Raw genomic sequence first — 63,695 nt, 5'->3', positions numbered from 1 at the left:
CTTTAAGTTAGTCTTTCCACTACCTCCAAAAAAGGTAGAATTTTCTTCCTCTGGCCGTGACTGATCTGACTTTTAAGCAGAGGAAGAGACTGGAACAGAAGGCATCCATGATGCTGACTGGATGAGAGAAGTGTGCCCTCTTGTGGGCTTCATGTCATGTTACCAAGAAAGTCCCTCAAGACGGAAGGAGGAGAATGGTGGCCCGTGTGGTCAGGGCTCTAATCCCACTTTACCTCAAAATGTCTCCCATGTAGTCTTATGTCATCATCTTCCCTGAGAAATATTTTCCAAATAATAATGCAGCTCTCGCCCCATCCCATCACCCTAGATTCCTCTCCCTCCCACTCCACATCCAATCTATCAGCCACTCCTGTCAGCCCTAATTTACAGATGTGGATATGGATATAGATATATCACAAACCCCATCCCTTCTCACTACCCCCTACACTAGCAGCTTGCCCAAATATCATTTCTTGGCAAATCTACTGCAGTCAGCTCCTAATTATTCTCCCTGCTTCCACTCCTCCACCCTACACTTCATTCTCCACACAGCAGCCAGTCCTTTTAAAATATAAATGAAATGTGCTCACTCTTCCTGCTCAAGATCCTCTAATTGTCTCCCCTCACACTTGGGATAAAACCCACAGTCCTAACAATGGCCCGTATGATTTGGTTCCTGTCTAACTCTCTCACCTCATCGATGCTCTGTCACTTTCTCCTTGCTCATTCCCTCTCCAGTCACACCAGCCCAGCCTTCTCACTGTTCCTCAAAACATGTCAAGCAGATTCCTGCTTCAAGATCTTTACATTTGCTGTTTCCCCTGCCTTCAACCCCAAATCTTTGTATGACTTCCCCTTATCTCATTCAGGTCTCTGCTCAAATGTCACCTAAGAGAGGACCCCCTGATCATCTCATCTAGTATAGATGCAACATAGCCATAGATATTCTCTAACCAATTAACCTAGCTTATTTTCCTTCATGTCTCTTACCAAATCTCTTAAATGTTTGCCTGTTTACTTGATTATTGTTTGTGTTACCTCTAAGAATGTATGATCTGTGTGGATAGGGACTTCGTCGATCCTATTCATAGTATCAATACAGTCAGATAATCTCCAATCTAAAACAATGCTTCTCTTGTAAAAGGCACCTAATAAAATGCTTGTTAAATGGATGAATAAAAAGTTTCACACCTGAAACAGCAGTGGGGAAATAAGGTGTCCCTCAATTAGTATAAGCATAAAAAAATGTCATGCTTCCCCAACCTCATGAGCTTATTCCTCAATGGTTCCTCCTGCATGATGCAACCTAACCCTTCAAATGGAGTTTAATCCAACATGCATATAAATATGTGAATCAAACTACACTCACCCAGTAGGGGGAGGGATGGAGAGAGAGAGAGAGAGGAAAAATGCAATGTAAATAGTGTGGTTAATTCTGTTTACCATTTAACATAGCAAGTGTATGTACTGAAATAAACATGAAATGGGAGACATGAATCTGTACTCTCCTCAGTTCCTCTCAGTTCCTCTATGCTCTTAATCATACGTGCTGTGCTGGGTGTTTAAAGACAAGCTGATTTGTCTGAACAGCATGGAGCTCAAATGCAAGGCAGTTGGGAAATGAGTTTGAATCCTGAATCCACCACACTAGTGTGTGACCTTGAGCAAATTACTTACCCTTTTGGTGCCTCAGTTTCCTCATCTGTGAAAAGGGCCAATAATCATGCCTCCTGAATAGGATTGTTATAAGGATTAAATAAATAATATTTGTAAATTCTTAGAACAGTGCCTGGAATATCATTAGCTATGTATGAGTATTTTTTAAGAGAACATATGTCAGATGTTTGACTGTACTTGATTTTCCCATTCTCAATGACTTTATAACATAAGATACTGCTTCACTCTGATTGGCACTGGAGTTTTCATTATGGTTTTAGGCCAGTAATTTTAGTTTTAGCACCAAGAACAATAATTATTTTACAGCCATTTCTACTCTAGCATTTATGCTTAGCCATAAATTCCATTTAGGCCAAAAATATCCCAAACTTTGCAAAAAAGAAATTGCACCTTCAGGGGGTCACCCACTCTATTATAGTTGAATAAAAGATGTCCCTTACTTTTTAGTTTTGTAAGCTTTTCTTGGCCAGCTTTTCTATAACATAATATTGTTATTTGGGAGTTGAGTGTCAGTCAGTTCTATAGAAAAACAAATATCAGTGCTTTTCCTAAACCTGTTTGCCAAATCATCCCCGAACCAGGGGAACTGGGCCAGATAATCTCTGGAAGGCTCTTTAGCTCTGTTTTTCTATGGTTTTCATAAAAATAGCTCAGAAATAGAGGTTCAGGACTTGGCACTATGTTAACTGTGCCTGGTTGCTCTGTGAATCATGGACAAAACAGACTAGGTTCACATTCAGATTCAACAAGAACAAAAGCTATTTGAAGTGCAGACAGTCTGTCAATACCTTTCTAGGCTCAACATTTCACCACTCTTTCCAAGACCTTGATCACTCATTCATACATATCTGCATCAGGCCCTCTTAAGAAAGGACTGAAAACACCCCCTGCTAATATTTTGTTAAAATCTCCTTGAGATTATTCTACATATGATACATTAATAAACATACCTCCTGTAGTCTTTACCTTAGTAATAGTACCATCATTCATACATCCATTCCTTCAATAAATATTGACTGAAGGCTTAATATATGTTAGGAATTGTGCTAGTGCTGGCCCCTTGATTGTCCAAGTTAGAAACCTAGGAGTCAGCTTAAATACACTCCTGACCCTTGCACCCTTGAATTTTCGTTCACCTCTCCTTTCACTCCCCCTGTCATGATGTTGGTAAAGCCCTGCTAAGTCTGGCTAAGCCCAGCTACTGTAGAAAGCAGAGCATGGAATATTCTAGCTAGGAGGGACCTGCCCAGAATGGGAGAGTGGGGGGAAAGAGGGAATGAGGCAAGGGAAGATGTGACTTGGTGAGATGCACTATATTACCACCCTGGTTACTGTTGTGTAATGACGCCACCAAAAATCACTCAGCAGGCACGGGACTTCTCTGGAAGGCTTACGGAGGAACTACATCTTGGACTAGCCCATGACAGAGGGTAGGGGAGTGTACCTGCCGCCATCACTCCTGGCTCCATTTGCCATTGGTGAAGGTTTACTCAGCAGAGAACTAAATGCCCTCCAGCTTCTGGGTTTATCATCTGGTCATGTGTTGGCTCTCAGGAGGGCAGATCCCATGCCCAAGGTATGATACTTCAACCAACTTCAAAAGTAGAGCAGCAGCTTGGCATAGATGAGGCTCTGATCTAGCTAGAGAGAAGAAAGACAGGATTTGAGAAGGAACACAAGGTTTGTGTCTCAATATAAGCAAAGACTCCATAACTTTTACTTCAAATTCTTGTAACTAAGTGGACTTTGCACCTGTCACTTATTCCCTTCTAATTCATTCTTCACACTGTTCCTAGACTGATCTTTCAGATCCAAATCTTTCAAGAGCTCTCCCAACCTTATACCATGGCATGTCAGGTTCCACTGTCTCCCCTGGCCTGCTTTTCAGCCTTCTTATTAAAGATTATTTTACCAATAGAATCAGACGGTCATTCCTCTCAATCTCTTTGTTAGCATTTATTGTTTTTTCTTTTTTCTGACTCAAAAATTAATTACTCATTATAGAAAACTTGGAAAATATAAAAGTATAAAAAAGGAAATAAAAATAATTACCTTGAGAAAACTTCGTTTAACATTTTGGAGTACATTCTCGCCACATTTTATCTATGTATATTTTTTAATTCTCAGGGGCATATATTAAATAAAAATTATACTTCAAGAATTACTACATAGAAGTTTATATTCAACCAAAAATACATGTTAAGACCACTCAAATTGTTCAATTTGAAAACATAAACTTTACTGCAATTTTTTATTTGTTTTATTGTACTGTTACTTAAGTATGCATTGAAAATGTATGTTTACATTTCAGAAATATAGCACATTAAAAAAGCCCTCTGTAAACATAACCCCTTTTCAATATATTTTCCTGCTTTGTTTTGAATAAAATAGCTTAATAATAAATAAACAATAAATAAGTTACTCTAAAAATCATAATGCAACTATCAACATTTGTTCTATTACATTGGGAGAGATAATTTAAGGCAATTATAATATGCTGCTTTCCACATCATGGCCTAGAACTAGATACAAAATTTGCCCTATATAAAGGACTTGACAAAAAATTATTTTATGATTCTATAAATATCAATATAACATTTTAACTTTTTTATTATCAATAAATTGACATATTAGCATCACAAATTAATATTTTTTCCCAACCTGTCAAGTATGGACTGTCCATAGTAGTTGATGAAATTGCTGTGTGTTTAAAAAAAAAAATCACTTGATCAAGACTAGATTTTGAAAGCAATAGCAGAGAAAACTGATCTTTAAAAATCATTAAGCCTTATTAAAGCTGCATCAATAAATCTACACACAAAAAAAAACTACTAAATAGTGAAAGCTTGTGTAATTAAGTTTTAAAAGTCTAAAATTCACGAAACAATGAAACCAAATATTAGTATTATGAAAACCCTTGCATCAGGTCTATTAGAGAAACAGAATCAATACTATCCTAACTTTTCTGAAACTTAATTTGAACCTAGATGAAGCTTACTTTGAACTAGATAAAGCTTTTAGGGTGCAAATAACATTGCACAAAAATGATCTTAGAAAGGTATAGTTATAATTCTGGATATTGGGTCATTTAACTATTTAGTCTTTATTTAATGACTGGAAGTCCTTGTTCCTTGAGAAAATATTAACACATTTATAAATGAAAGACATCTCTTGTCTAATGATGTATTAGAGAATCACTTATGGTTCATTAGATAAGCACTCTATTTTATTCAATTAGAAAAAAATCTGCATGTTGGTCATGTTTCATTGCACACTTTACATTATTCTCCTAAACCTTCAATTAAAGGGTATAAATTATAGAAAATAAAGCATAACATTCTCAACTAGTATTCCAAATTTATTTAAATGATTCAAACTGTAATTATTTTTAAAATGTAAGTTATCAAAAGTATATATTTTTAAAACAAAACATAATCTGATTCACATTAACTACCAGCTTACTTATACTTAAGAAACAAGATTTTTTAGTTACAAAAGCAGATTACAATTTTTCCCCTGCTCTTAGACAAAATTTGTGATGTACATAATGAATCTAAGTCAGCATTCACAAAGGCTATCTGAAACTCTATCATCTTTCAGCCCAATGTAAGATAAAACCATAATTATGCATAAACAATTAAAAATTAGAGCTTACAATGGAAATGTCAACAAGTTATAACCTAGATATCACTAATGCTGGGTTCTACTAAGCTTCCCATCAGATACAACAAATGGCAAAATATGACAGAGTTTCCAGAAAACTAACGCTATCAGAGCTAGAAATAAGGAATGCATTATATACTGGAACATAGCAAGGCCAAAGCATTAATGCTGTTAAAAAGGGAATAGGATGTGAAGTAAACGTCTCTAAAATATAAAACATAAGCAGACCACAAACCAAAACATATGTCACTTTACATTTATTTATAAATTTATGTTTTTAATAATGATTTTTATAAAGAAAACATTTATTTCTACACTGTGCCAGGCAATGATTTTTCTTCTGCCCCCATGACTACCGTGCAATCTTTTAATCCTTTTCCTGGCTGGCATTATCTCATCACGATTTCTCCCTGAAGTCAGCTTGTCATATTTTCAGCAGGTTTTTGTGTTTTGATGGTCTTACAGATTTCTTTCCTCTTCTTCCCAACTCAGGGCTTCTGCTAGCCTATCCCTATCCTCAGGGTCTTGTCCTCCTATGGATGAAGCAGGCGGAGGTCATACCTGACTTTCTGCTTTGCCGGTCCACCAGCCACGGGCAGGGCATGATGGGGCTCTTTCTGCGGATGCTAGACCACTGCTTCTAAGCCACACAAACCTAATGGAGTTCCCTCTGTCTTACAGCTTCCTGCTGCCTATTCCCAGAGGAGGCAGCCACTAGCCCCATGGTTCTCAGTCTAGTCTGACTCTATCTGGATGTTTCTATCACCTCCCCACACAGATTCCACCACACAAGGGGGGAAGTGTGGGCACCAGCATCCAACTTCCTTTTCCTAATCTCTCCTTTCATCTCTCCCCTCCCTAAACTGAAACTATCCCTGAATTTTCCTTCTTGGCTGGAAGGCTCTGTTCTTACATCATATCCTACCTCTGGGCAAGGTGACCTTTGCCCTTTCCCTTCCCTGGGGCCATAACGGTAGAAAGGCTGCAGAGGAACACGATTTGTGGGAGGAATAAAAAAAAATACACATCAGTTCAGTATTTTCTAGCTAATCCCCATTATGCTACGGTAAATGGTATCCAAAGCTGCTAACTTTACAATTTTCAAAGCACTTTCTTATCTGTTATCTCATTATTGTCATGTTACAACAGGATGGTTGGGTTCCAGGGAAAACAGACTCTAAGATAGAAATTTGCATACAAGAAGTTTCTGGGGGGCGAGTGCTCTCAGGAACAGCATCTGCAAGGGATTGAAGGAAATAAGACTGGGCAGATAGAGAGGTTGGACTGCTATATGTAGAACAACGGGCTCAGCCAATCTCATAAGGAGCTCTGGAGTTGGGATAGCACTTCATATTTGTACCAAATTGAGGCAAGAGGGCCTGTCTTTTACAGCCCTGAAATGATAGTAATTGGATATGAGCTGCTTCCTGCGAAGAGGACGTGTCCTTGGGTAGGGCAGTTGCTTTCAGCTGCAAGCAATTTTCTAGAGAGACCAAGATGCGAACTGTTAGCCAACAAGCCCCAGGCGGCTGGGGAATGAGTGCTGCAGTCAGGAAGGGGGGCTTGTATCACAACACCCACTGTATTTTACCAAAAGTGAACCTACTTCCTGCCCCTTCTCCGTATTTTATGCATGCGAACCTGGGACAGGGGGAGAGTAACTAGATCAAGTACCCAGAGCCAATGAGTGACTTACATATTTTATTTCATTTGGCCATTCTATCAGGTGTATCTTGTTAACCCTCCTTTTATGTACAAGGCCACTGAGATTCGGAAAGTTTAAATGATTCCTTCAAGTATTCAAGGGCAGCAAATCTTAGAACAAAGATCCAGATCATCTAACTCCATGTCTGGGCTTTCTGTATCTCACATACGGACTTGGTCACACCAAAGTTGCTTGGAATAAAAGAATTTTAGGACTGGAAGAGACTTCAGAAAGCAGCCCAACCCACTCATTTCTCAGAGAGGTAAAGTAATTTGGTAAATTGTTCAACGAAATGAGGCTGGTAAATAACCTCTCTGGGCCTGTTTTGTTATCTGTTAAATGGAATGAGCTGCCCACCTACAGAGTGGTTTTAAGATTCAAATAAGATAATGGATGCAAAAGAAACTAGAAACTGATTAAAATGGTAGGGGAGTGTCAGCATTTAGCCATTTAAACACTGTTGTGAGTAAGAAAGGACACCTAGCTGTTAACAGCAGAGCCAGGCCAGTACAGAAGAGTGTAACATTTTAAGTTTGGGGGAAGTTTGCACAGAAAATGAGTTTAAGATTTAATAAATTCTATTAGCTCAGATTCCTGTTAAAGGTGGACAAGTTTCCAGAAAAACAAAAACAAAAACATTTACTTTCTGGCAGGTTTTATTTAGAAGGGAAATCCTAGGAAGTATTTGTTGTGAATAATTCTGACCAATATTCAGAATTCAAAATCGCCTAACTTCCTATTCTCAGATAAATAAAATAGCACAGCTTAGTTTGCTTTGGTGTAAAGGAAACACCAGAGTTCCTTCCTCTGAACTTTGGAACTGTTTGTGACATAAAAACAAAAGATCCAAAATATTTTTGTGCCTTTTTTGTCATGCCGGCTGAGTTCCTAAAACACCACAATTTAACAAATTTAAGTTATTCTTTATCCACGAATAATCACAACTTCTGCTGTGTTGGTTCTTAGCATGGAGCTTGGAATTTAAGAGAGTCTGTGTGTTGATTGGCTTTTTCTCTTTTGGAAAAGTTACAGGTGAATTTATTTTCCATGGTTTTTTTTTTTTGTTTTTTGTTTTTGCGGTATGCAGGCCTCTCACTGTTGTGGCCTCTCCCGTTGCCGTAGCACAGGCTCCGGAAGCGCAGGCTCAGCGGCCATGGCTCACGGCCCAGCCGCTGTGTGGCATGTGGGATCCTCCCGGACCAGGGCACGAACCTGTGTCCCCTGCAATGGCAGGCAGACTCTCAACCACTGCGCCACCAGGGAAGCCCTATTTTCCATGTTTTTAACATCACAAAATAGCAAGTTCTAGTCATAATGTTGCTCATAACAACAATGCTATCTTTTTAAAGGATGAAATGGAAGTTATCTATTGCTGCATAACAAGTCACCCCAAAACTTAACATAATAGTTGTGTATTATCTTTCACAGTTTCTCTGTAGGTCAGGGATTCTGGAATAGTTTGGATAGGCGGTTCTGGCTTGGGGTAACTCTCAAGAGGTTGTAGTGAGATGCTGAAGCCTTATGAAGGCTTGACTGAGGAGGGAGGACCCACTTCCAAGTGGCTGGTAAGGTGGTGCTTGCTGGTGGAGGGAGACCTCAGTTCCTTTCCCTGTGAACTCTCCAGGGCCACTTGAGTGTTCTCAGAGTTTGGCAACTGGCTTCCCCCAGAGTGAACAACCCAAGAGAACAAGGTGGAAGCTTCAATGCCATTATGACCTAGCTTTAGAAGTCACTCATCTTCACCTATTGGTAACTCTGAGCAGCCCTCAGCCCTGATTCAGCGTGGGATGAGACTACCCAAAGACATAAATACAAGGAGGTGAGGCTCATTGGGGATAATCTTGGAGAAGTTGTTGTCTGATGTATGAATTCCAGTCATTTAAATTGTCATGAATCAAACATGTGCAGTGAGAGAGGCCTGACAGCTCTCCTCACCTTTCTCCAGAGGAAGAGAAATGCCATGATAACAGAAAGAGATTCAATATGGAAAATCCAAATCCTCCAAGGTCATTTAAACTCAGAGCCTCAATCAGAGAAACGTGAACGATCTATGTAGTTACCTCCTCCACCCTCTGAAACGGGGCTGATCCACCCTCAGAATTCCAAGCCAAGTGTTAAAGTGGTTGTGTGATTTAAGGGCAAGTAGGCTCAGCCAGCAATGGGATATATCAACTGTGGTGTCTATACTTCAAGCACTCGTGTGTGAGAAAGGGTTCTCTCCTGATATTTCAACTCTGCCAGATCCATCTTACCATGGGTACATCTTGTGTCAAAGGCTTTGGGTGCTAAGAGGGCTACATGCTCAAAATATGTGACTCCCCGGACACAAATTCCAACTCTAATCTCCAGTTGGAAAGCTAATAGGTATCTTACATGTCATGTCTAAAACAGAACTCTTAATTTCCACCCCTCTAATACTCAAAGACTGTTTCTCCCATCTTAATAAATGCTACCCACCACCACCAACCACCCAGCAGCTCAGGCAAATAACCTAAAGAATGTCCTTGAATTCTCCTTTTCCTCAGCCCCTAAATCTAATTCATCAGTACATTTTATCAATTCTCCTCCAAAAATCTATCTCAAGTTCTTCCACTTTTTTCCATCTCCACCATGACCACCATGATCACCACAACTCTAAACAAAGTCATCTCTACTTGAACAAAGCAAGAGTCTTTTAACTGGGGACCTCATTCTCACTCTTGGAGTTCTCTCCTTTCCATTTTCCATTCAACAAGCAGTGCAGTATCCCAGGAAGCCAGCAGTCAGCACCATGTCACTGAGCATCTGAGGTGTGAGTACCAGAGAGAGCCCACCTCCTTCTCAGTTTTAACCAAAGGGCACTGAATAATGTGCCACCAATATCTATATCATCTTTTTCCTTGCACTCTCATTTAGAGTTGGAAATGGGTGTAGACTCATTCTGTTTAGTTTAGGTCACTATAAGGAAAACCTGTGATCTTAGAACATTGAAGTAGGTTTAATTACAGTTTACGCATTACAATATTCATAGTTTTTTGTTGCCCTACAGTCAATGGTGTTTGGTGAGAAGACGTGTATGGATATGTTTTGCAGGGCATTAACCTTTTAAACAAGCCAAACCTTAATCCCCCAGGGGATAGAAACCACTGGTAGAATGATGGGTGTGAGTCGGGGTAGGAATCAATCCGTAGCATTATAAGTAAAAAAAGAAAGACAAGCTCTGAGTGTGTACGATAAACAAAGAAACAACATGAAAATGATGGTAGATGTAGATCTTTTGTCAAACATGAACTGTGTGTTCTTTTTAAAAATGATTTAAGGGCATATGACTTTATGCTTATTGTTTTGGGGGCTGCAGGGCCAAAAGGTCATCTGGACCAAAAAGAAAGTTATATGAGTCATGAAAATCTCAACAAGTATGTCCACATTACAGAGAAAATGACATGTAACTGAGAGAGGAACCTAAAAGCTTCTGGTAAAATATGAATTTCTCAGGTCTTTCTTATCTCACTCTTTATTTTGAGTGAGATAAGATGGTTGAATTGATGGTTGCATTCTCTCTCCAGGGATTATATATACAATTAGGGGTTATAGTTTTCTTATAACTAAAAATATGAGGAATATGCTTTATAAACAAAAAAGGTCTGAAGCTAGGACCAGCTCTTTTGACCATATTAATAATGGAACTTCCCTTAGGTGGAATAAATGTAAACCAAATTTACACTAAATGAGTCATAGGTTTGCTCTTACATTTTTCCTTCCGAATTTTGAGTTTCCCAATTTGAGTGTTAAGAAAGGTCGTTAAAGTTGTTACCAAAGACCGATCCAAATCAGAGTATGATTCAGCGTTGCTGAAATTACTTTTTTTTTCCCTTGTTGTGGTCCTTATTTATCCACTGACCTAAGTAAAACATGTAGTATAGTTTACTTTTTAATTGCCCTTAAAAAAAATTTTTTTTGGCTTAACAACGATTTATTATTTCTAACATTTATATGGGCAAGTCTTGCTCACGTGGCTTCATTCAGCACAGTTTGGCTGAGGAGGGAGGTCCAGGATGGCCTTATTCACACCCTTGGCAGCTGGTGCTGGCTAGTTGCTGGGGCACCTCCGTTCAGGCCTAGCCTTGGAAGTAGCACTTCGGCCACATTCTGTTGGCCAAAGCACCAGCAAAGGCAGCCCAGAGTTAAGGGGTGGAGAAACGGACCCCACCTCTTGATGAGAGGAGCTCAAAGAATTTGCGGTCATCTTTTTCAGTCTTCGACAGAAATCAGTCTCTCCTTCAGCTTAAAATAGAAAACATCAAGACTTGGATCTTGAAGTAAGAAGCATCCAGTGTTCACACTTTGGTGATGCCGATACCATAACCAGGCTCCATATAATGCTAAAGACACAATGGCTCCTCATTTATTTGCTATTACCCTTGTGATTGAAGTCACTCTGAGTAATTAGCCTTTCTTGGATTATGCAGGTGGGAATGGATTCTGTGCAGAGTTAGTCCCAGTAGGAATTTTCCTAGTTATCATTAAAAATAGCCACACAATTCTGTTGCCCTTTGCTTATATTACATCTTTCTAAATTCCATTTCTCTGAAATCTGAGCTGGTACAATTTTCCCCCCCTAATTTCCTACCTATTCATTCTCCCTGCTCTGAGACTTCCATCCTATGGTTATTCTTACCCCTCTCCTACTTCTTCAGCTAAATTGCCTTTTAAATTTAATGTATATTCTGCTATAACAAAATGAAGAGATGATTATTTACCATAAGACAGTAACAATGACATGCTTCAATGATGCCAATCCCCAAAGCTAAATCCACATCAGGGATTTTTCCATCCTAGTTTCAAAACACTGTGAATATTATCTCAAACTACTTCCCAATATATTATAAAATTCGAAAACAAATTTTTTTTTTTTTTTTTTTTTTTTGTGGTACGCGGGCCTCTCACTGTTGTGGTCTCTCCCGTTGCGGAGCACAGGCTCCAGACGCACAGGCTCAGCGGCCATGGCTCACGGGCCCAGCCGCTCCGCGGCATGTGGGATCTTCCCGGATTGGGGCACGAACCCGTGTCCCCTGCATTGGCAGGCGGATTCTCAACCACTGCGCCACCAGGGAAGCCCCAAAATATTTTTTTAAAAAGACTTCTCAAGTAATTTGATTTTAGTTTAATCTCAGAGTGCTTTAACACACTTTTGGAAGGAGAAAGAGTCTTTACTCAAATAAATAATAACATTATTTGAACTTGTCAAAACATTTGGGCATCACAGAGCCTTGTGGTGAAAAGGGCAGAAACCCCATTTATTGCTCTTTGGCCTTGGTTGATACAACTGGGAGATTTAAAAAAGGCCAAAAGACTGAAAAGACCAGGTTCCTGCCAGCCCTAGTTTTGCCACTTTCCCACCGGGTGCCCTATATATATATTACAATACACTGACCACCTCTGAGTTTCATTTTGTCTTTTCAAAATGAAAACGATACCACCGACCTCCCACAGTTGCTTTCAGACTTAAGCAAGCTAATGAATGTGAAAGCACACTGTACTGTACAAATATAAGCCATCGTTAAACTCTTCATGTGAGGATGAGTATTTTGGGGTTTGTGCTACCTGTTAAATAAAATATATCACTATATTTTAAAAAACAAATATATACTCGAAAATACCTTTTCAGTCTTTAAGTTTTTGTTTTTGTTTTTTTTTAACATCTTTATTGGAGTATAATTGCTTTACAATGGTGTGTTAGTTTCTGCTTTACAACAAAGTGAATCAGTTATACATATACATATGTTCCCATATCTCTTCCCTGTTGCGTCTCCCTCCCTCCCACCCTCCCTATCCCACCCCTGTAGGTGGTCACAAAGCACCAAGCTGATCTCACTGTGCCATGCGGCTGCTTCCCACTAGCTATCCACCCTACGTTTGGTAGTGTATATATGTCCATGCCACTCTCTCACTTCGTCACAGCTTACCCTTCCCCCTCCCCATACCCTCAAGGCCATGCTCTAGTAGGTCTGTGTTTTTTCCCGTCCTACCCCTAGGCTCTTCATGACATTTTTTTTTTCTTAGATTCCGTATGTATGTGTTAGTGTAGGGTATTTGTTTTTCTCCTTCTGACTTACTTCACTCTGTATGACAGACTCCAGGTCCATCCACCTCACTACAAATAACTCAGTTTTGATTCTTTTTATGGCTGAGTAATATTCCATTGTATATATGTGCCACATCTTCTTTATCCATTCATCTGTTGATGGATACTTAGGTTGCTTCCATGTCCTGGCTATCGTAAATAGAGCTGCAATGAACATTTTGGTACATGACTCTTTTTGAATTATGGTTTTCTCAGGGTATATACCCAGTAATGGGATTGCTGGGTAGTATGGTAGTTCTATTTGTAGTTTTTAAGGAACCTCCATACTGTTCTCCATAGTGGCTGTATCAATTTACATTCCCACCAGCAGTGCAAGAGGGTTCCCTTTTCTCCACATCTTCTCCAGCATTTATTGTTTCTAGATTTTTTGATGATGGCCATTCTGACTGGTGTGAGATGATATCTCATGTAGTTTTGATTTGCATTTCTCTAATGATTAATGATGTTGAGCATTCTTTCATGTGTTTGTTGGCAATCTGTATATCTTCTTTGGAGAAATGTCTATTTAGTTCTTCTGCCCATTTTTGGATTGGGTTGTTTGTATTTTTGTTATTGAGCTGCCTGAGTTGCTTATAAATTTTGGATATTAATCCTTTGTCAGTTGCTTCATTTGCAAATATTTTCTCCCATTTTGAGTGTTGTCTTTTGGTCTTGTTTATGGTATCCTTTGCTGTGCAAAAGCTTTTAAGTTTCATTAGATCCCATTTGTATATTTTTGTTTTTATTTCCATTTCTCTAGGAGATGGGTCAAAAAGGATCTTGCTGTGATTGATGTCATAGAGTGTTCTGCCTATGTTTTCCTCTAAGAGTTTGATAGTGTCTGGCCTTACATTTAGGTCTTTAATGAATTTTGAGTTTATTTTTGTGTATGGTGTTGGGGAGTGTTCTAATCTCATTCTTTTACATGTATTTGTCCAGTTTTCCCAGCACCAGTTACTGAAATGACTATCAGTTTAAAATAAATAGATATATATACAGGTTAATATATATGAACCTCAAGGTAACCAAAAACCAAAACCCTACAATAGATATACAAAAAACAAAGAGAAAGGAACTCTTTAGTGTTTCATAACACTAAAGAAAATCATCAAACTACAAGGAAAGAGACTAAACGAAGAAGAAGAGACCAGAGAAGACCTACAAAACAACCAGAAAACAAGAAACAAAATGGCAATAAATACATACCTATCAACAATCATTTTAAATATACATGGACTAAATGTGTATTCTGTTGTTTTTGGATGGAATGTCCTATAAATATCAATTCATTCCATCTTGTGTAATGTATCATTTAAAGCTTGTGTTTCCTTATTTATTTTCATTTTGGATGATCTGTCCATTGGTGAAAGTGGGGTGTTAAAGTCCCCTACTATGATTGTGTTACTGTCAAGTTCCCCTTTTATGGCTGTTAGTATTTGCCTTATATACTGAGGTGCTCCTATGTTGGGTGCATAAATATTTACAATTGTTATATCTTCTTCATAGATTGATCCCTTGATCATTATGTAGTGTCCTTCTTTGTCTCTTGTAATAGTCTTTATTTTAAAGTCTACTTTGTCTGATATGAGAATTGCTACTCCAGCTTTCTTCTGATTTCCATTTGCATGGAATATCTTTTTCCATCCCCTCACTTTCAGTCTCTATGTGTCCCTAGGTCTGAAGTGGGTCTCTTGTAGACAGCATATATACGGGTCTTGTTTGTGTATCCATTCAGCCAGTCTGTGTCTTTTGGTGGGAGCATTTAATCCATTTACATTTAAGGTAATTATCGATATGTATGTTCCTATTACCATTTACTTAATTGTTTCATGTTTGTTCTTGTAGGTCTTTTCCTTCTCTTGTGTTTCTTGCCTAGAGAAGTTCCTTTAGCATTTGTTGTAGAGCTGGTTTGGTGGTGCTGAACTCTCTCAGCTTTTGCTTGTCTGTAAAGGTTTTAATTTCTCCATCAAACCTGAATGAGATCCTTGTTGGGTAGAGTAATCTTGGTTGTAGGTTTTTCTCCTTCATCACTTTAAATATGTCCTGCCACTCCCTTCTGGCTTGCAAAGTTTCTGCTGAAAAATCAGCTGTTAACCTTATGGAGATTCCCTTGTGTGTTATTTGTTGTTTTTCCCTTGCTGCCTTTAATATGTTTTCTTCGTATTTAATTTTTGATAGTTTGATTAATATGTGTCTTGGCGTGTTTCTCCTTGGATTTATCCTGTATGGGACTCTCTGTGCTTCCTGGACTTGATTGACCATTTCCTTTCCTATATTAGGGAAGTTTTCAACTATAATCTCTTCAAATATTTTCTCAGTCCCTTTCTTTTTCTCTTCTTCTTCTGGGACCCCTATAATTCGAATGTTGGTGCATTTAATGTTGTCCCAGAGGTCTCTGAGACTGTCCTCAGTTCCTTTCATTCTTTTTTCTTTATTCTGCTCTACAGCAGTTATTTCCACCATTCTATCTTCCAGTTCACTTATCCGTTCTTCTGCCTTAGTTATTCTGCTATTGATCCCATCTAGAGTATTTTTAATTTCATTTATTGTGTTGTTCATCATTGCTTGCTTCCTCTTTAGTTCTTCTAGGTCCTTGTTAAATGTTTCTTGCATTTCGTCTACTCTATTTCCAAGATTTTGGATCATCTTTACTATCATTATTCTGAATTTTTTTTCAGGTGGACTGCCTATTTCCTCTTCATTTGTTAGGTCTGATGGGTTTTTACCTTGCTCCTTCATCTGCTGTGTGTTTTTCTATCTTTTCATTTTGCTTATCTTACTGTGTTTGGGGTCTCCTTTTCGCAGGCTGCAGGTTTGTAGTTCCCATTGTTTTTGGTGTCTGTCCCCAGTGGCTAAGGTTGGTTCAGTGGGTTGAGTAGGTTTCCTGGTTGAGGGGACTAGTGCCTGTGTTCTGGTGGATGAGGCTGGATCTTGTCTTTCTTGTGGGCAGGTCCACGTCTGGTGGTGTGTTTTGGGGTGTCTGTAGCCTTATTATGATTTTAGGCAGCCTCTCTGCTAATGGATGGGGCCGTAGACCTGTCTTGCTCTTTGTTGGGCATAGGGTGTCCAGCACTGTTCGTTGCTGGTCCTTGAGTGAAGCTGGGTCTTGGTGTTGAGATGGAAATCTCTGGGAGATTTTCGCCGTTTGCTATTACGTGGAGCTGGGAGATCTCTTGTGGACCAGTGTCCTGAAGTTGGTTCTCCCACCTCAGAGACACAGCCCTGACACATGGCTGGTGCACCAAGAGCCTTTAATCCACACGGCTCAGAATAAAAGGGAGAAAAAATGAAAGAAAGAAAGAAAAAGAAAGAAAGAAAGGAAGGAAGAAAGGATAAAATAAAGTAGGATAAAATTTTTTAAAGTTATTAAAATAAAAAATAATTATTAAGAAGAAAAAAAATTTTTAAGTAAAAAAACAAAAACGGGACGGTCAGAACCCTAGGACAAATGGTGAAAGCAAAGCTATACAGACAAAATCTCACACAGACACACTCACAAAAAGAGAAAAGGGGGAAAAAAATAATATATCTTGCTCCCAAAGTCCACCTCCTCAATTTGGGATGATTCATTGTCTATTCAGGTATTCCACAGATGCAGGGTACATCAAGTTGATTGTGGAACTTTAATCCGCTGCTTCTGAGGCTGCTGGGAGAGATTTCCCTTTCTCTTCTTTGTTCGCATAGCTCCAGGGGTTCAGCTTTGGATTTGGCCCCGCTTCTGCATGTAGGTCGCCTGAGGGAGTCTGCTCTTCCCTCAGACAGGACGGGGTTAAAGGTGCAGCTGATTCGGGGGCTCTGGCTCCCTCAGGCCGGGGGGAGGGAGGGGTGCAGATGCAGGGCGAGCCTGGGGCGGCAGAGGCCGGCGTGACGTTGCAGCAGCCTGAGGCGTGCCATGCGTTCTCCCGGGGAAGCTGTCCCTGGATCCCGGGACCCTGGCAGAGGCGGGCTGCACAGGCTCCCGGGACGGGAGGTGTGGAGAGTGACCTGTACTCGCACACAGGCTTCTTGGTGGCTGCAGCAGCGCCCTTTGCGTCTCATGCCCGTCTCTGGTGTCCGCGCTAATAGCCACGGCTCGCGCCTGTCTCTGGAGCTCCTTTAAGCGGTGCGCTTAATCCCCTCTTCTCGTGCACCAGGAAGCGAAGAGGGAAGAAAATGTCTCTTGCCTCTTCGGCAGCTCCAGACTTTTTCCTGACTCGCTCCCAGCCAGCTGTGGAGCACTAGTTCCTTCAGGTTGTGTTCACGCTGCCAACCCCAGTCCTCTCCCTACGATCAGACCGAAGCCCGAGCCTCAGCTCCCAGCCCCCGCCTGCCCCGGCAGTTGAGCAGACAAGCCTCTAGGGCTGGTGAGTGCTGGTCGGCACTGATCCTCTGTGCGGGAATCTCTCCGCTTTGCCCTCCACACCCCTGTTGCTGCGCCTTCCTCCGCCGCTCCAAAGCTTCCGCCCTCCGCCACCCGCAGTCTCCGCCCGTGAAGGGGCTTCTAGTGTGTGGAAACCTTTCCTCCTTCACGGCTCCCTCCCACTGGTGCAGGTCCCGTCCCTATTTTTTTTGTCTCTGTTTATTCTTTTTTCTTTTGCCTTACCCAGGTAGGTGGGGAGTTTCTTGCCTTTTGGGAGGTCTGAGGTCTTCTGCCAGCGTTCGGTGGGTGTTCTATAGGAGCAGTTCCATGTGTAGATGTATTTCTGATGTATCTGTGGGGAGGAAGGTGATCTCTGCGTCTTACTCTTCCGCCATCTTCTCTGTCCGCAGTCTTTAAGTTTTAAACTGAGTGTTTGGGTAGATGAACTCTTTTTGAAGAGTTATAAATGGAAAACATAATCTAATAATTCAAGGAAAAGAGCCATTTTAGGACAGATTAATTTATTAGCGAATATAATGAAACTTGAGTTTCAAAATGGAAATCTAAGAAGTGTCTGAGCATTCCATGAATTGGTACATCTTGAAATGTCTTATTAGATGAAAGGAAAACTGACCAGTACTTTATATTGACCTGATTTTTAGGAGCTTTGGGATTATGTTTATATTTTGATTAGTACTTATGATATGGGTAGGACCGTCCAAAAATATCATGAGTGCTTTCCTCACTAATACAGGCAACGGGTCACCTTGACTTACTATATGTAAAGGGAGAGCTCCACTACAGGCCTGGGTGGCCACTGCTTCCAGGTGTTTTTTGCTCTCTGCAACTTTCGCTCTACCTCATCCGATACACAATGACTTTGCTAGAAGTGAGCCATATTTTGCACACTGGTCCAAGCCAGGTTTTTATTTATCCCCCTCAGTGCACTTTCCTCTCATTCCAGCAATGTTTCACATGTGTTTGATGTGTTATTATAGGTGTGGTTTATGCTGACAGACAATATAAACTGATAAAGATCATCAAAGGATCTGTATTCCCAGCCATGCATTTACTTAGAAGATTGGTAAATGAATGTACATGCATATGTTTTAAGTTAAAATAAAATGTTTAATGGGTGTATCTTTTGAAAACATGACCCTTTGCTTCAAATGATTTTTTATTGTTAACTTAGCTACTACCAGTCCCAGTTGTGTCAAAAGAGAAGGCTGCCGTGTGTTTCTCCAAAGGACAGATCTAGGACCAATGATCTCAATCATAGAGAAACAGATGCTGGCTACTATACATAAGGAATTTCCAACGGTCAAAACTGTCAAAAATGCTGCCTTTGTTGATAATCCTGAGATTGGAAGGTTTTCATTAGAGTCTGATAAGTATTTCTTAGGGGTGTTCTTCATCCACTCACCGGTTCATTGACCAAAAAATGTATCGAGCGCCCACTATGCCCTCAATATCTATTTGATACAATGGAGGATCCCTAGTGAGATCCACAAGGAGATACAAGTTCATGGAGCTTAACCTAAAGGACTCAGGGCTGGACAGTGGAGGGAATGGGACAAAGAGGGGCGGAACACAATAGCTTGATTTTGTACTCACAGTGTAAATGTCCACTTGGGAGCTTGTTAGAAGTACAAAATTTCATGTCCCACTTTAATCACAATCTCCATTTTAACAAGAGCTCCAGGTGATCTTTGAAAAACACTGCTCTAAGTTTCTTTCTAACCCCGAGGTAAGATGTTTCTGTGACTCTACAGCCTTCCGTGCCAGTAATGAAAGATCCTTGGAAGAGTGACTTCATAAGGTTTGGAGCCATGGAGTGGCTTTCCAATGTGGCACCAAGCTTTAATGATGTCACCTCAGTCTAGATGTATGTTTCCAGGCCAGTCTAGAAAAGACCTAGGTCCAAATGCCTTTTTCCTAGATTGTTCTAGTGGCAGCCTCTGTGCTACATCTCTATTCTCCTTTGATAGCGTAGCATCTGCCTGACTTTGGGATTCCACAAACAGTTGAGGATTAAATCAGGCAAGAAATAAATCTTATTTACATTTGAGTCACATCAATGTTGATAACCCTCTGATATTTGACACTTATTGTAGGAAACCTGGATTTTTCTTAGTTAAAGATGAAATCAAGTATACACACACACACATACAAAACACATCAGAAAGTATCATCTTCTGCTTAAACACCTCTGATGTCTGTCATTAGGAAAAAAATTTAAACGCCCTACCACAGCCAAGGGCTCTAAATGTGATATACCTCTGCTCTTCCTCAGTTTTCTTGCCACTGCCTCCCTTGCTCTTCATGCGAGTCATCTGTCCTTCTGTCAGTTACTAAAGCTATTTTCTGCATTAGGATCTTTGCGTGTATAGTTCTTTCTGCATAAATAACTGTTTCCTTGGTTTTCAATGAGACCTGCTCCTCATCACTTAGGTTTCTGCTAAGGTGTCACATTTTCAAAAGGTACTTCCCTGATGCTCCCATCTAGAGCAGGTCCCTCCATTATTCTCTCTGAAAGTCCATGTTTACTTTCTTCATTGTATTTCATTAATAATCTCTGTTTTTTATTGGGTTTTTGACTTTTTTTCTTTTTTTGGCCATGCTACGTGGCTTGTGGGATCCTAGTTCCCCGACCAGGGATGAACCCGCTCCTTCAGCAGTGAAAGCACGGAGTCCTAACCACTGGACCACGAGGGAATTCTCTGACTTGTTTATTGTCCCTTTCCCCCACTTGTTTACTTGCAAGTTTCATCTGCCTCAAATGGAGTTGTAAGCAATTGTAACCATTTGCAGAAAATTTTCACAAACATGAAATAGAATAGCTTCAAACTTTGATCACAAAAGTAAGGTAATTAAGGGGCTTCCCTGGTGGCGCAGTGGTTGAGAGTCCGCCTGCCGATGCAGGGGACACGGGTTCGTGCCCCGGTCCGGGAAGATCCCACATGCCGCGGAGCGGCTGGGCCCGTGAGCCATGGCCGCTGAGCCTGCGCGTCCGGAGCCTGTGCTCCGCAATGGGAGAGGCCACAACAGTGAGAGGCCCGCGTACCACACACACACACAAAAGTAAGGTAATTAAGGAAAGAACAAGATGATTGAATTTTCTTTTTTAAGCTGGAATACTGTATCTGTTTTGTCATCTGTAACCTTGACATTCCTCCAGGTATGTTATAGTGTAGTTTTTTTCCTGTAAGTAGATGACATCATTTTAGTACAATTCTTTTCTTTTTAAATCTCTGACAGTGTTATTAATCAAACACAAAGCCTGTAAAATGAGACGTGTCATCTTATCCTTTGCTGGTTTCCTGATTGTAATGTTCACCCTTGGCCCATGAGCACACTCATTTGGCAGAAAATCAGTTTATTTGATGGGTAAAGACATCAAAATATTTCTTTTCTTGGTTAAATTAATTCCCCTTCCTCAGAGATACAGTGTAAATGGAACTGATGTGTCAAATAAACCTATAGATGCTATTTCTCCCAATTCTCCAAATGCTGCCTAGTTCATGTCTGAGCGATAGAGTGGGTAGCATGGAGGAGACTAGCATCAGATACCAGCTCAATGAGTTGATCAGCCTGGTACTTCACTTGGCTGTCAGGGCTCATCTTCTTTCCCTTCCTCTTCACTAAGTTATACTATTTTTTTTTTTTTTTTTTTTTCGGTACGCGGACCTCTCCCTGCCGTGGCCTCTCCCGTTGCGGAGCACAGGCTCCGGACGCGCAAGGCTCAGTGGCCATGGCTCACGGGCCCAGCCGCTCCGCGGCATGTGGGATCCTCCCGGACCGGGGCGCGAACCCTCGTCCTCTGAATCGGCAGGCGGACTCTCAACCACAGCGCTACCAGGGAAGCCCAAGTTATAAATTTTTTGAGGATAAAGATGTTGTCCTCTTCCTTGGCAATTTTGCACACATACATGTGGACTGCCTGATTGATTTATAATATTACTAATTATGCACATGATGTGGTTTGGGCTCCATGGAAGCATATTCCACATAATACAAACTATTTAGGATGCAAACACAATTTACATTCCCCTCAAAATAAAAAACTTCTGTCTGCTTCGTTGAGCAACACTAAGTAATGCATAATCGTTGCAACTAATGTGCTGTTGTTGAGTGCATACCATATGCTAAGCATTGCTCTATATGATTCACATATATTATCTTATTTAATACCCTATTATAGCATGCCAGCCATTGAAATGTATGTGAAAGATCAAATGTAGAGAATGGGCCATTGTAAAGAACTTGATTGTTTTTTCCCTCAGCTCTATTGAGATATAATTGACATTATAACATTGCATAAGTTTAAAGTGTACAATGTGATGAGTTGATACACATATATATTGGGAAGTGTTTACCACAATAAGGTTATTTAACACATGCTTTACCTCATATACTTAACATTTTGTTGTTGTTATTGTGAGAACATTAAAGCTTCACTCTGAAAGCAATTTACAAACGTATGATACATATCATTAATTATAGTCATCATTCTATACATTAGATCCCTGGAAATTATTCAAACTGAAAGTTGGTACCCTTTGACCAACATCTCCATATTTTTCCCATCCCTCAGCCCCTGGCAACAACCATTCTACTCTGTTTCTGAGTTCGATGCTTTTAGAATCCACATATAAGTGAAATCATACAGTACTAGTCTTTCTCTGACTTGTTTCTGTTTGCATAGTGCCCTCAGGGTCCATCCATGTTGTCACAAATGGCAGGATTGCCTTCTCTTTTTTATGGCTGAATAATATTCCACTGTCTATACAGACCACATTTTCTGTATCCATTCATCCATCAGGTAAGTTTTTTTCATGTCTTGGCTGTTATAAATAATGCTGCAATGATCACAGGAGTGCAGATACCTCTCTGAGATAATGATTTTATCTTATTTGGATATATACCCAGAAGACGGATTGTTGAATCACAAGGTAATTCTTTTTTTTTTTTAACATCTTTATTGGAGTATAACTGTTTTACAATAGTGTGTTAGTTTTTCCTTTGCAACAAAGTGAATCAGTTATACATATACATATGTTCCCATATCTCTTCCCTCTTGCTTCACCCTCTCTCCCACCCTCCCTATCCCACCCCTCTAGGTGGTCACAAAGCACAGAGGTGATCCCCCTGTGCTATGCAGCAGCTTCCCACTAGCTATCTACTTTACATTTGGTAGTGTATATATGTCCATGCCACTCTCTCACTTCATCACATCTTACCCTTCCCCCTCCCCATATCCTCAAGTCCATGCTCTAGTAGGTCTGTGTTTTATTCCCGTCCTACCACTAATCTCTTCATGACATTTTTTTTTCTTAGAGTCCATATATATGTGTTAGCATACAGTATTTGTTTTTCTCCTTCTGACTTACTTCACTCTGTATGACAGACTCCAGGTCTATCCACCTCATTACAAATAACTCAGTTTCATTTCTTTTTATGGCTGAGTAATATTCCATTGTATATATGTGCCACATCTTTATCCATTCATCTGTTGATGGACACTTAGGTTGCTTCCATGTCCTGGCTATCGTAAATAGAGCTGCAATGAACATTTTGGTACATGACTCTTTTTTTTTTTTTTTTTTTTTTTTTTTGCGGTATGCGGGCCTCTCACTGTTGTGGCCTCTCCCGTTGCGGAGCACAGGCTCCGGACGCACAGGCCCAGCGGCCATGGCTCACGGGCTCAGTCGCTCCGCGGCATGTGGGATCTTCCCGGACCAGGGCACGAACCCGTGCCTCCTGCATCGGCAGGCGGATTCTCAACCACTGCGCCACCAGGGAAGCCCCTACATGACTCTTTTTGAATTATGGTTTTCTCAGGGTATATGCCCAGTAGTGGGATTGCTGGGTCATATGGTAGTTCTATTTTTAATTTTTTAAGGAACCCCCATATGTTCTCCATAGTGGCTGTATCAATTTACATTCCCACCAGCAGTGCAAGAGGGTTCCCTTTTCTCCACACCCTCTCCAGCATTTATTGTTTCTAGAGTTTTTGATGATGGCCAATCTGACCGGTGTGAGATGATATCTCATTGTAGTTTTGATTTGCATTTCTCTAATGATTAATGATGTTGAGCATTCTTTCATGTGTTTGTTGGAAATCTGTATATCTTCTTTGGAGAAATGTCTATTTAGGTCTTCTGCTCATTTTCGGACTGGGTTGTTTTTTGATATTGAGCTACATGAGCTGCTTGTAAATTTTGGAGATTAATCCTTTGTCAGTTGCTTCATTTGCAAATATTTTCTCCCATTCTGAGGGTTGTCCTTTGGTCTTGTTTATGGTATCCTTTGCTGTGCAAAAGCTTTTAAGTTTCATTAGGTCCCATTTGTTTATTTTTGTTTTTATTTCCATTTCTCTAGGAGATGGGTCAAAAAGGATCTTGCTGTGATTGATGTCATAGAGTGTTCTGCCTATGTTTTCCTCTAAGAGTTTGATAGTGTCTGGCCTTACATTTAGGTCTTTAATGAATTTTGAGTTTATTTTTGTGTGTGGTGTTAGGGAGTGTTCTAATTTCATACTTTTACATGTATTTGTCCAGTTTTCCCAGCACCACTTATTGAAGAGGCTGTCTTTTCTCCACTGTGTATCCTTCCCTCCTTTATCAAAGATAAGGTGACCATATGTGTCACAAGGTAATTCTTTTTTTTTTTTTTAATTTGGCTGCACCAGGTCTTAGTTGCGGCAGGCAGGATCTTCATTGCAGCATGCGGGATCTTTAGTTGCAGCATGTGGGCTTTTAATTGCAGCATGCAGGATCTAGTTCCCTGACCAGGGATGGGACCTGGGCCCCCTACATTGGGAGCACAGAGTCTTAACCACTGGACCACCAGGGAAGTCCTTGCAGTTCTATTTTTAATATTTTGAGGAACCTCCATGCTGTCTTCCATATTGGCTGCACCAATTTACATTCCTACCAGCGAAGCACCAGAGCTCGCTTTTCTCCACATTCTCCTCAGCATTTGTTATCTTTTCGTCTTTTTGATAATAGCCATTCTGACAGATGTGAGGTGATATTTCATTATGGCTTTGATTTGCATTTCCCTGATGATTAGTGATGCTGAGCACTTTTTCATGTACTTGTTGGCCATTTGCATGTCTTATTTAGATAAATGTCCATTCAGGTCCTCTGCCCATTTTTTAACCGAATATTTTTTTGTCATTGAGTTGTATAATTTCCTTGTATATTTTGGATACTAACCCCTCATCAGATATGTATATGGTTTGACTTTATTGTTTTTTTGTTTGTTTGTTTTTTATTTATTTTTGGTGGTGTTGGGTCTTCCTCGCTAGGCGTGGGCTTTCTCTATTTGCAGTGAGCAGGGGCTACTCTTCGTTGCAGTGTTCAGGCTCTAGGTATGCGGCTTTAGTAGTTGTGGCTCATGGGCCTAGTTACTCTGCGGCATATGGGATCTTCCTGGACGAGGGATCAAACCCGTGTCCCCTGCATTGGCAGACAGATTCTCTACCACTGAGCCACCAGGGAAGTCCCTGACTTTATTGTTTATTAATACATTTAACAGAGAAGTCTGGTTTCACCCTCCTTTCCTTAAGTCTTAGGGTTGGAAAACAACTAATGCTATGTGAGCAGGAGAGAAACTTGCCTTTATCTGTTTTCTACCTCATGCTATTATATTATCATGTCCTTACTTTTCTGATGAGGAAGATGAGGTTCAGAAATGTTTAGGTCTCTCAGGTGGTAAATGTTAAAGTAAGGCTTAGGCTGTGGTTTACCTAAACTGCCTCTAATGTTTATTTAATTTTCTGATAATTGATTGTAGTTTCTTTTATTATTCCCAAAAAGTAATGTTTACTTTCTAAAAAATAAAATCAAGGAAATATGTGAAAGAACATTAGGATGAGAATCTAGGGACATGTGTTCTAACCAGCACCTATCATAAATGAGATGAACCTTGAGAAGCCACCTAACTTTGATCCTTAATGTGGTATTTGGATAGGAAATTCTATGATTTCATTCCAAGGCACTTACAAACAACTTCAATGAAAAATGAAAAGGTCATCTTGTGGCTCATCTATATCTATCTCATCCATACATATACCTATATTTCTTACTTGTTGTAAACACTATGTAGATGATATTTTATGTTTGCTAAGTAATTGTAATTTTCTAAACCAATAAGTTCAGCGAATGGTGATTTAGAATAAATTATCATAAAGGATATATTTTACAAATGTACCTGTCACTCCTTATTGCTTATATCAATTATAAACAATAGTTCAGTATCATAAACAGCTAGACAAGTAATCTAGATCAGGAGTTTTTAATCCTGATTGCACATTAGAAATACCTGAATAGGGAATGAGGGGTGGGAGTAGTTTTTAAAATATTTGATATTAGGAACCCCAATAGACCAAATATATCAGAATCTCTGAGATGGGGCCTGGGTGTCAATGTTTTTTAAATGCTCCCCTCCCCATGATTTTAATGTATAGCCGGAGTTTCCAACTGCTGATCTAGAATAGATCATTGTTTATTGCACTACAGTTTCTGATCATTGCTCAACTGCTGTCTCAAGAGCCAGCTAATTCAATAATACAAAGGTTTAATGGACCATCAATTGTTAATTCAAAAATAATATTTCCTTATTCTAATAGTATCATTTGGGCTCACAGGATTTTTTTTCATCAGCAATCTTAAGAGAGCCATTATAGTTTGTTTCTTGGCTATATTCATCTTTGAATCCTTAATAATTATAGAAGTAGAACAGTTTCCTATCTAAGTACTTGACATTTTTTTAATGTGAAAGGAAGATGAGCATCTGGCTGTCTGGAAAAAAAGTTGTGGGTTGGGGATTTGAGTTTTGAAGTTCCCTTTTGAATTCTGATAAGCTGGCTTATTTTGAAATCTCTATTTTAAAACTAAAACAATGATATAACTTTATATTTTTCTCCCAAATTCTGCAACAATTCTTAAATGTCAGCATTTATTTCCACAGTGAAATAAATGGGACTCCGAGAGTTTCATTAACTTCTCTCCAGAAAATTCAGTAATAAAACTTAAATTTATATTCACTGATACTGAGAATCTCTTATCACCAAAGGACTCTGAAAGTCATGATGAAAGATAACTACTTCTAGGTCAGGACACAAAGGAGACTCAACTCTTTGGATGGCTGATTAAAGAAATTATCTCAAATTCTACAGTCATAACATTGGAACAGACTTGGTTGTAATTTATTTATTTACAGAGCCATCTGGTCTCGGGCACTAGAGGAAAGAAGGTTATTATATAATGCACAGATGAATCTGCAGTTCTTTGCACGAATATATTTGAAAGGCTTATTTAGGGCCCACCTTGCTGCCCAAGTTGACCCACTCTCTGTGTGCAGAGCCACTGGTCCTGGGCCACTGGTAGAGGCCAATCTTAGAACCGTCCAGTGAGGTCTCTTTTCCTTAAGGAATGGGAAACAAGGAAAAGGCTTCCCTAACCCTCCTCCAAGTGTGCCAGAACACATAGGGAACCCTCTCAGTGGGAGCCACAGCACTCAAGCATGGGACAGTATCCGTTATATCCACCCTATGCAATTCAAGGCCAGGACTGAGTCTTAGGAAGGAAAGGAAAAGACAGGTGTAACCAGTGTTGCGTAAGTCTTTCTGCTTCGTTGTCATCCTTGACCTCTTATTTGTAACCCCACTGTGGATAATAGAATTAAATGTAAATTGAAACATTCCCTCCTTAGAGAAGGAGGTGATGCCATCCAATTCTGAATCCTCTTATGTTGATGTGTTTCTTTTTGTTTGTTTTTGGCTCTGTGCTGCCCATCATTACATTCTTCTTTACCTGTATCGAGACATGGTTCCTGGATTTCAAAGTGCTCCCATGAGAGGCAGCAAAAGACGGCTTCTTCCACAGTTCAGGGTGCCTATGAGACAGAGCACTCATGTAAGCCAATGGTCTTTTTCATGGTCAGTTTTATTCTCCACTTGAATCTGAAGTAAACTCTGATTAGAAAGCTGATCAAAAGCAGGATGGTGAAAAATCACTTCTAGAACTATGAAGGTACTTTTGCTAAATGTGAAAAGTCTTCATTGAAGGTCAATGGAAGGGGAAAAAGGACTGAGGAGGTGGCCTTCTCATTGAAAGTCGTAATGATGACAGCCACTGCTGACTTTGTTGAACTGCTAATAAGGAATCTGCTTATTATAATACTTCACAGACACTGTACTGAATCCATATACATGCATTAGCCTGCCTGTGGCAGGTGAGATAATGTGATTATCTTTTCTTTATTCAGAGGAACTGAACCTGACCTTTTAATGAATAGATACAAGAATCTTGTGCTGTATTCTTATTCAAAAGAAATCTATATTAACTCACGCAATTGTTTTTGTTTCATGCTTCAGATTTATTTTATATTACTTTTTTTAACAACATATGTTTTTCTTGTTTTTTAGAATCATGCAAGTGGATTCTTTGCACAATTTTAAAGGGACAATAAAGCCCAACATGTTTTTTAAATGCCTTATTTAATCTGATTTCTTAGGGTTTCTGAATAGCTTTCTTTTTAAACATGCATTTATAAATTTGCATACTTTCTCCTTGGCAGTTGTAGCCTTTATAACATGAACTATGTCATGAATATCTTTTTTACACTAGTAGTACTTTGGCACAATGGCATACACATAATAAGCTCACAGTTAATATTTATTGGTTGGTTGATTTTATGTTACATACGAGACACTGTATAATAATGAGTTTTCATGCTGCCAGACAATACCAGACTTTTTTTTTTTTTTTTTTTTTTTCAGTACGCGGGCCTCTCACTGCCGTGGCTTCTCCCGTTGCGGAGCACAGGCTCCGGACACACAGGCTCAGCGGCCATGGCTCACGGGCCCAGCCGCTCCGCGGCATGTGGGATCCTCCCGGACCGGGGCACGAACCCGTGTCCCCTGAATCGGCAGGCGGACTCCCAACCACTGCACCGCCAGGGAAGACCCTACCAAACTTTTTGAAAAGAGAAATTTTGTTTGTCTCTATTTTCCCACCTCTCATCCACTCTGCCTCCACTGAAAGTAGCTCCTACCCTCACCAATCCAGTGAAACGCCTTTGATGAGATCCCTAGTGACTACCTAGCTGAAAATCCCACTGGCTACTTTTCAGTTTTTATTTTCCTGGACGTCTCTGTGTATTCAGAAGCTCTCTCCTCCTTTGGCTTCCATGCTATTTCATACTTCTCTCTTTCTTCTCAGTATCCCTTGTAGATTCCTCTTCCTTTGCAGACCCTTTAAATATGGTGACAGAGTCATCTTAGTTTCCTTTATCTTCTTATTCTACCCTCTTTCAGGGACCTCATCCCACCTGCAGGACTTCAGTGTTATATGCTGGAGAATCTTAAATTTACCTGTCCAGACAGGCAAGGTTTTTCTGAGCTTTAGACCATATTTCCAGGTGTCTGCCAAACATTTCTATTTGGCTATCCCAAAGGCATCACAAACTCAACATACAAAAACTAAATTCTTGTGTGTGTGTGTGTGTGTGTGTGTGGTACGCGGGCCTCTCCCATTGCGGAGCACAGGCTCCGGACGCGCAGGCTCAGTGGCCATGGCTCACAGGCCCAGCCGCTCCGCGGCATGTGGGATCTTCCCGGATTGGGGCACGAACCCGTGTCCCCTGCATTGACAGGCGGATTCTCAACCACTGCGCCACCAGGGAAGCCCAAAAACTAAATTCTTCATCCCATCCTTCAGTTTCTATTCCATCACATGATTCCTTATCCTCTTATCCTCTTAGTGAATTTCATCAATTTCCTACCACTCAATCAATTGTACCAGATTAAAAGCTTGGAACTATCTTAGAAACTTAGCAGGTGGCCTCTGCTAAGTTTCCATTAGTCATGGGAGACCCTGTTAGATTCAACTACCAATTTATAAACAGAGAATTGAAGAACATGTTAAACAATACCATAGGGTTACAATCAGCAAAATCCAATCTGTGTCTACAAGACAAATGACCTGATTTCTTCAACAAATGAATTATAAACCAAAGGGGAAAAAAAAGAGAGATAGAAGGAAAGCCTAGAAAAAAATTTAAAAGACCTAAGAAACATGTAGGGGATCATAATGAGTGAAATCTATTAAGATCTTGATTCAAACTATTAAAAATTATTATATTTATGAGGCAGTTGTCATGTTGAACACTGTATATTTGATAGTATTAAATAATTATTATCAAATGTTTTAGGCATGATAATGGTATTGTGGTTATCATTTTTTTAAAGACATCATTTAGAGATACATACTGAAGTATTTATGGATGAAATGGTATGATGTCTGGGATTTGCTTCAAAATTATATGGAAGGAAGGAATTCAGTGGGATGTAATTGAAATAAGATAGGTTATGAGTTTAAGATCCTTGAAACTGAGTGATGGGTCAAAGGATTCATTGAAATGTTCCATTATATAAAGTTTTTTTTTTTTTTTTTGAAAAGAGTCTTAAGACTCTAACTCTAGTACAGGGCTCTTTCCACAATTCCATTACATTGGTCATGGAAAAATGAAGCAAAATTCCAGAATTTTCTACATTTTTTTTTAATTCAAAAGGGTTTCCCCAAACAAGGAATAAAGACAGTGGTTAAAAATGTCTGCCCTTGGAGTTCATGAACTCTGTTTTTCTCATCTGACTTTGCCAAGAAATTCCTATCTGGTCTTTGACAATGTTAGATTTTTCTATCTTGATTTGGTCACCCTCCAAAAGTGGCCAGAGGTCAAGGTCCACATTATGACTTGTCGGCAGCACTTCCAGCCTAGGAGGGCTCCATTACTGCATAAAGATAATGCATAAAGTGAGCCGATTTTAGGAGAAAAATCTGCTTTTAAATTTCTATTAATACAATAGGTTAGATGAAAATGTAAAATGAAAAACCATTACAGAGGGGAAAAAAAGATGTTTTATATGAAAGATTGTTATTGACCAAAGCTTCATAATTAACAATATTATTAACTCAAGATGATAGGACTGTTTTTCGCTTTACTATAAGACGTTATGACTGCCGCCACCATCTTGAATCACAGTGTCTGGTGCGCTGAGCTGAGGTGTCCACGCAGTGGTTCTGCCCTGGGAACTCTAATCCGACGTGTTAGGTGGAAGTCCTCTGCACACAGCCCCCTACAGGAATAGACTTTGAGGAGGAAAAACATGCAGCAGACAGAGATTGGTTCAAGATGGCGGAGTAGAAGGATGTGTGCTCACTCCCTCTTGCGAGAGAACCGGAATCACAACTAACTGCTGAACAATCATCGACAGGAAGACACTGGAACTCACCAAAAAAGATACCCCACATCCAAAGACAAAGGAGAAGCTGCAGTGAGACAGTAGGAGGGGCACAATCACAATGGACATCATCAGAAAAATCTATAAACAACAAATGCTGGAGAGGGTGTGGAGAAAAGGGAATGCTCTTGCACTCTTGGTGGGAATGTAAATTGATACAGCCACTATGGAGAACAGTATGGAGGTTCCTTAAAAAACTAAAACTAGAATTACCATATGACCCAGCAATCCCACTACTGGGCATATACCCAGAGAAAAACATAATTCAAAAAGACACATGCACCCCAATGTTCATTGCAGCGCTATTTACAATAGGCAGGTCATGGAAGCAACCGAAATGCCCATCGACAGACGAATGGATAAAGAAGATGTGGTACATATATACAATGGAATATTACTCAGCCATGAAAAGGAACGAAATTGGGTCATTTGTAGACACGTGGATGAACCTAGAGCCTGTCGTACAGAGTGAAGTAAGTCAGAAAGAGAAAAACAAATATCGAATATTAATGCATATATGTGGAATCTAGAAAAATGGTACAGATGAACCGGTTTGCAAGGCAGACATAGAGACACAGATATAGAGAACAAATGTATGGACACCAAGCAGGGAAAGTGGGGTGGGGGGTGGTGGTGGTGGTGGGCTGAATTGGGAGATTGGGGTTGACATATATCCACTAATATGTATAAAATAGATAACTAGTAAGAATCTGTTGTATATAAAAAATATATATATAAGACCTTACAGTTGGGGTCCTCCATAACCATTCTTTTTTCTTTTTGTAGTTGTTCTTTCTGCTTGTTATTTGAAATATGGCAATATGAATGCGTTCTGTGATGGTCCTAATCTATGGTTTACATTAACTTTTTTTGTGTAAAGCCTGGCCTTAGATTTTGATGTTTTCAATGCCAATATCCACAGACAGCTTTGCAAAGAAATGAAAAACAATGATCATTTGAGGCTGATACATACATTTTTTTTGTCTCTCTTGCCTCATGCCCCAAATAAATGAGGTGGTAAAGTAAATGAAATCAACTTTCTCTTGTACCCACCTGGCATCAATTGTTTCCAACTCCAGGCTTATAGTCAGGGATAACTTGTCAGCCAAAGAGGTTGAGGGTCACCCCAGAATTCTCAGTTGCTTATGTAGAAACTAGACAATACCCTTCTGTACAGTCATCCTTTTTCCATACCAATCCTCTCCCATACATTTGGACAGACATGCTTTCTCAACCACAAACATATACATCCTCTAATTTTCTTTCTCATATCTGTAAGTTATTTTACCCAAGATATACTTATTCATCTGTTTCATATTTAGATAGCCTCCCTTAGTATAATCTTTAAAATGCTGTCATTCATAACTATTGCAAATCTTTTTAAATAAAGAAAAAAGTACATGTCGGGTAATTATAAAATAGTTATTACATAGTCTACAGGAGGGAGGAGAAAGAGGGAGGGAGAGAGTTGAAAGCAAAATGGATTTACCAGAAAGTTTTGAAACGTTCACAACTCACAAAAATTAATGGTGAATCATGGGTCAAAATTTCTTGCTCTATGGGAGCATGTGTGTATATATAACTGATTTAGTTTGTTGTAGAGGGAAAACTAACACACTATTGTAAAACAATTATACTCCAATAAAGATGTTAAAAAGAAAAAAAAAAAATTTCTTGCTCTAGAATATTTAGAGGAAATGCTGATAGCTAAACAAAATGCAGATGAATCTTGGGTTGAAAAATAAGAATGTGAAGAAAAAGCACAATGCTGATATATATGTATGTGGAGGGCATACTTCAGAAATGTTCAAAACCAGCTGTTAATGAATTTTCTACTGGGTCTGCTGTAAATGTGCAGGGAGATACAGTATTAGAATGGATCTGGGATTATAAATGTAGTGTTAGAAGTTTATAAATAAGATTTGTAATTTAAAACCCAAACATTCTTCATATTTTTCTCTATCATATACCTTTTTCAAAAATGGACTCACACCAAGTCATATCATAAGAATGAGGGCTTAGCTATCCTCCAAACTCCAGGGCCAAATGGCTAAACTTAGCCAACCTGAACTTTGAATACTTATTTTTTAATTCACACACTACCAGAGAGCCCTGCATTTCTAAAATTTTATTGAGAATCTTAGCTATTCCAATAGACATTCAAATATTTACTGAAGTTTTATTTTTTTTAATTTTTAAAAATATTTATTTATTTAGGCTGAGCCAGCTTTTAATTGCAGCATGTGGGATTTAGCTCCCCAACCAGGGACCGAACCCAGGCCCCCTGCATTCTGAGTGTGGAGTCTTACCCACTGGACCACTGGGGAAGTCCCCCTGCAATTTTAAATAAAATATCTTAGGAGCTACCCTGTAAAACATGCTTTAAAAAGTTTAGGAAGTTGTATAATTTTAATTAAGATAGAGGCAGATTATGGATTAGTAGTCATTGAGTGGCAGAAATTGGCCAGATACTCACCGACCTCCTTTCTTCTTCCTGGATAAATATGAAGACTCACGTCCCAGTTTGGCTTGTAGTTCAGTTGGTGTTATTTGACTAGGTTCTGGCCAATGGAATGTGAAAGGAAGTTATATAGAGTACTTCCAGATTTATCTTTAAAACATCCCGATTGACCCTCCTTTCTCTCTCTCTTTACTTAATGGTTGAGTGATGGTCAAGCAGAGGAGTCCATCGAGGCACTAAGAAATAGCAGAGCTGTCATATAGATGTACCCTACATTCCTGAGTCTCTGTCTGGAGGAGAGCCTAAGGAGAGCTGCCCAATCTGTATTGCGCAGGGATGTAAGAAAGAAAGAAAGAAAAAATTTAACCAGATTGTGGGAATCCTTTCACAATGTGTATGCATATCAGATCACCATGATGTACACTTTAAATATCTTACAATTTTATTTGTCAATTATACCTCAATCAAACTGGAAAAAAACCAAATTTTTATTGTTAAGTAACTGAGACTTGGGAGGGGTGTATATTAATAGCTTCTGATATTGATTACCTTGAGGAATATCATTGTTTGTTGGCATTTGGTACACCATTCTTTCATTTTATTTACCAAAAGCCACTGTGCTCAGTATCTCGTCTCTGCTTCTTTTTCTTTTTTTTGGCCACACTGCGGGGCATGCAGGATCCTAGTTCCCCAACCAGGGATTGAACCCGTGCACCCTACAGTGGAAGGGTGGAGTCTTAACCACTGGACTACCAGGGAAGTCCTTGTTTCTGCTTGTTACATCATGGTCTGAACTTCTTATCCACTCCTAGACCCTAGGCCCCGTACCATGTAGGCCATGATGTTATACTTCCAGAGATAGCTCACTCCCTGATCATAGGTTTGAAGAGCTGGCAGAGGGCTTGTCCATTCTGCAGGTAATACATACCTCCATTTAAGCAAAATGATTTCTTCTGCGACAGTAAAACAAATTTGCTATAAGACGCATAGCATTTTGGAGATAATCCCTCCATACACATTCTACATCACCTTTCTTTATTTCATATCCTTATTTTTCATTCCATGATCCATAGATCCATTTTGTTTGGATACTAGAATTTCCTCTCAATATTTCAGAGCAGGGAATTTTAACCCATGATTTACCATTAATTTTAGGTTGTAGAAGTTTCAAAGCTTTCTGGTGTGTTCATTTTGCTTGCACTTATCCCTCCCATAACGTGTGTAAGTAGCTCTATTTTATAATTACCCAGTGTGTATTTTTCTCTTTATTTTAGGGAAAGTTTCTGTGTTAGGCAAAACCCAGTCCTTATTTTCCTTTAATCTCACGCTACTAACTGTATTCACACCACTTCTGACACCAGTTGTGTGGGTTTTTTTCCCCCACACCAAACAATTCTACGAAACACCAAATCAGCTGCGTGTCCCACTATTTAACTCAATTCCAACACCATCTACCCGTTGATAGTGTCAGATCATACTGGTTGAGGGCTCAGTCCTTAATTGCCCTCACCTCCCACCCCTCCACCCCACCTGCACACTGCAGATGCCAATTTGTTTTGGTTGTCACCTGTGCTTCTGACCAATTGGCTGTAAGTTGGAGATTCCCACGACCTCCTCCTTGGGTTCAACAGATTTGCTGCAGCGGCTCATAGAATTCAGGAAAAGAGTTTGTTTACCAGTTTATTATAAAAGGGTTTGATAAAGGATACAGATGACACCCAGAAGTAAGAAATGCATAGGGCAAGGTGTATGGGAAGGGTTTGGCGCTTCCATGCTCTCTCCAGGCATACCAGTCTCCCAGCACCTCCCCGTGTTCACCAATCTATAAGCTGTCCAAACCCTGTACTTTGGGGATTTTTATGGAAGCTTCACTGTGTAGGCATGATAGATCATTAACTCCATTTCCAGACCCTCTCCCCTTTCTTGTGACTGGGGGTTGGGTCAAAAATTCAAAGGTTCTAATCATGGCTTGGTCTGTCGGGTGACTGGTCCCTATCCAGGAGCCTACCAAGAGTCGCCTTCTTAGAACAAAAGACAAGGTTGTCAACCAGGAAATTTCAAGGGATATAGGAACTTTGTGTCAGGAACCAGGGTCACAGACCAAACATTTGAACAAAAGATACTCCTAGTGCTTTTATGACTTAGGAAATTACAAGGGTTTTAGGTTCCTGTGTCAGTAACCAGGAGCAGAGACCAATATATACATATATATATATTATATATATATATATATTATATATATATACTTTCTAATAACTATGGTAGCATTTTGCACCCACTCCCCCATTCTCAGCAAAGAGGGTTCAGGATTCACCTCCTCTCCCCTGCCTGCCCAGAACAGCCTGTTTAAGGAGTAACACGTGTAGCATGAGCTTGGAAATCCCAAGGCCCTCATCTGTTCCACCTGACATTCCAAAACCTCAACAACAGAATCTCTGGGTTCTTCACCATGCTCACCATTGTCAATCTGTAGGCAGACCTACCTACAAATTCTTTTCTCCTTGAAACTGCTCTGCGTTGAACCAGTCTTTCTCAAACCAAATTCAGCAGCAACTCAGAATCAACTTATTTTCCATGCTCTTGAATCTTCCTCACCCAGGGAAGTTTCCGTGTAACCTAAAGGCACAGTCTTGACCTTACCAAAAGCTTTCTGGTACTAGAGCAGACTCTACCCTAGTGGAGTAACTAGAGAAACTACGACAAGTGGAGGCTTTCTCCCAGGGCTCAAACCTAACCCAGATCTCAGACCTGCTCTGGATCCTGGCATAAGTCTAAAACAGCGATTCCCAAAGTTTAGAATGCATTCGAATTACCTAGTGGATACTTGTTTAAAAGCAGATTGCTGGACCTAAAATCTTCAGGAATTTTAATGTATAAGGTTTTGGGTAGGTCCTAGGAATCTGTATTTCTGTGAAGCCCCTCAGATTTATCTGTTCCTGATGATGCAAGGACCATACTTTGAGAAATGTAGATGGGGTGATGTCGGATATCAAGTGACATGTTTAAGATGCCCTGAGAAAAATGTTACTTTGTGTCAAAACAAAATCAACTAAAATAGATTTATGACAGGTTGGCTTTTGCCACTTGAATACATTCTCAGGATTTCGATGTTTGCTCCCTCCTTTGCTTAGAGCTCTAAATATCCTTCCTCGCTGACCCTTGAACTTGGTTTAAGACCTCTGAGCCATGACTCATGCTTTTTGTTACAGGTCCTTAGCTTTGCCTTTCAATGTCTGTTTCTAACCTTATATTGCACAAGGAAATCACCCTAAGTTCCAGATCGTTGAGGGGTGGGGTAGAAATTACTCCAATATCCAGTTCTCTTTCCCTTTCAGGCACAACTGACATAGCATTTCTCAAGTTCCTTGTGGTTGGACGGAGCCATGGGATTAACTCTGGCTAATGAAATATGAGCAGAAGTAACATACATGGGATTCTCCAGGGTCTCCCTCTCCTTCCACCACTTCTTTCTGGCCACGTGTTCCAGATGGTGCAGCTCTAAGCTGGTGGAGTCTTCATCTCAAGCCCTTCAGAGAGTAGGTGGAGCAGAGTCTTTGATTCACATGGAGTGTGTGTTGAAATAAGCTTGTGTTGGGTTCATCCACTGAGATTTTGGGGGTGGGTTGTAATCACAGAAAAAGCAAGTGTGTTCTGACTCATCTGAAGCTGTGTTGTGCTGGAACAGAGTTTGCCCAAGGCCACCCTTATCCTTACTTAGTTGATGGCTGCTGACTGCCTTAGAAAATTAAGTACATATTTAGGCTGGCAGTGTAATAAGTTGTCTTTATTTTGTAATAATGGTTGGATGAGCACCTAATAAACATATTTAAGTAAATAAATCTTTAGTTTAAGATAGAATGTTCCGGGTAATCTCCTCAGCTCTTTGAATCTGACTGGTAGAGAGCTGATGGATTGTTGAGCATGTATTTTTTTTTTTGGCTGTGCTGTGCAGCTGGCAGAATCTCAGTTCCCTAACCAGGGATCAAACCTGGGCCCACAGCAGTGAAAGTGTTGAGTCCTAACTCCTGGACCGCCAGGGAATTCCCGAGCATTTATTTTTTGATATATTTCAAGCGTTCAGATTTGAGCTCATTTGCACTGCCATCGTTTGCACTGACTTCAATCTGAACAGAATTTTCTATATTTCTTCTGGGTCTTTGCTATTACTTAGATGCATAGCCTTAATGTATCTTGTAAATTCAGAAAAACATTACAATCTGTCCTGATAAAACACAATAAAATGACTGAGTCACACATTTAAAAAATTTAACTCTGCTGGGGGTAGCATGAAATACTGGGACAGTCACAGTTCTGAAGAGGCATTTAAATTTGACTGTTGTGGATTTGTATTCTATTTGTCCTCTTTAAAAACTTTCATTGTCCATACAAGGCAAGTTAGGTTGTCTAGACTGTCCTTGTTTTACCTTTGCAAATGCTTAAATTGTGCAGCTGGGAGAATGGCCTCTACATAGATTCTGCTGGAATGATTTTGTCTGATTCTTGTTCCCAGAGCAGGATGCAAAACTGGCCATTTTCTTTTGTTTTTTGTACCCCCTCCCAGCCCTTTCCTCCCCATTCCAAATGATTAGTTTGCTTATTTGGTCTGGATTTTTGTGGGTTTTTTTTTTTTTTTTTTTTGGCCTACTTGTATGCACTCCTAGTCTGGCTGACTTTCTGGGCTCTGATCCAGTTTAGTTTAACATTGTTTACTGTCAGAGTCTTCTTGGGAGATTGGTATTTTAATTAACAGCATATTGATTTTAGATACTACAAAATGTCAGTTGACCCAAAATGTTTCTCCATTCTAAAACTTCTCAGCAGACTTCTCACTGAATCCTAGTCTCTCCCTAAAAATGATGCCAATATATTTTGAACATATTTACATTGTTGAATGTAGTTTTGCTTATAGCACTCAATCAACACATTTAGTACACCTCAGCTAAAATATTCTCCTTACCATAGTTAGCTAGTTTTTTCCTTCATTTTAGTTCACTTATATCACTGAGAAAATCTTTAGCTCCATATAGAGGATAATTACTTTGAATATAATAGTTATTATTAATAACTTGCAATACTTTAAATCTTAACATGTTTATTAAGACAATTTGGTGGTAACTGTAATTATTTATTAAGCTCCTGGTTTGTGATCTCTCAAACCACGGTTGCCTTTTGTAAATATCCCTTCCTTCTTAATATTTAAAGTAGATAATTCTGACTCCAATATCAAAATGGGGAAAATGCATGAATGATCAGATCATTGGCTAAATGAGAGGAGAAAAGGCTCATATTGTCTAGGTTGGGTTCCCAGCCCAGAAGAAGACCCCGAGATAAGGATTCAAGTAGTTAATTCAAGAGGTGATCCTAGAAAACACTGATAGGAAGTGGAGAAGTGAGACAGGGAAGGGAAGGAAGCCAACAAAGGGTGAGTTATCAAGCCATTTCCTCTTTGAGCAACTGGGGCTCAGTCCTGTTGGTGAACTCTGGGAGAGAGTGTGGAACATTCTCCAGAGTTATCCCACCTAAGGGGTGCAACTGAGGTATTTATCCCTCAACTTGGTTGAGGCTGCTCCTGGGAATATTAATTCTCTGATACTTCCCACTTGCCTGGCCCAGCTTTCCACTGCTATGTAACCAAAGAAACACTCTTAGCAGAGTAAGCAACCAGAGGCTGTAGAAGTGGATAGAGATAGATATGGGAGGGCTGCACAGTGTTTGCTACTCATATGAAAAGTTGATGAATTTCACTAATAATCAAATAAGTGCAAATTAAAATAACAATGAAACATTATTTTGACTTTTTATTTTATTTTGTCTTTGGCTGCATTGGGTCTTTGTTGCTGCACGCGGGCTTTCTCTAGTTGCAGCGAGCAGGGGCTGCTCTTCTTTGCGGTGTGCGGGCTTCTCATTGCAGTGGCTTCTCTTGTGGAGCGTGAGCTCTAGGCACGTGGGCTTCAGTAACTGTGGCACGTGGGTCAGTAGTTGTGGCTCGTGGGATCTAGAGCGCAGGCTCAGTAGTTGTGGCGCACGGGCCTAGTTGCTCCATGGCATGTGGGATCTTCCCAGGCCAGGGCTTGAACCCGTGTCCCCTGCATTGGCAGGCAGACTCTTAACCACTGCACCACCAGGGAAGCACTATTTTGACATACTTTTGATATATTAGAATAAAAATTTTTTTCAAAGAGGAGTATGTTGGAAAACTGGCACTCATATGCTACTGGTGAGGGTAAAAGTTAGTATAATCTTTCTATAAGGGCCATTTGGGATATGGATCCAAAGCCTTAAAAATGTGCTTCTCCTTAATCCAGGAACTCTGCTTCTAAGAATATATTCTGAGAGGATAATTACATCAGTATGCAGTGTTCACTGAATCATTGTTTATAAAAATGAAATAACCAGAAAAATCTGAATGTCTAATGATAAGTGATTGGTTAATACCTTATTGATCCATCCAATCCTTCCATCCAATGGAATACAACGGAGTCATTTGAACTGATGAAGTAGAAATGATTACCTGGAAATATTTTCACAATATACTTACAAGTGTTCAAATCAAATGCTCCTGTTTGTTAAAATATGTACGAGTGTGTTGTGTGCATATAAAAAATTCTGGAAAGATGAAAATAAAAATGTTGAAAGCACCTATTGCTGATTGGTAGGAGTATAGGTTTTTAAATTGTTTCCTTTTTTTATCAATATATATGTTTGTAACTTCAGAGTTACTTATAATGGCATTAAATACCATATAACAAAACTAAAATTATTTTTAAAAAGTGAACACATACATAGTTTATGAGATTATTATATAAAGGACCCTTGGGATGCAATAAATAACAAATCAAAAATGCCAGTTTTATAAAATAAAGGTAGAACGGTAATTTACAAGTGAAAGCTACTTCTGTGACCTAAAAAGCATAAGATATGCATCAATCTAATCTTAGAGAAGTTTTTTTTTTTTGTAGAATTGAAATCACTTGATTCTTTTCTAGAAAATTTCCACAGTACTATCTCTTTTCTCTATACAAAAATGTGGGTCATAGTAATTTCTGTCTTGAGTAGAGTGGTAGCTCATGTAATTTTATAACTTGGAGGAAAAACATATCATAGCTGAAACTAAAATTAGAAGTAGATCATGTTTAAAAGTTCATGTATATCCTGTAGCTAGAAATGTGGAATAGCAACAGAGAATACATTTCCTCATAGATCAAAAGGCTATAGAAAATAATGATGAGCAAATGTCATGACTATTTACTGCCTAAAATTAGGGTTACATACATTATCTAATCTATTTCTCACCAAAACCTCTTTGAGGTTAGTACATTATTAGTATTACCCCTGTGTCACAGATGAAGTCCCTGAAGCCTAAGAAGTTTTAACCATTTTTTTTCTACCTCAGCTAAAAAAGCATCCATTTTAGGAATCAGAGATTTTCAGTTTCTTAAACTGATTTTTTTCTTCTAACACTGCACACAGCATTCAGAGTCACAAGGCTGTTGCCCCAGGCTCCATTAGCTGGGTTATGTAGGAGTCCACGTTCCCTCATTGGTTAAATAAACATAGTAATATGTATAGATTTGGGCAGTTGTTCCCAAACTGTAGTATATCAGAATCACTTGGAGGACTCACTTTTTTTTGTTTAATTGAGACGTAACTGAAACATAACATTGTGTAAATTTAAGGTGTACAATGTGTTGGTTTGATCATTGGAGGTCTTGTTAAAGCACGGATTGTTGGGCTCCAGCCCACAAATTTCTGAATCAGTAGGTCTGGGGTGGGGTCTGAGAATCTGCATTTGTAACAGGGTCTCAGGTAATGGTGCTGCTGCTGGTCCAGTGACCACTCTTTGAGAACCACTGGCTTAGGTTCTATTAGCTATTGCTACTACTAGAGTTGGTTTTATTTACCTGTCTATGGCATTCTCATCACAATTTAAATTATGAATTTGTTATTATATGTGTACGTAAATATATATATATATTTCTGTGTGTGTATACATAATATATATTTGAGCTATTTTTGGAACATGTAGGTCTGTTTTTGTTGTTATTTTAAACTGTCTCAGGTTTTTCCCAAATTATTTAAGTCTTTGCTATGTTGTACCCTTGCGTTGGAATCATGAATAATATCTCTAATATGAAAATTATTTTAGGTAATTATTTTGGGTAAGAGTGGTGATTATAGTTAGCATTGTTGGTTAAATAACATAAGCTAAAGACCAACTTTCATTGTGTTCAGAAATTAAGAAAATAATGTCTGAGATGCCCACTCAAAATTGTACATTGCCCTCTAAGGACTGCTATTTACTAGATTCTCTATATCATAAAGAGTGAGAGATGAAGTATTATTGTTATGGAAATAGAAAAGAAATACAGCAGAAGTGACTAAAGTAGGTGCTGCTTATTTGTTCCTCTCCTTTCCTCCAGCTATCCTTGGAACTTGAAAGTAATTGCACAATCTTCCAATGCTAGAAGAAATCTTAGTATCTGGGTCCCAGACTACAGACTCTTCAAGAGAGAAGTGGGCTTAGTAAGGGCTATTTAAGATTTATTAAGCACCTTCCACGTGCCTGGCACTGTGCCACGTTGCTAGGGAAACAACAGTGATTAAGACCAAGCCCTCAAGAAACTGATAATTTAGACAAACAGTCAGAAAATTCTATTTGTGTGATATGCGGTATATCTTCTGCCTGCGAATCCCATTGTTCAAAGTAGAACTTTCTTCTATTTGTCCTAAGTGCACCTTGCTCCAGTTTCAACAGAGCCTCTCTTATCCTATCAAGTTAAGGAGAAAGTCATTTTTTATCCATACCACTCATTAACTTTTGTATCATTTTAGCATTTACCTCTTTCAGACTAAAGGTACTGAATCTTCTAATATTTTTAAATATGAAAATAAACAATAGCTACTGTCGATAACCCTAAAATGTGCTAAGTGTGTTTTCACCAACTAGGTATGAAAGCTGAAGATTGATGTTGATACCTTTGGAGGTGGGCTTCCTCGGTGATAGAAGGTGAAGCTGCTGTTGAGAGTCTGTGGCTAAGCTTCAGGCTAAATATCTTCAGGACCAGGCCCCACGGGATTTCAGGTTCAGATCAAGGACCAGAAACTTCTGATGCTTAGCCTTTAACGCTGAAAAAGAATAAGGGGAGAACATCGTGACCCTTGGGGAGATTTATGTACTCTTTCCTGACAATGGGTTCCTCTTACTAGCTAATATGCCTTTTTTATTTGTAATCATGGAGATCATTTAGCTACTTGAGCTTTCTGTTACTTCATTTTTCTAATGACATGTGTTCTTTGTTTAGCTTCATCCCCTCTCACAGGGCTTTGGCTTGAAATAGCTCAGGAAGGGGATTTCATGTCTTGTAGCTAACTGATTTAGAATCGCCCTTTCATTTCTCACAGTAATTTTTAGCATAATACGTTAATCAAAGTTGTCTCATTTGTTTCCTCTTCTTATTTCTCTGTTTTCACATGGCTTTTTTCTTTTTTGCCTATCTCTTGCACAGAGCCAAGTAAAAGTCCCACAGAAACCATAACATTTGGACCAATTAAAATAATAAAAATGTTAGGACAATATGATATTTTTTTCTAGGCTTTCTTTCCTAAAATATTAATGCCTCATGTTTATGTTGCAACTCAAGGCACTGTTGCAGACATTTATCTTCCTGTTATTCTTAGGAGGGAGAAACACTTATTACAATTCCAGTTTTGTACACGGAGAGTGAATAATTTGTCCAGAGTTGCAAAGTTAGTGAGTGACAGAAGTGAGACAAAGGCTCTGGGTTTTCTTGGTTCTCATCCTAGTATCCTTTGTAATGAATGTTGTTGCTCTTAGTGTAAGAACATGCTTTTATAACATAAAAATCGATAGTTAAAAGAAGCATTGGTTATAGATTATGTTTCCTTCTTGGCAAAAGTTTATATAGGTTTTCTCTAACAATTTCACATGAATTTTGGTTTTATTTTTAGAAAATTGTAGATGACATGAAATCCTATGCATTGTTAGATTATGGCATCATGATTGGCCCACCTTGGAAGATGTATAACGTACCTCTGGAGGTTTGTCCTTCATGCTTCTTTTTAGGTTACTAAAATTTCACATGGAGTAAACCAAAGTATGTATCTTCCCTGGGGTTGATTATTGTTTTTTAAAAACAAGGGGTTAGGGCTTCCCTGGTGGCGCAGTGGTTGAGAGTCCGCCTGCTGATGCAGGGGACACGGGTTCGTGCCCCGGTCCGGGAAGATCCCACATGCCACGGAGCAGCTGGGCCCGTGAGCCATGGCTGCTGAGCCTGCACGGCCAGAGCCTGTGCGCTGCAACGGGAGAGGCCACAACAGTGAGAGGTCCGCATATCACAAAAAACAAAAAAAACAAGGGGTTATGTGGAAGGTTTGAACCTGGCATATCATGGGGCAACGACGTTTTATTTGAAACATGGAAAAATGGTGTCTCAAATCAATAACTTTCCTATCCATCGTCTTGTTCTACCACAGGGCCTGTTGAATTTCAATCTACTCCTTTGAGATAAGACATCTATTACTACCATTAAAAACAAAACAAAACAAAACAAAAACAAATGTTATCCAGTAAGAATGACAGATAAAATAATAGACCATAAAATTTTTGAATTAATCTATCACATTAAATTTTATCTTCTGGGTGGGCTTTGTGGTTAAGGGGGTTTGATAAAAATGAGGTCTACAGTCAAGAGGCTAGAAGCAGCCTGAACTCACTGAGCATCTGGGAGTTGAGAAGGCTAAGGAAAACTAGTAAGCCACAGAAAAATACTCCCACTTTAGGCCATCCTGCATTATTCACAGAAGGTCAAACAATTTGTGAAATGAGAAATGAGTCCAATAGAAGCTGGCATGAAAAGTTAAAGTAGAATATTTTTACCTAACAGAAGTTTATCCAAAAAATATGAAAACACTGAATTCAAAAAGATATATGTTCATCACAGGATTATTCACAGTAGCCAAGATATGAAAACAACCTAACTGTCCATTGATGGATGAATGGATAAAGATGTGGTATACTGTGACAACATGGATGGACGTGGAGGGCGTTATGCTAAATGAAATAAGTCAAATGGAGAAAGACAAATACTGTATGATGTCACTTATATGTGAAATATTTTAAGAAACAAACAAAGAAAAGTGAAACAAACGCATAGATACAGAGAAGAGATTAGTGGTTACCACAGGGGAAGGGGGGTGGAGGGAGGGCAAAACGGGTAAAAGGGGTCAACTGTATGGTGATGGATGGAAACTAAACTTTTGGTGATGAGCATGCCATAGTGTATACAGAAGTCTAATTATAATGTACGCATGAAACTTATATAATGTGATAAACCAGTGAGTTAACTTAATAAAAAACAAAACAAAACATAAGCTGATCGGTTGTAACTGACTTTATTTTGAAGCAAATATAGTCTATTAATCTGTGTTGTCATTGTGTGTAAGGATATTAAATAGTTAATGATGAAATGGGGGACAATGTAATGCATAGAAGATGATGCTTTTATCAGAATGGATAATTGTAAACAAACCTTGGTAAAATAGAACCCCATCCTTCCCGCAACCAATGCAGTTTCTTCTGCTCCATCTAAAGTTTGAGCACAGTTACTTCAATACAGTTCATTTCAATTCAAATATTTTGAGGATTGCTGGAGCACCAGGGCTTCAGAGACAGGAAGCTGCCCAAACCTAGAAGAAAAGCTCTGTGTCTTGTAAAGCAGATCACAACTGGAAAAATCATTTGCAACCTCAGAGAGAGATACAAAGTATAGGGGTAACATTCCTTAGGTTTTCTTTAGTTTGTAAAGAAAATATTACTGGTGTTTGCTACCTTTGCAGAATAGTTTAAAAAGAAGAAGAAGAAACAACAAAAAAAGAACAGTTATGTGTTTGGCCAATAAGAACAAGAAAAGATGCTCAGTGCTATTATTATTATTAGTCATCAGGAAAATGTAAATTTAAACAAGATATCACTACTCACCCAGTAGAATGGCTAAAATTATAAAGATATAATACCAAGTGTTGGTAAGGATCTGGAGCAACTGGAACACTCATACATTTATCATATGATCCAGGAAATCCCAGTCCAAGTCTTACACATGAATGTCCCTACCAACTTTATTCATGATGGCCCAAATATAAACATCCAGATGTTTATCAGCAGGTAAATGGATGGAAAAATTTTGTATATCTTCATTCAATGGAATACTATTCATCAATAAAAAGGAATTAACTCCTGATAAATACATACAAAAAAAAAAAGGGATGGATCTCAAAAACATGCCAAACTAATAGACACAAAAGAATACATACTGTGTATTTCCATTTATCTGAAATAACAACTTCCGTCAAAACTAATCTATAATGGTAAAAAGCAGATCAGTGGTTTCCTGAGGCTGACTGGGGGTTACAGGGGGATTGACTGCAAAAGAGTACAAAGGAATTTCTTGAGATGATGGAAATATTGTACAGCTTGTCTGGAGTGAGTATACACGGGTATATACATTTGTTAAAAATAACCAGCCAATACACAGAACATGGTACATATTGTTGCATAAAAATTATACCTCAATCAAGTTAATTTAAAAAGAAAATTACTCAAAATAAAGAAAAATACTCATATCTTTATGATTTATACACTAAAGTTACTTTTCACAAGATAATTTTTTCATAGAGGATCCAAATTAGTCTCGACATGGTGCCCAGCAGTAAAATAGTGAACACCTTTATAGTTTAATGAAAAGTAGTCCACTGATACTGGGGGAAGCTGTTCTAGCAATTGCTATGAGGTGATTGTTTCTCTGTCAAGCATGGGATACGTGTGATGACTCAGGAGTTAAGCTGTCAGGATTTGACTCTAGCTCACCATCTGCTGACTGAGTGACCTTGGGAAGAGTTACTTAATTTCTCAAAGCATCGATTTTTTTTCATGGATAAAATAGGGATAACAATGGTCTCCATGTTGTAGTGTTTGCAAAGATTAAATGAGACAGCATATATAAAGAGCCTAGGATATAGAAAATGCATCATAATGATTAGCTATTATTTCTGGTTTAACCCCTTACAGGAATATGGAGGTCCAGAAGAGTAAAAACCCAGGCAGGAGCAAGTCTGTGTAGGTACACATCTGTTTGTCCCCTGGTTTTTGTTTTTCCTCAAAATGTACATAAAGCTCTCATGAAAGGAATATTGTTCTCCATTCCCAGGAGAAAGATGGAGATTGGGGAGATTGGGCTGAACCTGAGAGACTTTGAACTAAGAGAAAGCACAAGGCTGTTTTGCAGCACTCTCAGCTGTTCCTAATGATTTTGAGAAGCAGATAAATTTAATGGCAGGCAGCTTCTCTCCAACCATTTACCCTCCTGTCTTCACTGCCGCAGGACCGTTCTGGACCGGGCACAGGTAAAAATAAACCCCTACCAAATATCCTCTCATGCTCATATTTAAAATCACAAATCAAGGATCTGTGAATCATTTTGCATTCCGGTTTCAGATTCTCGCATTATATTTAACTTCAAACTACCTAATATTTAAGATCCATTAACACAATAGAGAATGGTGTGTTTGCGGACAGTTGCTGCTGCTAAGTTTTAAAATGCTTGCCCTATTTCCTTTTTACTTAAGCATGTACAAATTCTGCTTAAATTCTTGAAGTGAAAGTAAGTGGATTTTTAAACCTTTCTGTGGAAAAAAAAAGGATAATAGAAAATAATCTGGAAGATTCATTTATTCAGAAATACTTTCCCAATAGCTCAGTTTTTTAGAATGTGTATGAGGCATTCTTATAGAGTTAACTGGCAGAACTTTAAAACTCTGGGACATGAAAACTTATTATTTTCTTTGATTTGAAAAACCCGATGAGTCCTCAATTCTTGAAGTGTTAAGACGAATGTGTTGTTACCTTATAAGCTATTGTGTACATTAGTTTGCAACATTGGGAAGCAACATTGCTTAAATGGAATGAATTTTCACAATGGAATCCATTTCTGGGTGTTTACTTCCTGAATCCCTAAGATGGTGTGTTCCCAAGGCGATGTGGAAAAGCAGAGGAGATGTTGTAAAACATCACCCATGAGAATGGAAGTCTGAGTATAAAATTGAAGACATCTGTAGGAACAATGAAAGCGTGTGACTTAACACCAATACCCCAAACCAGGTGAAATACTCAGGTCTTTCTTGGCAAACTGTATCTGATAGATGTATGTTATTAGTTAAGTGACTGCATGAAAGAGAAGGCCTGAGTTAGTCTGGATTAACCAACCATGAGAAACTGATTAAGATTTTCCCATTTTGTCCCTTGCTTAAGAACAGATTTTTTTTTTTTTACATAAAAATATCTGGTTGATTGATTGTTTTAAGCAATGTGTGTAAACTTAGATCCTCTTGATTATGATGTAATTGGTGGAAGCTGTAAGAAATTGGAATGATTTGAATGTTACCAGCAGGAAGAACAGTAAACAGAAAAACTGAATATTGGGGGAAATAGTTTAGTCTACTATAAAAAAAAAAAACAAAAAAACCCACTAGACTGAGTTATCTGGATGCTTAGCAAAAGAACTTTGACCCATCAACAGGAGATTTTACAGATAATTCTAGGTCTGTTACTAACATTTAGGAACAAATCACTTCAACTCCCTGGATAGTTTGCCCTTCCTGAAAATAAGGGGGAAGGGACAGGATTTTATGGTTTCAAGCTCTATAATTCTGCCTTCTCTTAACTTAGATGAAATTTTAAAGATGTCTATGTACAGACAGGCAGAATGATGCCTATTCTCCAAACTTCATGCCTTTAATGTAATTTCTCAAACTTTTTATTAATTAATTATGTGATACTTGAGATAAATAAAAGACATAAGGAATTAAACAGTCATTATATTATGATATAAACTGCCGGGTAAAAATGGTGGCTTGAATATACACATAAAATTTCAATCCCTCCTGAACTACACATAAAGGAATTTCTAATTAAGGGCATAAACCTACAATGACAAGGAGAATATGATTGTCTCTCCCAAGTGAACAGTGAGAACCTACCTACAAATCAAACATAATAGACAATTCCTAGTTGAGCTCTTCTTTTTAGGTCCAGGTTTGGTTAGTATTTTGTTTCACATGCCAAGGGGAATCCCCTGCAGTGGCATTATTTTTTATTTTTTATTTTTTAGAAGCTGAAAAGCAGATGCATGTGGGAATTGACTTAGTAAACCTAGAAAAGCCAAATCCTAAACTGATACTGGAAAAGATGAGAACCAATTGGATTTACACCACATAATTCTGAAAAGCCTCAAAACTGGTGGCATTAGGGATGTGTGAAGTGGTGTGGAGTGGGGGTAGGGTAGGGTGAGGGGAAGTAGGGGCTAAACTAAAGAGCTGATTAAAAGCTAAAGAGGATTGTTAAGAAGCATTCAGATCCTGAGGTTTCCCATTACCACCACAACAGCAGTGTGAATTCTTGTTCTCTGGAGATAACAGTTTCTGAACTGGAGAAAACCAGATATAGTTGGTTAACAGTACAGATACCATACCTGAAAGAAGAGGATTGATTAAATAAATGTATGTTTCCAATGGAATATTACTCAGTCATAAAAAGAAACAAAACTGAGTTATTTATAATGAGGTGGATGGACCTAGAGTCTGTCATACAGAGTGAAGTAAGTCAGAAAGAGAAAAACAAATACTGGATGCTAATGCACACATATGGAATCTAAAAAAATACCGATGAACATAGTGGCAGGGCAGGAATAAAGATGCAGATGTAGAGAATGGACTTGAGGACACAGAGGGGGAAGGGGAAGCTGGGACAAAGTGAGAGAGTAGCGCTGACATATATACACTACCAAAGGTAAAATGGATGGCTAGTGGGAAGCAGCTGCTGCATAGCACAGGGAGATCAGCTCGATATTTGTGATGACCAAGAGAGGTGGGGTAGGGAGGGTGGGAGGAAGGCTCAAGAGGGAGGGGATATGGGGATATATGTATATGTATAGCTGATTCACTTTGTTATACAGCAGAAACTAACACAAGATTGTAAAGTAATTACACTCCAATAAAGATGTAAAAAAAAAAAAATGTATGTTTTGATTGCTGAACCCCAGTAGCTCTCTTCTCCCACTCAGCTACCCAAATACTGGCAGCCAAGCCTTCCCCTACAGGCAAAAGAATGAAACCATCGTCTCTGAGAAGTCTGATGAGTGAAGGAGGAAAAACCTAAAGATAGTGCATCAGAAGTTTCCCCACAGAAGGTCCAACCATATCACCCTACATGGAAGCTCCCTCCCTACTTATAAGGAAGCTACACCCAAATGCTCAGAACTTCCAATCAGCTTTTACCTCTCACCTTTAAACACGAGCAGACAACCAAGGATTACCAGACATCCAAAAGAAGTGTCTAAAATAAAAAATTGAAACTAAAACACATGGGGAAAAAAAGCATCTTGGAAGAAATGACAGCTATGCAGAGTAAAGATAATTTCAAGAAAACTAGCATTATCCTGTGAGATATTGTGTCTATGAAATAAGAATAGAAATATATAAAAAAGCAACATTAAGAGAATGCAAAAAAGCTCATGGGAATTTAAAACATGATAATAGAAATAAAAACTTCAGAAGTGTAAGATAAAGTTAGGAATTATCCCAGAAAGTAGACCAAAAACAAAAACAAAAGAGAGAGAATGAATACATGAGAAAAATAACCAGGAGTCGAGTTCCAAAATCTGAATAAAAGAAGTAGAAGTAAAAAAAAAAAAAAAAAAAAAAAAAAAAAAAAAAAAAAAAAAGAGAGAGAGGAAATGGAGGGGAGGAAATTATCAACAAGGTAATTCAAGCACATTTCTCAGAACTGAAACATAAGAGTTTTCCAAATTAAAAAGGCATAATGAAGCCTCAGCACAGTGAATTGAAAGAGATTTACACTAAGCAACACCACTGGAAACTAGGAGACGGTGGAGAAATGCCTTGAAAATTCTGAAAGAAATGATTTCTAAACTCGAATTTTATACCCAGCCAAACTATGTATTAATCAAGTATCAGGGCAAGATATTTTCAGACTCAAAATGTTTATCTCCCAAAAATAATTTCTTAGGAAGTTGTGGGATGATATGTAGCACCAAAGCAAGTAAGTGAATGAAGCAAGAGGAAGATACATGATACAAGAAACAGTATATGCAACTCAGGGGACCAGTGAAGGGACTCCCCAGGTTAGTGGTGAAGGGAGTTTCCAGGATGACAACTGTACGCCAAGCTTAAAGTCCAGACTGGATCAGCGTGACTCAGAGGTATATCTGTCATTGTCTTTTTGACCTAAAAACGGCTGGGTGAGCATGGCCCTGTGCTTATCTGTACTTGGCTTTCTTGGGTCACATACAGATGAAATTCCATCTCTTCTCTTCCTTCTTGTGTCAGTTGAGGATACTCGTTTACCCCATATATAGGTTCTGCTTGGACCTGTTCTTGCGAGCTGGAGTTTAGCCAAAGTGAGATTAGAAGCAGCAAATACAGACCATATTCCTGCCTGAGGTCCAGTACCTGGCCCATACTACACCCTGCCAAATGTCCCAATTGTGGTGAGCCCAGTGTTTCTCAGGATTCAAGATGTGATCTCCCCAAAAGGCTTTGGTAACATCTCAGTGAAGATAAGGGGAGGAAATCATACTGTAAGCATCCTTCTGCAAATTCTCCTTCTCCATTTAACATTATTTTTGTGAAATTTATCTTGTTGATACATTTAGCTCTAGTTCATTTATTTTCATAGCCATACAGTATTCTATTGCTTGAGTGTACTATAACTTATTTATCTGGTCTTCTGTTGTTTGGACTTTTCAGTTGTTTACTTTTTTGTTGTTATAAACAATGCTTCTGTGAGTGTCTTTGGTACATGTCTCCCTGTGAATGTATAAGAGAGTTTCTCTTTGGTATTTACTTAGAGAGGGATTGCTGGATTATGGTGTTTGTGCATTATTTAATGGATATTTCAAAAATTTCCTAAGTAATTTTCACCAATTTTTACTCCCACCAGCAATATATAAAACTTTCTGGTGCTCTACATTCTCACCAATACTTGGTCCTAGTAGACTTATTAAAGTTTGTTAATTAAATGTAAGCAAAATGTTTTCTCATTATGATCTTCATTTTCATTTGCTTGTAACCAGTGAGACTGAACATCTTTTCATGTTTACTGTCCATGCAGGATTCCTATTCTATGACTTCGCTGTTCATACCTTTTTCACATTTTTCTATTTGAGTATTCATCTTTTTCCCTAGATTTATATATTCTGAATAATAATCTTTTGTTGACTATAGATGTTATAAATATCTTTACCCAGAGTGTGGCCTGCCTCTTCACTTTTATTATAGTGTCCTATTTTTTGTAAACGTAAAAAAAACTAAAGTATAATAGACACAGAGTGCACAAATCTTAAAGAATAGTCCAATAAATTTTTACAAATATATATAAATATTATGTATTTTGATACCTTTTTAAATGTGGTTGAACTAATAAATCTTTTCCTTTATTGTTTGTGATTTCGTGATTTGTTTAAGAAATCCTTCCCTATCCCAATGTCACAAACCCATTCTCTTATTTTTCTTCTAAACATTTTAAAGTTTTATTTTTGTTTATATTTCATGGACCTGGAATTGTTTTGTGTATGTGTCTGTGTGTGCGTGCATAGTTTGCAGTAGTTTGTAAATCGACTATACTTCAATTTTTAAAAATTGCTCATTTCTAAATAAATTTAAAAAATTTTTTTTAAAAGAAGCAGTGATCCAGTTTTTTTTCATATGGATAACCATTTGTTCAAGCACTATTAATTGGCCATTGTTACCCTCTAATCTACAAATCCACCACTTTCAGGCATCAAGATTCCATATATGTGAGGGTCTAATTCCTAGGCACCCCAATGTGTCCCACAGGTCTCTGTCTAGCTTTGCACAAATACCCACTCTCTTAATCATTGTAACTTTATCATAAAATTTAACACTGGTTAGAGCAAACATTGCTTTATGTTTTGTACCATAAGCTCCTAGTTGGGCATTGAAGTAGTAAAGCACTCAAGGGATTCTGCAGTCAGTCTCAGGTTAGTGGGGGTGAAACTGTATAAGTTTGTGGTCACAGGGTCTGGCCTCAGTTTTGCCTTATCTGGGTATGTGGCTTTGGGCAGGTCACACTCTGTCTGGAACTCAAGTTTTTTGTCTTAAAACATGTAAATTAGAGTGGCTCTATAAGATCCCTTCCAATTTAGAAAATCCTGACTTCATCATACCTGTTTTGCCATATTTCCAACAACCTGCCCCCTGTGCCCCATAAACAGCAGTGTGTTTTGGAATTTACCACTGGAAAGGAATGTTTCCAGCCCCTTGTTTTTTGTGTCCTTGCATTTGAGGACTAAGCTAGGTTATCATTTTTTCCCCTTTAAAGTCTTTCAGAGCTTGTCAGCTAACTAAGCTCAGAAGAGAAACCACTATCATTGACTTCTCATAAGTGTCAGATCTATTTTGTTCATACTTTCTAAAACAACTTGGTTTACATGGAGCTTTTAGTTGGTCTCACTGAGACTGTAAAAATGCCTCTTCCTCTTTCAGAATGGGTTATTTCGAGTAGTGATATAAATGAAGATCAGCATGTAGTTTTATCTTGGTCAGTCTGAACTAGAGCCAACCGAAGAAATGTTCCTGCCCTTATAAAGCAAATTAGTTCTATAGTGACATGCTGTAACTAGTGTGCTTTATTTTAAGAACTTCATTCATTCATTTACATTTACAAAATACCTAGTGGGAGGGTGGATGTGATTATTCACAGTACTGAAAACTTACAATCTTAAAAATGATTCACTTTGGACTTCCTTTAAAATATTATTTATTGGAGCTTCCCTGGTGGCGCAGTGTTTGCAAGTCCGCCTGCCGATGCAGGGGACGAGGTTCGTGCCCCGGTCCGGGAAGATCCCACGTGCCGCGGAGCGGCTGGGCCCATGAGCCATGGCCGCTGAGCCTGCGCGTCTGGAGCCTGTGCTCCGCAACAGGAGAGGCCACGGCAGTGAGAGGCCCGCGTACCGCAAAAAAAAAAAAAAAAAAAGTATTTATTGGAAAATATTATTGAAAGTATAGTAAGACAGGCATGAAGTCAGGATTTTCTAGGTTGGAAGGGGTTTTGGAGCCCGTTAAATCTGCATGTTTTAAGACAAGAAAGCCAAGTCCAGACAGAAGAACAGTAACTTGCCCAAAGATTCAACTCAGGGGATCCCTTCTGCTCCAGAAAACTCTTATATGTGAGTTGAGATTTATCTGCCTGCTTTTCTCATGTTCTTAAATTACAATGTTACACATACATTCAAGGGCAAATCCAGGTTGTGTAGAGTCTAAAGTAATTCATATGTGAATGAACACTTTTAGAAAAGGACATAGAATTATAAATATAAAATTAGGTATATGGGGGAAAGGGTGGGGGACAGGGATAGATTAGGAGTTTGGGATTGACATGTACACACTGCTATATTTAAAATGGATAATCAACAAGGACCTACTGTATAGCACAAGGAACTCTGCTCAATATGTAACAAGCTAAATGGGAAATGAATTTGAAAAAGAATATATACATGTATATGTATAACTGAATCACTCTGCTGTACAACTGAAACTATCACAACATTGTTAATCAACTATACACCAATATAAAATAAAAAGTTAAAAAATAAACTATAAAATTAATTATAAATATAAAATTAAGCATTCAGAATAGAAAAAAAATCACAATAAGTTAGTGAAGATTTAGAGATCCCAGTCCCCTTCTCCTAAGATCTCATCAGGCAATTTACCAGAAACACATGTAGTAATGTTTCCAAGCAGAGTCTGCCTTCCCTTCTCCACTTGGACACTCCACAACTTCCATTATTCAGGGCTTTTTCTACCTTCATGGTAAAGCCTCTTCTGCACATATCATGAACATTACTACACGAATTTTAAGAGTGATCAGCAAGGTAAGAAGCAGTATAACCCAGAAAATAAAGGCTTCTATATTTCACTTTTATGTTATAACAAAAGACTGAAAGCACATTTGTTGTCATGTGTAGTGGAATGCATGGAATTTCGCTAAAAATAAGATAAAGAAAAATGATACCTTTTATTCATTGTCTGTTACATACCAGACTCTCCCTTGTTTTAATTTATTTTATTTTTTATTTATTTATTTTTTTGTGGTACGCGGGCCTCTCACTGTTGTGGCCTCTCCCGTTGCGGGGCACAGGCTCTGGACAAGCAGGCTCTGCGGCCATGGCTCACGGGCCCAGCCGCTCCGCGGCATGTGGGATCTTCCCACACCGGGGCACAAACCCGTGTCCCCTGCATCGGCAGGCGGATTCTCAACCACTGCGCCACCAGGGAAGCCCTCTCCCTTGTTTTTAGATGAGGAAACAGAGGCTTATAGGGAGATGTAGCTATTTGCATTCTATCACCCCAGCCTCCCACCAATGATTCCAAAAATGACTATTCACATGTTCTGTAGGGGGGCTAGTGTATAAGATGCAAAATGACAAATGAGACCATTCCCAGGTGGTGGAGCTCAGACGCACAGAACATTTCCCCCAAAGATACCAGACTCACATCCCTTTGGAAGTTTTCTTAACGAAAATAACAAACCACATAGCTGGTGAGAGGTAGAGTTTGGGTTATTTCTCAGAATTATAGTTCGAAATAAATTACATGACTGTAGCCTGCGATGTACCACTGTGCACCAATGCCTATATATTTCTTCTTAGCTTGTGATTTTATTCTTTTTATCAGTTAGGAGACTATAGTAACATATTCACAACTTAATGATTTTTAGGATATAGCATTATGTGTTTAACAACAAGCCACATCAACACCCATTTTCAATACCTGTGTAATGAAAGATATTTAATTTTTAAAGAGTGTATCTTATACACCTGGTAAATATAGTAGTCCTCCTCTATTTGCAGCTTTGCTTTCCATGGTTTCAATCAGCTCTATCAACCATAGTCAGAAAATATTAAATGGAAAATCCCAAAAATAAACAATGCATAAGTTTTAAGTTATGTGCTGGGTTTTAAAAAAATTATTGTTATTCATTTATTTATTTTTGGCTGCATTGGGTCTTTGTTGCTGCACGCAGGCTTTCTCTAGTTGCAGTCAGCAGGGGCTACCCTTTGCTGCGGTGTGCGGGCTTCTCGTTGGGCTGGCTTCTCTTGTTGCGGAGCGCGGACTCTAGTCGCGCGGGCTTCAGTAGTTGTGGCGCTCTAGCTTTGTTGCTCCTCGGAATGTGGAATCTTCTCAGACCAGGGCTCGAACCCGTGTCCCCTGCATTGGCAGGTGGATTCTTAACCACTGCGCCACCCGGGAAGTCCCTTGTGTGCTATTTTGAGTAGCACGATGAAATCTGTTGTCTTGCTTTGTCTAGCCTGGGATCTTCATTGTTTGCTCCTGACATCCAGCTGTCGACATCATCATGGCGCGATGATCCAGGATCACCAGAAGCAGATGATCCTCCTGATGTAGCGTCAGAAGGTCAGTAGTAGCTTAATGCTACATCACAATGCCTACGTCATTCACTTCACTTCATCTTATCACAGAGACACTTTATCACCTCACATGATCACAAGAAGGGTGAGTACAGTACAATAAGATATTTTATGAGAGAGGCCACATTCACAGAACTTTGATTATAGTATGTTGTCATAATTGTTCTATTTTATTATTCGTTATTGTTCATCTTACTGTGCTTAATTTTTAAATTAAACTTTGTTGTAGTTATGTATGTATGGAAAAAAGCATGGTATATCTAGGGTTCCATACTATCTGCAGTTTCAGGCATTTACTGGGGGTCTTGGAATGCATCCTAGGATTTGGGGGGTTGCTGTATGTTAAGTGTACCAGAGCATGCTGTCTGAGAGTTGAACTCATCTTGATCCTGCCCTTGCGACCAACTCCTTTTCTGTAACTTGAATTCTCTTCTTTGGATGCAGGCTACAACATTCTTAGCCTCTTTCAGTGTAGTTTCCTTGGCTATGAAATCAAAGTGTTGGAACTCTGAAACAGTCTGTGTTTTTTTTTAAAACTGAGGACTGATGTATGAGAACGTTTATTCCAGCATTATTCATAGTAGTGGGGGGAGTTGGAAGTAACCTAGGGAACCATAACAGGAGAATGAATAAGTAATTTGTGTTGCATGATTACCATGGGATGTTACTATTATAAGCACCAAACTAGATGTATATACTGCAATGCAGATAGAACTGAATATATAGTATATAGTGAAAAAATATAGGAATGAGCAGTTTTGTAGAATAATACCATTTACATAATTAAAATTTTACGTAAATTAAAAACATGTATATTTAACACAAAATATCAGTAAGCTTTTAACAAAGATAAGTGGATATTCAAATACATAATTTAAATACATCAGGTGTCACAGCTGGGGCAGGTATTGGGCATGGAGATCATGGAAGAAAAGGTGTGGTGGTGGAAAGAAGGGTCTTGCATGGACCTTTCTAAGGTGCCATGAAATAAAAGATATAATTAACTCAATCCTGTGCACTTGAGGTTAAAATTTCAAAGTTCTGCAGTAGTCACTTGCTCAAGAAAAACTATGGGCTTATGAAAGTCAACACCAAAAATATTGACTGAGAATAATAGGAAATATAAATTTAGCATAACAAATAGAGAAAGTATAAACCTCAGGTAAATTAAAAATGACTGCTAAAGTAAGGAGAGGTGAATTTAAGGAAACAATCAGAACTTTTATATTATAATCAGGTCCTCAATTCCCCTGTGTGTTAATGTAGGTTGAATTTGAGTCTTGAAGAATTTACAGCAAATCCACATGTGATAATTATGAAAGGTTAAATGTTCTCAGCGTTGGACACTCGTCAGCTTCATTGTTTCTATTGTCTTTCCTTCTTTCGGCCAGATTATTTTTGGCTCTACTTTCTCTGGCTTGCTTCTATAGACAGTACTGGGCTTCCTCTTCCTTTGGCTGCCGTCTTGGCATGCACATTATTGATACTTCTTTTAAAGAAGTAAATAGTTCTTGCTTTGACCACACACATTGTCAACTCCCTCTCTCTATCTCTGTCTGTCTGTCTCTGTCTCTGTCTCTGTCTCTCTCTCACACACACACACACACACACACACACACACACACACACACACACACAGTGCTACTCCTAAAATATTGAATAAAGCCAACCCTACAATTAGTGGCTTAGGAGTGAAATTTAATACAAGGGTAAAAGAGGTGGTAAATATGACGAGGTGAACAAAAATGTTCCAGAGAATTCCAAGAAGTTATTTGTTCCATAAAGAAAGAGATGACTAGGACCAAAACATTTTTCTTATTCTGTATCATATCTCCATTCTCATAGCCTAAATCTAAGTATTGAAATTAATTACTGTATATGATAGGTTTAATATTTTATCTAGGAAAAAACTTCTGATGATCATAAATCCCATTACCAGGTAGGGACTTAATTTTAAACCCCCAGCAGCTTTTTCTGTGACTGCAACTTAATTTCTTTCTTTTGGCTGTAGGTTTTTGCCTTTGTGTTTAGAGGCTTTGTAGGGTAAGCAAATTTCATTATAGAGGTTCAAGATAATGTTTGTTGCTTAAATGTAAAGAATTTGGGCTATAATGTTGCAATTTTACTTATGTGTCATTAACAGGGAATGAGGAGGCTCAGGGTGATGGACTCCCCAGATACCTCAAGTTTTTATTTTGAAAGGCCAAACATTATTATTACAATCATACGATTAGTCATATTGGTATATTCCTTTGGAATAAAATATTTTACACTGAATTTTTCACTTTTTGGCTTTATTTCGCAGAATATGTTGGTTATCTATTCTACATTTATTGATGGCGGTCGCCGTGAATAGTAATGAAGCTTGCTGTACGGTGGTGGCAGGTGTGGCAGCGTGGTGTGCTGGTTAAGTGAACGGGTCTGGGAGCGAAATTGCCTGGGTTGAATCCTGGTTCTGCCAGTAATGAATTGTGTGGCCTTGGGCAAGTTATTTAACCTCTCAGTACTTTATAGGTTTATTATAATGTTTACATGAGGTAATATTGGTAGAAGACTTAGAACAGTGCCTGTCACATAGTAAGCAGTACTTCTGTGTTTGTTAAGTAAACATAAATACGCTCCAGCGAGTGTTACTCAGGTGTATGTAGATCGCCTTGGCCTGCCGTGGTTCTCATTTTAAGTTATGTTGGCGTTTTATGGTTTTCTGCCTCCTCTCTTTCTGTTGGCTGCCAGGTGAGTCCATTTCTACTACCTTACTCCCTTACTAAGTGACTGTCTCTACTTTGTGGTGGCCTGAGAAATGAGGATATCAACTCATTAGAATTACGTCTAAAATTAAGTTGAATAGTTTGAAGATCTTTCTTATGAATCATGCATGTGATCTTTAGTTCTTGGATGAAGAAACATCTATCTAACTTGCTCAGAAATGGTCCTTTCTCCTCCTCTTCCAATTGATTATGTCCTGAGTAGTTGCCAAGTGTTCTCTAGTTAACAGGATTTATCATACTATCTTTCATTCTGTGAATATATTTTGCATTTCTTTATTTTTTCCTCCCCATTTATACAAATGCTTATATGAAGTAGCAATCATTCAGGGATAGCATAGAATTTGTTCTGCAAGGGAGATGAGGAATGGATATAGTGGCAGATGATGGCTAGACAATTTCATCTGTGCTTCCCTATCTATTGCTTACTACAGAGAACTTCCATAACTTTCTGCTAGCTTCTGAACTAACAAGTTTCCTTAAAAGTATTTTTAATCTAAACTGTGTCTTTCCTACATGAAAGTAGGTACATAATTCCAATTATGATGTATGAAATGAGGCAAAGCTGTTGAAAAATCATGAAAGTCATCACTAGATTGACTCTGTTCCATTCCCTCCCTTAAAAATGCCCAATAGCCAAAAAACAAATAAACCATTTTTGGGGAATTATTCTTCTTGGCTTTGTAGTGAATGGAAAAACTGAGCTTAAAAGCAGTCTTGAAGGTTGCCAAGAAGACCTTAATTTAAGGTGTGGTCATAAAATTTTTGAGTTGGAAGGTTAAAGATTATTTGGTTTAATTTCTGGATTTTCAGATGAGAAAACAGACCAGGAAAAGTTAAGTGACCTGGTAAAAATCACAAAGCCGGAACTTGACATTTTAAATGCTGGTGAGGCTACAATTTTTTTTTTTTCCATGATACCTACTTTGGACCCTGAGATATATTGTAAGTTGTATCAATTTGGTTTAATCTCTGTTGCAAGTGATTTAAATAAAAACAACAAAAAAACCCAAGCCTAAACTAATTTAAGAAAATGGGGGAAATTATTGGCTCATGTAAATAAGAAGTATGGGGGAGGTTTGATTTCAGGCATCCCATGATCTAACAGGTCAAATCATGTCAACGGAACCCATTTTCTCTATCATGAATCTGCTTCACTGTTATTCTCAGATAGATTCTTGCTTCAGATCTGAACGATGGTGGCAGCAGTTCCAGACTCTATATCCTCTCAGATTCAAGCTCAGTAGGAAAGAACCAGGTATCTCAGAAGCAGACTCATAACCTATTGGTCCTTATACTCTATGCAGACGTTATGCCATGTAGCAATCACAGAGGCCAGGAGGAATGTGATGCTTTGATTGGCTTACGCTTGGGTCACATACAGTGAGAATCAGTACAAAAGTGATCTGAAAAACGTTGTCACCTACATGTCATTTATTATTTTCTAACAATTACACAGCTTTTGCTCTTCCAGGTTGTTCCAAGAACATTACAAACATTAACCCATTTAATCATCTTAACAACCCAGTGAGATAGTTAATTACTCTCCTAATTTTAGAAATGAGAACACCGAGTCACAGAGAGGTTAAGTCTTGTGTCCAAGGTCACACGGCTTGTAACGTGTAGAGTAGCCACAACTCCAACCAAAGCAGTGTCACTCCTGAATATGTGCTTCTCTGTTGTGTGCACTGAATAATTTAATTCTTTCTCTTTATCTAGTTCAGCCACCTTCTTAACTACAATAGTTTACTAAGCTAAGACTATGATTTTTTCTTCCTTCTTGTCATGAGGAGGCTGACTAAATCAGTGGTTTACAGGAGGTGGGCTGGCCGGCCCTGAGGTGAGGGGCAGATCCAGCCTAGTGTAGGTAATAGCTAGTTCTCAGTGTCCTGGGCTTCCTTTTTCAACAGTCTTTTGGGCTATTGTAGAATGTGGTCACATGCACACTACATTTGCTAATTCTGGGAACTGAGAAGATTTGCCAATAAGCTTCTTGGAGATGGATGACTTCTTAAATGTCAAATGAAACATTGAGCCATTAAATTGTGCTGTTTAAAATGTCAGGAAAAACCATTATTTTTTTAGACGAAGCTTCAGTGTGGTCTGATTTCAAGTCTGTGAAATGGCTCCTGTCTTTGAGAAGAATCCTTCTTTTCTTATTTTGAAATGTTGCTGTTGTTTTGTCCAGAGAAGAGTGGTCTAAAAGGCAGCTCTGGCCTCTGACCCCAACCTAACACGGGGAAATAGTTTAATTCCTCCAAAGCGCTTCTATCCGATAAGAGCCTAGTATTTCTAGATACTCCATGGACAGCTGGCCACTGTCCTGCTCTCTTCCCACCTTCCTCCAGTAACAGGGCTCTGGGTGATGTTTTCTCCAGAATCCATTCCAGTTACACCGTTTTAAACCATTTTTCTGCAGAGCATAGTGGGGACTAGTAGAGTGGCATTTATTCCTCGGGAGAATATTATCGCTGAGTGATTTAGGGAGGACCATCCTGCAGGTAAGTTCCAGATGATGACCAGTCCCAGTGGAGAGTTCGAACCTTGACGGTTGGACCTATTTCTCCAACCCTGTCATTTTCATCTAGGTATTGTCACATGATTAGGAGCCTGAATTAAATCACCAAAAAGTAACCTGAAGTTTGAGTGATATATGTGGGAGTGGGCAAGAGAGAGGTCTACTAACTGCCCTTGTTGAAGGTGGAATGGGAGAGGAAGGATTAGAGCTTTCCCTGTGCTCTGTGAAACTCCAGCCTCACAAAGCACTATTTTCGTACAGTCAGCCCCTCCTCTGCTCACTGCCTCTCTCATCATGACTCAGCTTTATCATCTCAAAATTGTTAGGTTGTAGGAGATGACTCCCAATCCATCTTCGTATATGAAATTACATGGTAAGGCCTACCACATAATTTATAAGATAAACAAATAACTTGGGGGAGGGGGAGAAAGTCTGTTTTGACAGTGTAGGAGATTGCCATCTTGTGTCCTACCAAGCCTCAATGTGAGTATATTATTTCACATGTTCTATATCTTCATATTTATAAAGCACTTTGAATAGGGTGAGCTATATGGCATAGAGCCCAAAGCACTGAATTGCATATCAAAAGGCTGTTTTTAGCCTAAACTCTAGAACCATCTAGCTGAGTGATGTAGAACAAATCAAAATCTTTCTGGCCCCTTTTTTCTCTTTTGAAATGGGGAAATAAACTAAAATAAAATTTTAAGATCTGATTCCTGCTTGAACAATCAAATATAGATCTATGAAAACAAATTTTTAAAAAATATTAACAACTATTTTTTATCTTCACAGTCTCGGAAATTTAAATGAATATTTGCCCTTATGTCACAGATAAGAAAACTAAGATTCAGAAAGATTTATAGCCCACCTAACATCAAACAGGATCTTCAGAGAGATCCTGTTCCCTTGTGTGATGCTTTGTCAGTGAGTCACTGACCTACATCACACAGGCCATGCTGGCTCTTCCACTCTGGGAGTAACACAGTGAAGTCAGTGGGTATGAATAGCTTGGTTCCCAGATCTCTCAGCTGGGAGATGATATTTAGAATGATGGCTTAAAAACAATTCTGACCAACCAAAGCATTAGTTAGCTTGGGAAAAACTTTGACTTGGGAGGAACTTCTCAGGGACGGAGAGGTAACAACAGTATATTCTATTCATCCCAGGAGGACCATTTGCCATAAGTCAGTCAGGGAAGAATTTGTTTTGGACCCACCCAGACAAAAGGGAAGCAGTGAGGGAAGGCAGACCAGACTGTAAGTTAAAAGACTTCACGTCTAGTCTAACTCTGCCGAATACTTAATATGGGGCAACGGATATACCCTTTCTGCCTTTAACTTCTGTATCTATAAAGTGGGAGGATAGGAATAGATGGTCTCCAAATTTCTCTAAGCTCTGACATCTACTTCTCCTGTGTCACAGCAATGATTGGGAGGCTTCTCCTTAATTGTTGAAAAAAGTCCTAAATGATCAGAATGATCTCTCTCCCCATGGTTTCCCTCTCCCCTGGTTCTGTGTTCTCTTTAGCTTATGAACATCTTCCTATAAGTAACCTAATCCAGGCCTGATTTGTATTATTAAAGTGATATATGTTCTCCTGTCTCCTGTGGTGGGCTCTTGGCAAACAGGTTCCAAGTCATTCATTTTAGGGTGTCCTATAGCATATAGTGAATGCTGCCTTGTCTTTTGTTTAGTAGAATTTACATATCCAGGAAACTTCAAGTCTACGATTGCTCAATATTTCAAGTACTATTATTTCTCAAAATTTGAAGGCTAATTATGTAATAATTTCTTGTGTAACTTTCATGATAAGCTACTGATAAGCAAGTACAGAACTCCTTCACTTAAGTGTACAACTATTGGTTAACCATTCCATATTCTGGTTTCTTTTTCATTAAGGAACAGCGACATACATGTGTATATCATTTTATATATACATATATATTTTCTCTTGTGCCAGTATATGTTTTATTGGATTAAAGAAGTGAACAATTTTTATATTTATTTAACATTTTTATGCTGGAGCTCTGGTTGCATCTATCTCCTAGTTCTTACTACTATTTGCTTATTACAAAGCCCTTATCAGAACAGTAAAGCTAAAAAGGTCCTTTAAGGTCATCTGTGATGCAACCCCTTATTGTACAGTTGTGAAAACTGAGGCCCAGAGAGGTTAAGGTGTCACTGCTGGTCATAGCCAAGAGAGAGCTAGAACTGATGGGTCTTGCTTCCCAAACCGAGGCTTGTTTCCCTGCTACAGCAGAGTAATATTTATAGACAAACAACATAACACACATATATGTTTATATAAACAGAAATATTTATGTTTTGCTTACATTCTGTTACAGAAAGGTAGAGAAATTCAAGTATAAATTTCCCTCCTGAATGTGTCTGAAATGTGCATCTTTATGAATATTATTCATTGGTTGAAGAAAGTATTGCTAGGGAAGTACAAGATGTGTATCCTGTTTCTTTAGAAGCCTCATTCACATTGTGCCAAGGGGATAGAGTACAAGTGCTGGTTAATAATTTATACTATGCATTCATCTCCATTCCTCTTTGACTAAAATATTAATTCTCCGTTGCTCCTCATTATTTGCTTTTTGCCCAG

The 63,695-nt window shown here is 38.8% G+C and overlaps 1 pseudogene; it reads left to right on the top strand.

The window, feature by feature from the left end:
• Nucleotides 1-27,046: 27,046 nt before the first annotated feature.
• On the top strand, nt 27,047-27,525 carry LOC131750343 (STARD3 N-terminal-like protein pseudogene; annotated as a pseudogene).
• The last annotated feature ends 36,170 nt before the right edge of the window (nt 27,526-63,695 follow it).

The sequence above is a fragment of the Kogia breviceps genome, chromosome 2 (assembly GCF_026419965.1).
Source record: "Kogia breviceps isolate mKogBre1 chromosome 2, mKogBre1 haplotype 1, whole genome shotgun sequence".
Lineage (NCBI taxonomy): Eukaryota > Metazoa > Chordata > Mammalia > Artiodactyla > Physeteridae > Kogia > Kogia breviceps.
This window is presented reverse-complemented; position numbering and strand designations above follow the sequence as displayed.